Source organism: Pristis pectinata, chromosome 10 (genome assembly GCF_009764475.1).
Source record: "Pristis pectinata isolate sPriPec2 chromosome 10, sPriPec2.1.pri, whole genome shotgun sequence".
NCBI lineage: Eukaryota > Metazoa > Chordata > Chondrichthyes > Rhinopristiformes > Pristidae > Pristis > Pristis pectinata.
The window spans coordinates 68,031,687-68,103,775 of record NC_067414.1 but is presented as its reverse complement, the minus strand read 5'-3'; positions in this window follow the sequence as shown (position 1 = coordinate 68,103,775).

The following is a 72,089-nucleotide window of genomic DNA, read 5'->3' as shown; positions in this document are numbered from 1 at the left end:
AGGACCCTTCAAGGTGATCCAGCACAATGGGTCTACATGTGTTGTGGGGGTGGGTGGCCATGAGGAGACTTTTACAGTGGACCGCCTCAAACCGGCGCATTTGGACATTGAGCAACCTGTGAGGGTACCCGCACCACACCAGCGAGGCAGGCCACCCAAGCAGGACGCACAGACTGGGGGCCCCACGCCCCCTATAGACTTTTCTGGGGGGGGGTGGTGTAGCGGCCCGTACACATGGGACTCGAACCGCCATCGGCGGCCATGGGCGGACGCGCGGTAGCGCGTCGTGAACGAACCATGGGGCGGGCCTTCCAACAGGAACCTTACGTCACGTCTGCCCCATGTGGGCCTGGAGAGGCTCTCAGGTACTTGGGCGCGTGCGCGTTTTGTCTGTGTGAGAAAAGTGTGTCTTGAATTCAACCTCCTCTTCTCCGAGTTTTTTCTTCGGAAACGCGCCGCGTCCAACTACAATATCATATTTCTTTATGAGATAGATGGAGATAATCAGGCCTGTTGTGTCAGTGCTGGCTCACAGAGCAATCCAATTACCCCACTACTTTTCCTTTTCTCTCCACATTCCCATCAACTCCCTCCAGATTTTGCCACTCACCTACACACTACAGACAATTTAGAGTGACCGATTAACCTGCAAATAGGCACATCTTTGGAATGTGGGAGGAAACTGGTGCACCTAGAGGAAACTCACGTGGTTAGGGATTATTCTGGAGTTATGAAATTATGGATAGCATAATTCTGGATTTATTAAAATGAGAACCAATCTTCAGGAAATAAAACCTGTTCACAATTTAACTTTAACTGATACTTTAAGACTATTGAAACCAATCACTGAGTGTGGGACATTCTGATTCTGTCCCATTGAAACTACACAGGAGAAGATCATAGATGAATGTTCATGTTAACTGGTGCTCATTGAAAACTTCAGGATGAGATCAGGGAAGGCAGTAAGCAGGCACTTCCTGCAACAGAACATTGTTAAAGGCATATCCCTGGTACTTAATGCACAGTACAGGACAGGTCTGTTTTGTCACTTAATATTCTGGCGAGTTGTCTATTCAGGGAAACCATCTGTGAACGTTGTAACAAAAGGGATATATTTTGGGTGTCTGGAGTTTATGCTCAGAAGCTTTCATAACAGACGCCAGTAATGAATATTCAAGAGGTTCTGCTAGTTGGAATGTGCTACGATTGTAAATATGTAATTCTGCAAAGTTATGTGACTATATTCAAAATGTTAAAGTAGGTGATTATAGCCATTGAAATTGTAGTTAATCATTTATTTTTATCTTTGTTTTTAAATGGTATAAAACATTGTGTCAGAAGAGTGAGATTCTCTTAGACTCTCTCCAGAAGATCTGCTGTGTGAATAAAGGCTTCTATATCTCCCACTTACAGCTTCCATGTGGCTCAGTTTAGTCAGTCACTGGTGGTAGCGGCGGTCAGGATTGAACCCAGGTAGCTGGAGCTATGAACTGCAGCTCTATCAGATGGACCACTGCTGCACCACAATGATTTGGGTCAATGACCTTTAATCACTTCAGATGCTGCCTGATCTGCTGAGTATCCCCAGCATTCTCTGTTATCATTAGTGCAGGTGAATCGAAATGTTTCAGATTGCAGTGGTGCAACATTAGCATTTCCAGTGTGGCTCGTGCTCAGTGCTCCTAAATTATTTATGGACGGCAACATTAACATTTTCACACAACAGAATGCAAGAAGTATAATGAACTTCAAAGAGCATTCTAAGCAACTTCAGCAGGACAAAGATAGACGATTAGATATAGTTACCAAATGAAGTGGAATGCTGAGAATGCTAGCTGAGACAGTTGAGGAAAAGAATCAGGGGAAAAGGTTTAACTCAAGGTATGTGGGCATTCCCACATTTCACAAGGTTATAATCTGAGTAATTTGCTCAGTTCCGAAGACAGCTGTTTCCCCAGGTTTGACCGATCACTGAGACCAGCTTCCTTTCACCCTCACATTGCATTGCCATCAATCTACCTTCATGCTCCATGCTGTTGAACTTTCTCCATGCTGCTGAAACCCCAATTTGCCTTTTAATGACTCATGAGAAGTAGTTGACAATCAAATGGCTTCTACACACAATCTTTAAATGTTGGTGGGGCTCTATATTTACTAAGTATCTGCAGTGTTGAAAACAGAATGGGTCCTACTTTCACTGGTAAAAGGGAATTCCAGCAGCTCTTTACATAAAGAAGTGGTACTACTCTTTCCGTTTAACACTAATGAGAAACACTGGGGACTGGGTAGCACAGTAGATCAAAATGTACAGGTTAGGAAGTTGAGGGCATGTTGTGTTGGCACCGGAAGCGTAGCGACACTTCAGGCTGCCCCCAGAACACTTGACACAAAGATGCATTTCACTGTGTGTTTCGATGTACATGTGACTAATAAAGATATCTTAAAAACTTTTATCCTGGTATCTAAATTCAGATCCAATCTTGACACATGGAACAACACCTGCACAAAGATGAACTGACATCAGCCCTAGATGTACTCTTTATTGATTCATTTCTTTTCCCACAGATTAATATAGGTAACATCTACTGTACCCCATGGTCACAGAACCCTGGTGATTTAGTGGAATCTGAGAGCTGTTTCCCCAGATCTGATCTGTTAAAAAGATGGTATCATTCACCTCTATCTCACAGTTCATTCTCAGCTCTCATTTCCTGACCCAATCAAACACTGGTTCAATTTTCCTTATATCTCCAACACCATCGGGCAGGCACCATAGTGTAGCGGTTAGTGTAATGCTATTACAGCGCCAGTGACCTGGGTTCAATTCTGACTGCTGTCTGTAAGGAGTTTGTACGTTCTCCCCGTGTCTGCGTGGGTTTCCTCTGGGTGCTCTGGTTTCCTCCCACATTCCAAAGACATATGGGTTAGGAAGTTGTGGGCATGCTATGTTAGTGCCAGAAGCGTAGCGAACATCTATAAGCCATGATGAAGTCCTAATCTACAGTGAAGACCATGCCTCCATCACACCTGACAATCCTTATATTTGAGTCGCTTCAAATTTCTCCCCATCTGGCTCTGTGATCTCGCCCAACCTTGCACCCACGTGTTTCTTCTCTCACTCTCTGCTTCTTACCTTTCTCTTGAAAATATTCACCCCGACTATGCTTTTGCCCTCTTGCTGTTCTTTGTTTCCTAGCTCCCTGCCAACAAACACTATAGAAATTGGTGGTGCAAGAAATAACAAAACCATATTGATTTATACAAGGCATCCTTCTTAGGGGAAGTTTTTGGAAGAGTGGAATGTGCTTGAATTCCACTCTACAGATCAAAAATGCTCACATTGGGTGCAAATATATTTTATCTCCTATAACTAGCTTTCAAGGAGATATAAAGGAATTTTAAATTTTAATGTAAGATGGAGAAATTGCAGAGAGATATGAGATGAATCGTTCAGGTTCTGCAAATCAGTGCAGATGCTTTCTCTCTCTGAACAGATGGATTTTAGAAAAACAAAAATAAACCAAATGTGTAATTTTGTAAGTGCCTGGCTGTCAGTTTGAACAAACCACTATGCCAGCTGAGCAAACAGCATATCAGTGCCAGGGCAATTGTTACAGCTTCTCCAGACTGAATAAAACAGATGTAAAATATGGAACAACCATCTGCTTAAAAATACCATGATGGTTATTAATTTTAATATACAATTAATTCACATTAACCTCTTCCTTGACCTAAGCCAACAACACAAGCCGATTCACTGAATTTTACTTTTATGTTTTTCCTCAAAGTTTAATGCTTGTGATTGGCTTCTGCTGGCCATCATTCTCACTTCCATTCCCCAGCCAATTGGCTGTTGTCTGACTTCCAGCAAATCTGCCATGTAATGGGTTTCCTCGAGGTACAGCTCATACACTACCATTGTTTCAAGCCATTTAAGCCTAAATTTTCTCTGCGGCCTCCATGGCAAGAGCACTTACAAAGTGCATCATTTTACAATGTGGGCTGATGCTGGCTATAGTTACTTGACACTGCTTATACTTGGAAAAACTAAAGCTTTCACTATGTAATAAAGGTATTACAGGAAATGTCCTTTAATTTTAATTCAGTTATGTCTTCATCACTACAGCCAGGATATTGTTGAAATCTATGAACTTTGCTGTATCCAGTTTGCTTGGGCAATATTTGCTATTGTGCAATGTGAATCAAATCAGCTGAAGATCATTTTCTGTGATGGTGGAGCATCATAGTGGGAAGCCAGTTCTGATGGAAGATGGTTGCTTCACCTCGATCTTTGGCACTCAAGTATAGTTGAGGATGGGATATTATTGTCCAATGTCCTCCACCATTCTTGACTGGTTATGAATGGTGCAGCTGCAGAGGTATAATCTGATCCTTCTGTTGAAGGATAATTTAGTTCCTTTGGAAACATACTACTTTGTTTGACAGCCACGGTTATATCTTCACTTGGTTGGCACCATACTGATATGCTTGATTTTGCACCTAGCATTTCTCTTCTACACATCTCCTTGAGCTACTGTTGGTCCCAAATCTGGTGGCTGTGATAAAATGAGGGATTCATTGGAAGTCATAGGCTGTGTTGCAATGCATTTCTTCTGTAGGTGATAACTCACAGCACCACATATCACTGAGTTTTCAGCTGCTAGGTTCAGTCTGAACCTATTTCATTTGGCACAGCGTCAGTCCTGCAGAACATGAGTATGTGAAGTCGCAAACCTGTGGTGTGTTCATTTCTCCCAATGCTCTCATGGCCAGGGGCATCAACAGCAGGTGGATTGGTGAGGATAAATTCAAGAATTTTCACTCAAGTTTTACCTTTCATCACCTACTGCAGATCCAGTCTTAAAACCATGTCCTTCTAGGCTTGGCCAGCCTCGCTGCTGTTGAACCATACTTGATGGTAGATCATGGTGGAGATTTTCTCCAGATGCTCCAGCTTCCTCCCACATAGAGTCATAGAGCTATTCAGCAAGGAAACAGGCCCTTCTGCCCAGATCATCCATGTGACCAAGTTCCCTTACTGAGCTGGTCCCACTTGCCTGCATTTGGCCAATATCACTTGAAACCTTTCCTATCCATGTAACTGTCCAAAATTCATAATTGTATCCACCTCTACCACTTCCTCTGGCAGCTCGTTCCACATACTCCCAAAGATGTGCTGGTAGGTAAACCTGTTTCTGTAAATTGCCCTTTAGTGTAAATAAGTAGCAGAAGAATCAAAACAGGGAAGTTGATGGGCATGTGAAAGAATAAATGAGGGGGTGGGGTGGTGGGACCGATGGGATTGCTCTGCTGAGAGCTGATGTGAACTAGATGGGCTGAATGGCCTCCTTCTGTGTGGTAATAAATATGGTAACATGTTAGTTAGCATAAGATTAGTATTGGAAGAAAGGGGATCAGGCCTGTGATTGGCTGTCTGTAGACAGTATTGGGGGATTTGGGTGTACTGCAATCAAACAATAGGAGATCCAATCACCAGTTGAGTTCTGGTGGAGTGGATACAGTGGTCAAGGGTGTGGAATATTGGTTGTTGGGTGATGAGTGAGTGGGAAGAGGGTTGGGACAGGTGAGGGTTCCTACCACATGAACATACAAGCAAACATATGAATTAGGAACCACAGCAGCCAGTCGTCCTCTTATACCTATCCCACCATTTAATAAGATCATGACTGATCTGACTGTAACATCAATCCACAATCCTGCCTACCTGCACTAACCTATCACCCCATTGCTTATGAGGTTTCTAAAGCTGCTTTAAAAATATTCAAAGATACGGCTTCCACAGCCAGTTGAGGAACAGAGTTCCAAAGGCTCATGACACACTGAGAGAAACAAAAGTTGCCTCTTCTCTCTGACATGGCAATGCCTAATTTCTCATATTTTTCTTATAATTCATTTCCAGCCACTATCTGTAAGGAGTTTGTACGTTCTCCCCGTGACTGTGAGGGTTTCCTCCGGGTGCTCAGGTTTCCTCCTACATTCCAAAGCCGTATGGGTTAGCAAGTTGTGGGCATGCTATGTTGGCACCGGAAGCGTGGCGATGTTTCCCCAGAACACACTATGCAAAAGATTCATTTCATTGTGTGTTTCGAAGTGCATGTGACTAATAAAGAAATCTTAACTGATCTAATTTCTTATGACATAGAAAAGGGTCACTTTAAAACCATGACCTCCTCAGTCTGGACTTCCCACAAGAAGTAATAAAACATTTAGGATGGCACAGTGGTACAGCCAGCAGAGTTGATGCCTCACAGCTCTAGCAACCTGGCTTCGATCCTAACTCCCAGTTCTTTCTGCCTGGAGTTTACACGTTCTCACTGCGACTGCGTGGGTTTCTTTTGTGTGCTCCAGTTTTCTCACATGTCTCAAAGGCATGCAGGTTGATAGGTTAATTGACCTCTGTAAATTGCCTCTAGAGCATAAGTGAGTGGTAAAATTGGGCAGGGAGAGGCAAAGAGTGTTGATGGGAATGCAGGAAGAATAAAATGGGATTAGTATAGCATTAAGATCAATGAGAGCTTGATAGTCAGCACAGACTCAGTGTGTACAACTATTTAGCCAGTTTTACCAAGGGTAGAATTAATTAGGAATGGGGATGGGTTAATCAGCCTAACCGGAAAAGAGAGCTGACCTGACACAGTCTGTGGTGACATTAGTTTCTGAAATCCCTCAGGCTCAGACACTGATCAATACTCCAATGATCTGGTTCCTTCACCAATCCACTTCCCCTTATTCTATTGCACTCTATAGATAGGAGTTAAAAATCTCAGCCATCAGTCCAATCCAATATTGCAGGATTCCACACTGCCAGAGGAGCTGCGTTTCGAACAGCATGATAAACTGAGATTTCATCTGTTCTCTCAAGCGAACGTAAAAGACCCCCCTGGTGTTATTTCAAACAAGTGCAGCCACCCCCACCCCCTCATTTCCTGGCCAACATTTATCCTTCAACCAACACCACTGAAGCAAATAACCCAGGCGTTATCACATTGAGTTTGTGGGAGCTTGCTGTGCACTAATTGTCACTCACATTTCCTAAGTGACAACTCTGACTACTTCTCAGCAGCTGGAAATCACTTTATGATGACCCAAGGTGCAGAAGAGCACACTGAAAATGAAGGATCTTTGTCCAAAGTGGTGTGGTGGTTTCCTGAATTCAATAGGGAATAAATCCTTTCATTCTCTTCCTTAGGCTGCAGTAAATGAGGCGGATGCTGCGTTTTAATTGTAGCTCTTTGTTGAAGCAGTAAATGACAGTCAATTTCCAAAGTCATCCCACAGTTGTCCCTCACCTCCATCAGCTTACCATCGTCTTCCAACCACATCGACCCCTGACCTAAAAGTCCAGAACTGAAATCAAGCACTGTACCATCTTTTCATTCTTCCTCCACAATATATTAATTGAAAATTGATCTGGAGTTCTTTTTCTTTGCCTCCACAATATTAGGATTAAAAAGCAGCAATTCCCTTTTCTGACCTTCCTCTCCAACATTCTACTCCCACGCTGCCACATCAATGGTTCTTTCTCCTTTCTTCCTTTCTTTACTTCCTTCTCTTTCTTCCTTTTATTCCCTTTATTTCTGTAGCCTTCAATAAATGTCAGTGGAAGTCATTTTCACCTTTACTGGTTGATAACCTTCAAAGTTTATGGAATTGCCCTGAGTAACATGGAGTAAACGTGTGAAAGAACTTGCCTGATATTGGTTGGTACATACGGGTATAGAGAATATTCATAATTCTCAACCTTAAGCATCTGTAATGCAGAATTGATACAAACAAATCCAACCGGCTTTCAGAAAGATGGAATTTGTGATGTAGCAGGAGCCATCAGATGTTTGAAATGATTAACACAAAAACAAGCCTTTCCATGTACTAAAATGTATCTGCTGGCTGATGTCATTCATATAACTTCAACGTAATTAGTCCTGATCCGGTAGAAGGCATGTCCCTTTTATAGGGGGATCAAGGGAAAGCAGCAAGGCCCAAACACAAGGGATCACCAGGGTTGGGAAAACAAACAGAAATGTGGTTAATTAGCATGGAGTGATCAGAATGAACATGCCAGAGCGCAAGAAAGAAGACTTGCATTTTATATCTTACTCTTAGGCAGTCCCTTTGGATCAAAGATGACTTGCTTCCAATCTGGCTTTGTGGATTCTGAAGTTAATGTGGGAACGTCCGTGTCTTTCCACAAATGGGGCAGGAGGTGGCTGATGGGCTAGGTGGTTGAGCAATCTTTGAGGTGGTGCATTTCTTCCATCGCTTATTCAGGCCTTTTGTGTACTGCGGATGTATGGATGCTCCTTTTCCATAATGAGGCATTATGGGTCAGAGATTCCCAGGAGTCAGTGGGGGACGTTACATTTCTTCAAGCAGGTTTTGAGTAAATTCTTCCTCTCTCAACCTGGTAATCTATTCTAGCTTGGAATAGAGTGTCGGTTTTGGTATCCGGTGCTGAGCAATGCGGCCTATCTATCATAGCTGACTGAAAGTGACTAGGGCCTCAATGCTGGTGAATTTGACTTGGGAGAAGGCACAGACTTTGGCCTGAGAATCTGAAGGATTTTGTTGAAATAGCAATGGTGGTTCTTTCTGGTGCCTTAAGGTGCCTGGTATAGGTTGTCCAGATCTCAGAAGCATGGACGAAGAAGGGATCACTACTGTTCAGTAGACCATGAGCTTGGCCATAGAAGGCAGAGAGTAGTGTTGGCGGGTTGTTCCTCTGAGTGAAGGTCTGTTACCAGTGGTGTATTGGTATTGGTTTATTATTGTCACTTGTACCGAGGTACAGTGAAAAACTTGTTTTGTATATCATTCGTACAGATCAATTTATTACACAGTGCAATGAGGTAGTACAGGGTAAAAGCAATAAAAGAATACAGAGTAAAGTGTCACAGCTACAGGGAAGTGCAGTGCAGGTAGACAATAAGGTGCAAGGTCATAACGAGGTAGATTGTGAGAGCAGGCATGATAGTGTAGTGGTTAGTGTAATGCTATTACAGCACCAGTGACCCAGGTTCAATTCTAGCCACTGTCTGTAAGGAGTTTGTATGTTCTCCCCGTGACTGCGTGGGTTTCCTCCCAGTGCTCCGGTTTCCTCCCGCATTCCAAAGACGTATGGGTTAGGAAGTTGTGGGCATGCAATGTTGGCGCCAAGAGCGTGGCGACACTTGCGGTCTGCCCCTAGAACAGTTTGCAAAAGATGCATTTCAGTGTGTTTCAACGTACATGTGACTAATAAAGTTATCTTAAAATGGGGATAAGAGTCGACTCATTGACCTCTGTTCTTTGATATATTTTTATATTTTTTTAAAGATTATATTCTTTTAAAGAGATGTGCAAGGCAAGTTTTTTACACAGTGAGTTGTAGATGCCTGGAATGTGCTGCCAGGGGAGGTAGTAGAAACAGGTATGATAGCACTGTTTAAGAGGCATTTAGATAAACAAATGAACAGGCAGGGAATAGAAGGATGTAGAGCACATGCAGGCAGATGGGATTAGTTTAGAATAGCATCATGGTTGGCACAGATGTGGAAGGCTGAAGGGCCTTTTCCTGTACTGTACTGTTCTATGTTCTATGTTTGTGCCTCATCTGAGATCTTGATCTTCAAACACCCTTTTCCTCAATCAACCAAAGACTGTGATGGCATATTGAAGGCAATTATGAATTTCATTATTAATAACTGCCCTTGCCCAGAATTAGCTCCTGAGATAGAGAGAAGTGGTCCACAGCTTCCTGCCATGGACCTTTATTGTTAGAGGGCAATGTGATACAGCAGAGGCAGGCTGGTAAAGGGCCTTTCCTTCTGGATAGTGTGTAAGGTTTGTCCTCTCAATGTGCTTTAGTGACAATGATAGCTTAAAGCTCGGCCTCTGATCATGCATAAGTAAACTGTCATCTGCACACTGCAGCTTGGTTATTGAAGATAGAGTAACCTGAGTTCTGAAGTGTATTGACCAGTCTTCCATTAGTTCACTAACTCCACTCCTGCGGCAAGCTTGTTGGAGGTGTACTGCAACATTGTGGTGAGACAGATTCAGAGAAGTGTTGTGACAGTGACACAGCCTTACTTGATATCAGTCTTCACTGAGGTTGGTCCATTGTAGACTGCTGGTTAAAATCAGGGCTTGTAGCCATGATGGAGGGAAGGTACAATGGGACTGAATTTGTGTGGACAGCCCCATTTGAGGAGAGTGCTCCACAATCCCTCCTGATTAATGGTCAAACCCTTCAGTGAATTTGCAGGTCATGTATCAGGTGCTCCTCCCTGTATTTTTTCCTGGTGTTGCTTTTCCTGTTGTGTGGTGAGGATTTTGTCCACTGTGCCTCTAGATGGACGATATAACACTGTGATTCAGGGAGCAGCTCTTTGGCCTTGGGAGGAGGTGGTTGCAAAGGACCCTGGTGTTAATATTCCCTGTGGCAAAGAGCTGGGAAGTTTGTACAGTCTCCCTGCATTTTATTTAGCTGCATGCATGACCTCATGGCATCTCAAAAGCTTTGTAGCCAATTAAGTACCTTTGAATTATGTTTGTATTTTAATGTACAAAATTAGGAACCAACAAATCTTGTGTGATTTATCTGTGAAATTAACATTGCAGGTTAAAATGTTGATCAGCAATACTGTACAATAAAGTGCACATCAGCTTCAAGTCTAGCCCGTGCTGCACATAAGTCAAGTATGGCGTGAATCACAAGGTTCAAACAATCACTGTTTTGACTATTGCATCTTCACTCAAGCTTGTGAGTTCCTTTGGCTGTAAAGTGATTTTCGGCTGAATAAATGAATTTACCCACGCAGATGCATGTGGTGACAAAGGAAGGCAACAAATGTTTTGTGAGATGCTGCCTTGTTCTGGTCATGCAGTAGTTATTGAGCAACTTTACAAAGACGTTGTCTCAGTGTCATGTAACATGCTTGGATGTATCTCTGTACAACTGAGACATCAGCGTCACATCAGCATCACTTTGGGTAAACTACAGCCAGCAGATCAGCCATAAAAAAATGTTTCAGATGGCACAGTGTAATTTTCATCTGCCTGAATTTGAATGTTAATAGTTTTCAACTCCGATTTGTAAATTAAGTTAGAGGCTGACATCTGAAGCTCTCAGGTAACAATGAAAGTAGAGATCTTAGACCACATCAAAGATACAGACTGAAAGGAGATTTGACACATTTCCCTCCTGTTGTTTAGTAAGTGGTATCTACCCCAATCTACAACCTTCACAAACCAACATTACTGTTGGCAAAGACTGTTGGTTTACAGAGTAGCTAATTAACCTTTCCAATTCGAAGTGGAATATCTGATCACACAAGACATGAAACTTCCAGGAACAATTCAACAAACACTAGCCTGAGCTTGTTACATGTTTCTGTTCTTTATTCTTTGAAGGTGGTCCTGTTTTCAGACTCCCTTTTAACAACTAACAGCCTCTGCCACAGACCCAGTCGTAGCTCATTGCAATTCAATTGGGAATTGTTTCTCCTCTCCCGATGGTCATTGTGCATGTAAGAGTAGGCTTTTTTTCTGAGAACATGGTCCAGCATTTTAGAAAGAATTGAAAAGGCAAGGCCATTTATCTCTTTTTATTTATGAATTTGCATTACCTATAAAGGATAAAATCTCATTGAAATAAAGCAGAATTGCAAGGGATGTTTTCAAGGCAGAGTTTTACCAACAATGTAAAAATATTTTTTGGAACACTTGGAGTAATAAATACCTTTATCTTTTCACTGCAATCAGGGGACTATTTGTTAATTATAACCAGGAATCATATTTATATTGCAGGAAGATTTCTCAGTGTCTCTAAGTGCCTCATTTCATTTACCTTGATACTTAGAGAAAATTGTTGAGCGGTTTTTAATTATTTTTTTAAATTGCACTTTCTCTTTAAGATAGCAAATCTAGTTGCAAGTTTAGAGACTGTAAGTTCAGTAGTTAGTTAAGATTTCAAAGGGCTGTGACGTCAAGTTCCAAATCAGAGACCGAACCACAGGGGTGAAGCAATGAGCACTGCTGCCTCACAACTTCAAGAACCAGATTTTGATCCTGGCCTCAGATGCTGTCCGTGTGGAGTTTGCATGTTCTCCCTGTGATCGTATGGGTTTTATCAGGTGCCCTGGTTTCTTCCCATATCCCAAAGATTGGGAATGGTAGGTTAATCGACTACAGTAATTAATACTGCAACACAATCAAAAGGGAGCTGATGGACATTTGAGTGAGAATAAATGACAGGTCTACAAGAGAACAAAGAGGAGGGAATGGTACTAATGGGATTGCTCTGTTGGGAGGAAGCAGAAATCCTGTGGGCCAAATGGCCTCCTTTTGTGCACAAGTAAGAAGTTTAGGCTCAGATTCTAATGTAATACAGACACAAAAGATTATACAAGACTATTCTGAAGGGCAACTAGTAATTTTTATGCTGTGCCCTGGTCATCACTGATCCCTCAACATCACTAACCATTCCTATCGCATTAACTTCTGTGGGACTTTCCAAGCAGCCGTGGCTTCTTACATCACCCATATGATTACACACCAAAGTACTTCACTGTCTATCAAGTGCTTTGTTGACATCCTGAAACTGTGAATGAAGCTCAATAAATGAAAGTCATTTCTATTGGAGTGGGACTTCATAGTGGCCAGCTGTGTGAAGTACTGCAGATACTTGGAACTGTAACACTTTAGAAGAGATGTTGGGGAGAAAATTGAAAAGTAAGGAACTAAATATGTTTCAGCTCTTGACTTTTTTTTGTAATTTGATTTGTATTCTTCAGCTTAGACATAGTGGGCTGAAGGGCCTGTTTCTTTGCTGTATGACTCTATGACTCTAATATTACCCAGATTCTGTGTGCTGTTGAAATATGAAAATTTGCAGAAAAAAATTAACATTTTGATTAAATCACCCCAGGTGAAATACTGTCATTACTTTTATCTTTTATCTTATTCATAACTAACAGTTACTTGAAAGGCAGAGGTAACTTAATCATCAAGAACTGCAGAAGCAATTGAAAGATACTTTTATATTTCAGGCCTACTTTTCAGGGAGTTATGCTACACTGACCTCCATGCTGGCTTATCCTCAGTTTACATCTCTCTCTCTCTCTCTCTCTATTCCAGTCAGATGTTTGCAACAGATGGAGTAACTGATGACTGTTCTCAAGAATCTGGAGAAAATGTTGCTGCTGGAATCACCTGTCTCTTTTTTGCTTCCTAATCCTGTTGAAAGGGACCTATAATACATATACTTTGGTCTGCACTTCTTGAAAGTAAAAGCAGCTAAATTAATATAAAAAGGTCCATCTGTGAGATCCTCCATGCATGAGCCAGCTGTCCTTGAAGTTATGCATCTTCTGATGAGAGGAAGGAGAAGGATGATGTAAGGAGAGGGGTAGTTTAACCAATCCTGAACTGAGGTCCTTGTCTGTGTGGAGTTTGCGCATTCTCTATCCCCACGTGTGTTTCCTGGGGTGCTCTGGTTTCCTCCTGCATCCAAAAGACAAGCAGCTTGGCAGGTTAATTGGCCACTGTACATTTCACCTAGTGTGTAGGTGAGCGGTGAGACTCAGAGGAGTTATTGAGAATGTGGGGGGAATAAAAACTGGGATTATTTTGGGGTTAGTGTAAATGGCTGGTCGATGGTCGGTGCAGACTCTGTGGACCATAGGACCTGTTTCTGTGTTGCATCACTCTATGACTCTATCACTCTCTATGATTCTAATTTGTGAGGGGCCATCAGTGCCTAACCACCAATGACACACCTTGGATACCCGCCTTTCCTTGTCAACATGGGGCAAACATTTATCTGGGTCTGTTTTTGTGTCCAGTCAGCAATGTATATGCAGTGTTCATTCCAACTGGAAGTCCAACTCGTGTGGTGATACAAGTGGTTCACACATTTTCATCACATGAATACTGGTCCTCTTACTTTATGCAAGGCCAGAGCAGAAGCATTCACCTTGTGTCCCTGAGGATCTCTCTGATTTGCTGTCACCATTCATTGGACAAGATATTATCTCTGAGCTATGAGTTTTGTGGACGGACATGAGAAAAAGGTGGAGGCCTTATTGGTAGTGGCCTGAGAGCAAATCCTGGGATAAGTGGGCTGGCTGGGTGTATGGATTAGTGGGAGATTAGGAAATCAGAGCAGGTATTGGGGAGAGCAGGTGTTGTGATGATAATGGGATCTAGGTAGCAGTCCTTCATTCCCTGGTTCCAAATAAGGACTCACACAGCACTCTCAGATCTGTAAAAACAGATATTATGCTTCTCATTCAAATAGTTAATGAGCTTCATGGTTCATTAAGGCAGCTGCCAGGGATTCTTGAAGAAGACCCATTGAAGCTCTGATGTTTCACAGGCTTTTTTGGAATGCATGACGTTAGTCCTTGAACTGAAGTCTCAGTGTAGCCATTTTGTAGCAATAGAACAGGAATAATGAGGTCCATTTCCTAGTTTAATGAAATTATGGTTTTCCAAACCATTTTAGTGACTAATGGCTTGTTCAACCGTGAATTTATTTGGTTCATCATTGATGGCTTTGTTTATGGCTGCAGTGATCCAAAGATTTGAAATACCCTAATCTGAAATAAAAACTGAATACGCTGGAAATGGTCAGTAGGTCAGACAGCATCCATGGAAACAGAGGCAGCGTGAACATTTCAAGTTGGAAACCCTTTTTTTCGCCTGACCTAAGATAAGATAAGACAAGATAAGATATCTTTATTAGTCACATGTACATCGAAACACACAGTGAAATGCATCTTTTGGGTAGAGTGTTCTGGGGGGTAGCCCGCGAGTGTCGCCACGCTTCCGGCGCCAACATAGCATGCCCACAGCTCCCTAACCCGCACGTCTTTGGAATGTGGGAGGAGACCGGAGCACCCGGAGGAAACCCACACAATCACGGAGAGAAAGTACAAACTCCTTACAGACAGTGGCCAGAATTGAACCCAGGTTGCTGGTGCTGTAATAGCGTTACGCTAACCGCTACACTACCGTGCCTGCTGAGTATTTCCAACAATTTCTGTTTTTATTCGTGGTTTCCAGTATCTGCAGCTTCTCAATTTCACTTACTTTGTAATTCCTCTCCAAAATCTCTCTGCATCTCTTTCTTCCTTTTAGACCTTCCTTAAAATCTATTGCTTTGACCAAGCTTTAGGTCATAGGCCTTGATATCTTCTTTTCTAGCTCAGCAACAAAATTTATGGGCACAGCAGTGATGGTGCAGTGGTTAATTTACTGGACTAACAATCCAGACACCCAAATTCAAGTTCCACCCTGGCCATTGTGGAATTTAAATTCAATTAATAATCTGGAATTTGCAACACCAATTAACCATGAGTAATGATAACTAGGAATTCCAAACATACATTTGCACATTGTGGCCAAAAAGTTCTATAGTAACTTCAGTCCACAGGACTTGTTTCCAAAATGCATCAGGCTTGTTTAGATGTTCCTTTGCAAACTTCTGATGCTGAATTTTGTGGTGAGGACACAGGAAAGTTTGGAAAAGGGTGCAGAATGTCATGAAGAGAACACCTCTCCAACTGTTAAGCACGGGGCTGGATCGATTATGCTTTGGGCTTGTGTTGCAGCCAGTGGCACGGGGAACATTTCACTGCTAGGGGGAAGAATGAATTCAATTAAATACCAGCAAATTCTGGAAGCAAACATCACACCGTCTGTAAAAAAGCTGAAGATGAAAAGAGGATGGCTTCTACAACAGGATAACGATCTTAAACACACCTCAAAATCCACAATGGGCTACCTCAAGAGGCACAAGCTGAAGGTTTTGCCATGGCCCTCACAGTCCCTGAAAATAAACATCATCGAAAATCTTTGGATAGAGCTCAAAAGAGCAGTGCATGCAAGACGGCCCAAGAATCTCACAGAACTAGAAGTCTTTTACAAGGAAGAATGGGTGAAAATCCCCCAAACAAGAATTGAAAGACTCTTAGCTGGCTACAGAAAGTGTTTACAAGCTGTGATACTTGCCAAAGGGGGTGTTACTAAGTACTGACCATGCAGGGTGCCCAAACTTTTGCATCAGGCTCTTTTCCTTTTTTGTTATTTTGAAACTGTAAAAGATGGAATTAATAAAGTAATCTTGCTTAAAATATTAAAGAAATGTGTCATCTTTAACTTTATGCCTTTTGGAAATAAGGTCATCTTTTACTCGCTTAGCTATTCACAGTAACAGAAATTTTGACCAGGGGTGCCCAAACCTTTGCATGCCACTTTAATTCCAGATTCATTCCATGTGGTCCACTCTTGAATGTCGTCTAAAATGGCTCAGCAAGCCACTTAGTTGTAAATGACTGACTGCCACTTTCTCAAGGTGCAAGTACAAATGAGAAATAAATGCTGGTCCTGCCATCAATGCCCAAATTCCAAAATAATGAATTTAAAGCAAATTCCTGTGATGTACTATGAAGTGTTTTACTGCATCAGAGGCACCATGGAAAGAAGAAGGAAAACAAGTTGTTGTTTTATTGATATGGGTTCCCTTAGGGAACAGAAGCAAACAGTGTAAATAAATAATCACCAAGTCCAACTGCAGATGTTCTCTACTTTCAAATAGTTTAAACACATTGGCTGGGTTTTATCACTTGGGACAAGAGGTCAGAATCTTGCTGGTGCCAGTGGAACCATACATCCGCAGGAGTCACTGGGAATCAAATTTGTGTCGGCTGAAAGTGCTAGATGGGTGGCAGTGGATTTGCTATCATTTTTGGACCACAACAGATTTTCTTTCGTGTTGAATTCAAAGGGAACAATTTTCACCCTTCAGCTTTGTAAGGAGAGAATATCTAGGGAAAAGAAAGAGATATGTGGTCGACTCTTAATTGAACTGGCCTTGAAAGCCGTTCAGTTCCACAGGATGATTCCTGATGGAAAATAAACACCAATGATGACCATATCCTGTGTATAAATAAATGAAAAATACATCTTCAACAAAACACAATTGAAACACCCTTTATGTCATCATCGTCATTTGCATCAAAAGTCAGGATGATTCTGAGCTCAAAATTATGGATTGGAACCTTGTGCAAATCTTATTAGCATGAATTTATATGTTAAGAAGATATCCTTTTATCCTACTGTTTTAACCAAAATAGTGATCATTTCAAAATGTACCCAGGCTTCAGTAGTAGAATGACAGGGTTTGGGTAGGGTTGATGGTGTCGTACAAGTATGAAATAAGGCCCCCACTCCTTTCACAATCATGGTGAAAGTTAAAGATGCGCAGATATACACATTTTTATTTAATATGTATTAAACATGCTCCTCCACATGTGGACTAACAAACCAGAGACCTGAGTTCAAATTCCACCCCAGCCATTATGGAATTTAAATTCACTTATTACTCTGGAATTTGCAATAACAATTAACCATAAGTAATGATAACTACAAAACTACTGCATTTTCATAAAAGTCCATCTTGTTCACTAATGTCCTTCAGGGAAGGGAATCTGCTGTACTTACCCACTCTGGCTTACATGTGATTCCAGTCTCATCCCTAAATGTGTCCCTTCTAACAATGGCCGCTGCCATTCCTTGCTGAAGGTCAGGTATGAAACAAGACCTTTGCAAGCAGAGTATCACAGAGCAGGAAACAAGTGTAGGATTATATCACATCAAGCTTAATCCCTGAATGAGAAAGGGAAAGGAGGTGAGGATGAAATAGTTTTGAAAACACCACTAATGGGTGAATCGATGTAACAGACAATACTTGCTGGCATTAAGACTGTCTTGTTTGATACCTCAGAAACAAAATAATGCAACGACACAGCAATACTGACAAATATCAGAAAATATGCAAAGATTCAATTTTGTATTTGATTTATTAACTTTGCACCATCCTCTCAGTGAATTTCATTGAATTCTTTAAGTAGCAATGATATGTTGGTTCAGGTTGATGATGTGTTTGCCAGGAACTGAGTAATAGCAGGTATAATGAGAGTTAAGAAAATACAAGTCCATGATTGGTGGAAATCTTTCATTCCTTCTCTGAGAATATTGGCCAAAAGCTTCCACTAAAAAGTTGTCAGATTTGTGCTTCCAAGCTTCCAGATAACTCTGTGTTCTCAGACTTCGTAATCTTCCAGTTTCCCAGAATGACACTGGGAAATCTGCCCAGAAACAGTGAGGCCATTCATGCAACTGGAGAGGAATGGCTGAGAGGAAGAAGGGTAAGGATATGGTAAACTAAAAACTATTCAAATTTAATTGAGTTAACATAAATATATTTAATTGTTTTTAAGTGCTTTAGATTTTAAAAAAAGCTAACACTGCATTTTGTTTTTAATGGTTTTTGAACACCTGCAGTTCCAAGTTCTTTGACAGCTGGTTCAGCTCAGTGGTAGGACTTGACTGCCTCTCAAAGTGATTTTTAGGGATTTTCAGTTGGAAAGCCTTGCACTACATAAGGCTTCCTTGATCAGGTCTGATTATCATCACATCAATGTCAATCATCATGCCTATCCATACTAATCCCACCTGCCTGAATTAATTGCCTATCTCCCTATGCCCTATTCATACAAGAACTGGTCAAAATGCCTATTTTGTTAAGAAAGTTCAGACTTAATGACCCACTAAATGAAATAGCAACAAAAACAAAAAATTCAAGAAGAATTCAGCAAGTCAAGCAGCATCTGTGGAAAGAGAAACCAGTTAACGTTTCAGGTCAGGGACCTTGCTCAGAAAGTAATAGCAGGTTTGTGGAAGCTTCAAGCCATTTGAAGTTCAAGGTGGTTATCACATCTGAAAGAGACCAGTGAACTCCTGGAAAAGCTGAAATGGTTAATATCTTTAAGAGAAAGATTGGTTACTCAGCTAGTGCAGTCTCCTCCATAGTTTTTTTTGTGTGTATATGCTAAAGAGTGTTAAAATCTGGAACTCACTGCCAGAGGAGTTGTGGAGTCAGATACAATCATTACTTTTAAGAGAATTTGGACAGTTACTTAAAAACGGTAAAGCATAGAAAGATATGGACCTAATGCGGGCAAATGAGATTAGTGTAGATGGGCAAAAGGGTTGACATGGGCATGATTTGCTGAAGGACCTGTTTCTGGGCTATTCAACACTATGACTCTTGAAAATCACCAGAAGTGTCTTAACTATTGGATACTTCACAGGGTAAAAATCTGCTATGAGATACAATCAATTAAAGATATGAGAGTATTTAAAGCACCGACAATCTCTACTCTTTAAATGTAGCACAGCCTACTTCTGGTATCCAATGAAATTAACCATAACAGCAGGGCTCAGATAGAGCACTTTAGAATCAGAATCAGATTTATTATCACTGACTTATATGACGTGAAATTTGTTGTTTTGAAACAGCAGTACAGTGCAAAGACATGAAATTACTATAAATTACACAACTAAATAAATAGTGCAAAAAAAAGGAATAACAAGGCATTGTTCATGAGTTCATGGACCATTAAGAAATCTGATGGCGGAAGGGAAGAAGTTGTTTCTGAATCGTTGATAAAATCGTTTACCACTTACTTTGCCAGTAACAGATATTTTGTTGGATATCCACAGCACATTTTGTTCCATGGTGAATTTACATTAAAAATAGAGCTTGGCTTTGAAATTATTTGGTGCTCCCTGGAGGAAGTTTGAGGTCCAGCAACAAGGGGTTGGACTGATAAATGTAAGATTAAGAAAAATTCTTCAAATGGGAGAAGATTGTCTCGACAAGCTCCCTGACAACGGACAAATTGAAGAGGTTTCCTTTAAAATAATATAAAAGCAGGTATTGATTTTTATGTTTATGGGTTTTGGATGTGCAAACGAATTTAGCATGTGGAACATCATAACCTATGTTGGATGTCACTTGATCAACTATGCATATCCTGTACATGTATACACCATTTGTACAATGACCTGGAACCAATTTTGAAAACTACAAATTAGCCGATAATACTTGGAATATATTCCTCCATGCTATGTACTAAATTGTACCACTGTGTAAAAGAACTTCTAAACTACCTAAGCATATAATCACATTCACAATCTCAAATTGGACTTTATCTAGCTGCCTGTGGCAAGGAATTAGCTAATCAAGTGCATATTGTAATATGGTTAAACTTTGATGTATTTTGCCTTTAAAACTCACTAATACTATTATATTTCAGTCATGAGATCTGTATACCTTCCAGCCCAATAACTTTTATATTACTTTCAATAAAGCTTGCATTCAATTCCTATTATTGATTACGTTACTCAGTGCTGGTAGATACATACAAAAAGGCTCTTATTAAGTTAGGTATAGTTTGCTAGACTTGGGATTGAGGAACGACAGGCTGGTTTAAGACGTTTGCTTTTTCATAGTATTAGCTGTTGAGAAATAACATTTCCGTCTACCCTACTCAGAACATCAAAAGAACTAGCACCTCATTGACAGAAGCCTTTGTGTGGTGTCTCTCTGCCATTTGACATTAACAATTCTGCTCACCTCATTCACTTTTATTGCCTATAGCCTGCAATAAAGTGCTTGTCTGTTGCCTGTCACAATAATGCCCCAGTGTTGCGCTCCACACTGAATGGCAGTAATTGTCACAAACCAATAGTCAGCAAACAAAATTTGAAGATGTTCATTTGCATCTTATTTGCATGATAGCCCTCTGTTGATACTAGTTATAGTGCACTAAATAATAACCATGTTCCACTTAATTACATTTTATTGGGTTTCCTGTTAATGACTCCTAGCAGCTTGAGCATCTCTCTATATCATCCAATGTATCTGACGGATATATTAAAACACTATTAATTTTGCTGGAAGGAAATGGTATTTCCACAAACTTGTGCAGAGAAAAGCAACGCCTTATTGCAATGAGCTGATTAAAAGTGGAAGGAATGCTGATGTCAGGGACAATGGTGCCACAGAGGAAGCAGAAGGATGTATATCTTTTCACTGATTTTAAAGGGGCCCCGTCTTCTGTCTGTCTATTTATTTGCTTAAAAGAGGAAGTGTAATCAACTGAATTATTAGATAATCTCACATCTCAAAGGGGACTTAATATGGGACCATCTTGATCTCCTTCATTTTTTACTCTGGGGGGAAGATGGATAGTGACCAGTAAATTTGACTGTGCAGGAACATAAGGAGCTGCAACAAGTAGTGGACTCAGCCCTCACTGGCGCTATCACTGGGAGGGATGTGCATTATCTAGAACATAGAACAATACAGCACAGGAGCAGACCACCACATCTGTGCTGACCATGATGCCAATCTAACTAATCCCATCTGCCTGCAACATGGTTTGTATCCCTCTATTCCCTGCTTGCTTATGTGTCTGTCTAAATGCCTCTTAACCACTGCTGTTGTATCTGCTTCAATCACCTCCCTTGCAGCAGGTTCCAGAGGCTACAGAGTGTAGTGGACTACTGCCCAATACGTTGCAGGCACATCCCTCCCCACCATTGGTAGTATCTACATGAGGCACTAACTCAAGAAGGCAACACCTATCATCAAAGCTCCCCACCATCTGGGCCATGCCATCCTCTCACAGCTACCATCGGGCAGGGAGTACAAAATCCTGAAGTCCAACACCACCAGATTCAAGACCAATTACTACCCTTCAGCCATTTGATCTTGAATCAACATGCACAACACTAATCATTACCTCAGTATAGCAACATTACACTGTGACCACTTTGACCACTTTGCATTAAAATGGACTTTGTTTTTTATTTGTTCTAATAGTGTTCTTTCTTGTAAAAATTGTGTAAAACTTATATTTAGTTCATGTTTTTCTTGTGAATGTTGCGTATCTGAAGTTATGTGCCTGTGATGCTGCTGCAAGTTTTTCAATGCACCTGTGCATACATGTACTTGTGCATATGATAATTAACTCAACTTTGACTTTGAGATCACTTGGCACTAAAACACACAAGCAGAATCAGAGTGTTCCCAACCCACGCAGCTGGCTCAACACAGATTGAGTGTCAGTCTCCTAGTATTGGTGCTAGGAATCTATTTTGTGTATATAAGTCTTGAGGCAGCAGCAAACTTAGAATTCATGCTGATATAGATATGGCATTGTGGAATAGAATGAATAAATATTTAACTTCATGCAGGGCTAAACTGTGAGAATATCCCACAATTAAAATGGTAGCACCAAAATAAAGCAATTCTTCATAAAGGAAATATAAATAGGTGGAATGGACTTGGAAAATCCTTGTATTCACTTAGCTGCGATGCAAGGTTATGGTTTTCTAGATAACATATTTAGCCTATGTTCTTATTTTAATACATACAAAGGTTAATGTACCTTTAAGAACTGAGTGTGCCATGTGATGTGACTTTTACCTATTGTGGTACCAGCCTCTGCTGTTAATTGGGAGTTCACTCCCTGCAATAAAGGATGCATTATGAGTGGCTCTTCCTCTGTTATTTACATTACTAAACAGCAGCACCAAAGCTCCTGCAGATGGTACACTTAAAAAAATAGTGTATTAAGGTGATCGCAGAATCATCCTTTTTTATGTTGTATGGAAGGTTTATACAAATTTATTGTTGTCCAGTGGTTTATCTGCTAACTGGGTGTGCAAGAGATATATTGTTATATGTATTGGGTCTAGAGATATCTGGTGCTTCTAGCATGCTTAAACCCACACAAGATTAATGGTGATCATTCTGCACCAACCTGTCTGGACACCTAGATCTGGCTATAAATTGATATAAATTGTGTATTTGCAATATTTCCTTTTAGAAGCCATGGAAGTAGTTGTCTGTGAGGCACAGTTAGCAAACAACCTTTTTCAATTTGGTCTTTCATACTGGATTGGGATTTAATAAATTTGAACAGAGCAACCTGCAAAGTTTGAAGTTTATCTGAATATTCATCTCAAACACTTGATTCCATTTTAACACCTCCCCACATCTCCCTACAAGAAGTCCATGTATGACCCATGGAAGGCCATTGTGAGAGTGAAAAGGCAATCCTGTGTGAAGTTAGAGACACAATCAGACACACAACAGCTGTGGTAAGGTTTGCATGTCATTACTTCCTGAAAGGAAAAATCTAACAGCATAAATGGCAGTGAAGCTTCACTCCCCAATGAGCTCAACACCTTTTATGCATGATTTGAAATGAAGAATAACACTACACCTGTGTGAATCCCCACAGCATCTGGTGACTGTGTCTCTGTCTCAGAGGCTGAAGTCAGAACATCCTTCAAGAGGGTGAACCCTCGCAAGGCGTCAGGCCCCAACGGTGTACCTGGCAGGGTACTGAAAGTCTGTGCCGACCAACTGGCTGGAGTATTCGAAGACATCTTCAACTTCTCACTGCTGCAGTTGGAGGTTCCCACCTGCTTCAAAAGGGCATCAATCATACTGGTGCCCAAGAAGAACAGGGTGAGCTGCTTCAACGACTATCGCCCGGTAGCTCTCACATCTACTGTGACAAAGTGTTTTGAGAGGTTGGTCCTGGCTAGAATTAACTCCTGCCTGAGCAAGGACCTGGACCCACTGCAATTTGCCTACCAGCACAACACGTCTACAGTGGCTCTCCACTCGGCCTTGGAGCACCTAGACAAAAGCAAAACATATATCAGGCTGCTGTTTATTGATTACAGCTTGGCATTCAACACCATCATCCCCTCAGTACTAATCAACAAGCTTCAAAACCTGGGCCTCTGCACCTCCCTTTGCAACAGGATCCTCGACCTCCTTATCAGGAGACCACAGTGCAGATCAATAATAACATCTTCTCCTTGCTAACAATCAACACAGGCACACCTCAAGGATGAGTGCTTAGCCCACTGCTCTGCTCTCTCTGCTCTCATGACTGTGAGGCTATGCCCAGCTGAAACGCCATCTATAAATTCGCAGATGACACCACTGTTGTTGGTAAAATCTCAGATGGAGACAACGAGGCGTACAGGTGTGAGATAGATCAGCTGGTTTAGTGGTGTCGCAACAATAACCTCGCATTCAACGTCAGTAAATCCAAGGAATTGATTGTGGACTTCAGGAAGGGGAGGTCAGGAGAACACACACCAGTCTTCATTGAGGGGACGGTGGTGGAAAGGGTGAGCAGCTTCAAGTTCCTGGGCGCCAACATCTCAGAGGATCTATCCTGGGCCCAACACATTGATGCAATCAGCAGTGGCTCTACTTCATTAAGAGTTTGAGGAGATTTGGTATGTCACCAAAGACTCGTACAAATTTCTACAGATGTACAGTGTAGGGCATTCTGACTGGTTGCATCACCACCTGGTATGGGGGCTCCAATGTGCAGGATCAAAAGAGGCTGCAGAGGGTTGTAGACTCAGCCAGCTCCATCGCAAACAATGCGTCAAGTATGTGGCATCCCACATTAAGGACCCTCACCATCTGGGACATACCCTCTTCATGTTACTACCATCTGGCAGGAGGTACAGGAGCCTGAAGACCCACACTCAATGATTCAGGAACAGCTTCTTCCCCTCCGCCATCAGATTTCTGAACGGTCCATGAACCCATGAACACTACCTCGTTATTCCTCTTTTGCACTATTTATTTTTGTAACTTATAGTAATTTTCATGTCTTGCACTGTACTGTTGCCACAAAACAACAAATTTCATGACATATGTCGGTGATAATAAACCGGATTCTGATTCTCCTTCTTCCCAAAATATTGCCGTATGGGAGCTATAATTTCATATAAACTTTGGGAAAAGTAAGCGGAAGGAAACCGAATGCAGTCTCTTTGGAAACTGCTTCCAATCTCATGGCATCATAATGCAAATATTACTCCCATTTTGCGGTTAAATGCTTTTTGATCTGGACTGAATTTTACCTCTGATTTGTATTGTTCGTCCTAACACCTCTGCATCATTTAGGACTGGATTAAAGTCCTGATGCAGAGCTGTTAATGATATGGACTGTAGACTGTCACAGGATTAGAACTCCTGCTGATGCTCCACAAGTCCTACAAGCACCTTTGCTGCTAACAACATTTCCACACGCAAATGCCCTGGCAATGCTTCTTCAATGAACGGACTGGATATTTCCTGCAGTTGAAGCTCAAGCCCAGAAAATGCCAGTCAATGCATTCCATCCTGATGAAAGAAATGGCAAGTAGACCCTGCATGTGACAAAACTGCCTTCTGACCTATCTTGGAGTGAGAATGAGCTGCACAGCAAGCTTCTACAACTAACTGAAGATAGCTGTCAAGAGGATAATGAGTTAAATTGGTAAATTGGTTTATTATTGTCATGTGAACTGAGGTGCAGTCAAAAACTTGCCTTGCAAACCGTCAATACAGATCATTTTATTACAACAGTGCATTGAAGTAGTACAAGATAAAATAACAGAATGCAGAATAAAGTGTTGCAGTTACAGAGGAAGTCCACTGCAGGCAGACAATGAGGTCCAAGGCCATAATAAGGTAGATTGTGAGGTCTTGTCGTACCATCTTATCATACTAGGGGACCGTTCAATCGTCTTATAACAGCAGGATAGAAGCTGTCCTTGAGACTGGAGGTACGTGCTTTCAAGCTTTTGTATCTTCTGCCCGATGGGAGGGGGGAGAAGAGAGAAGAAGGAGTTAACCCAAACCCTACACAGATCCCTGCCTTTAATCATCCTTGAAACTCATAGGTAATCCTAAAACATGTCTGCAAATGCATGATAGACATATGGCCAATTTGCAACTCTCCAGTACGTCACCCCAAAGACACCATGGAAGAGAAAATGACTCTTTGCCTGAATCATAAATATAAACAGGGCATCACATCACTATTCCTGACAACTATTTGTTGTAACCATTTGAGCATGAAATTATAGCTGTTGTCCTCCATTTTCATCAGCCATAAGTAAGAAGGTGCCCTATGCTGCCATTGATTGACAACATTTGCAATCTATCTATTGTATTTTTGCACTAATATATATGATTTATTATTTGTTGGTTTCTAATATTTACTATGGTTAAAATTTTTCAAGTCTCTAGATTTCATCAGTAATTTACACTAAACCTTTCCCAATTATTTCATTGATAAGTACATAGCTTATCATGTCATATGCAGCCACTTTGACCAGGAAGAATTTTAGTCTGTGTCAAGGTAGCTAAACTCGCTTGAAGCCATTTCAAGACTTCATCCCATAAATTGACAAATGGCATAATTGTTCTCAGAAGCCTTGGGCTAAAACTTCACAACGAGCAGCTACTTATAGCTCAATATTATCACCCTACTTCATCCCTGCACTAACCAATCTTTTACTGAAACCATCTTCTGTGCCTTTGTACTTTAAGACCCAACAAATCCAATCATCTATTGGGTGACCTTCCACAATTCAAAAATGTGCTACTCTTGTCCTAAGTCAGACCAAGTATCTTCACCTATTATATTTATGGCCTACATTGGCTCCAGGTCCAGTGTAGTAACATAACCTGTAAGTTACTGGATCAGAATCCACAGGCCTGGACAATTTTTTCAGAGATTTGGGTTCTTAATTCCATTTTGGTAGCAGGGAAAATTTACTCCAAGAAATTAGAATATAAAAGTCAGGAATAGTGAACTATATCTGCAGTGACCATGAAACTATAGGGATTGCCTTAGAAAAAACATCTGATTCACAGATGTCATTCAGGAAAGAAATCTATTATCCTTCCCAAGTTTGGCCTATATATGGCTCCTGACCCATTGTTGTGGTTTACTAAATTGTCTTCTGAAACTGTATGGCAAGCCAGAAAGTTCAAAGGCACAATTAGTGATGAACAAGAAATGCAGCTTTACTAGTGACGTCCATATCCTGTGAATAAGCAAAAAAAAGTGACACTTCCCCCTCAAAATTCTCACCCTTTTCTGTAAATTCCTGCATTTTGTCCCTCCTCATCTCTAAAAGCTCCGCTAGCTGTTCAGTCTTTGAAGGGCTTTTATAATCCTTCAACTCTGGCCTCTTATGAATCTCCATACTTATTTCTCCATACTTCTGGCCCTAAATCCTGAAATTCTCTCTCCAATCACATTATGGTTTGGAGGGATATGGGTCCGGGTACAGGTAGATGGGGCTAGGCAGAAGATCAGGTTGGCATGGACTAGATGGGCCAAAGGGCCTGTTTCTGTTCTGTACTGCTCTATGGCTCTGTGACCCTTATCCCTTTGCATCTCCATTTCTCGCCATTTCTAAGATGCTGGTTAAAACCTACTTCTGACCAAGGTTCTGGTCTCCTGTACTAATGCCTCTATCTTTGGCTCATGGTCAATTTTTGACTGATTAGAATGCTGATAAGGTGGTTCGGGTGTTTTACTGCATTAAAAGCATCAGCGATTGTGAAATTATCTGGAAATCTCAGTCCCGATTGTATTTGGTTGAGAACTGCAGACCAGAGTATGCCCAACACAAACATTCACAAGTACTATGTTGGCTGTAAATTAAAAGAAAGTTCTGCATGTTTACAAATTCCAGAGAGAAAAAGGAGACATTTCCTTAATTTGCTTGGAAAATTTAATAGTGTCTATCTAATAGATTGTTTATTTTTCCACTTTCCTGAAGTTAAAGAAACTACTTGGCAAATGGCAAAGACTGGCCATTAGATTTGTTACAATTACTTAGAAACTGTGCAAGTCTAACCATAAAGAGCTTACTTATGGGAATAGTTTTTGATACCATACACAAAGAAAATAGCTAGTGAAAAAAAGCTAATGCACAGGTGGACACCCCTAGATTCCTTGAGAGAGTTGTTAACATCATGACTCCATCTCTTCTAACAACATTCGAAAGACTTCGAAACTACTGTTGGTGTTACATTTCTTAGCATGACTTGAATCAGTGATAATTCCATTGAAGAGAATTGGAAATTGTGATTCAAACTATTCTTGAATGTGAGCCTAAAACTTGTGCCGATCTTTGCGCAGTGCTGAGGGAAAACTGCGTTGTCAAAAAGATTGTCTTTTGGATCAGATTTAAACCAATTGTTCAAGTGTCCTTTGAGGAAGAAGAGGAGCTATCCCACTATCCTCGTCAGTTTTAATCCCGCAACTAATGCTATCAAAACAGATTAATTCATTATTCATTTCATTGCAGCTGGTTCACATTACATTCCACAACCTGGCTACCACTTAACAACTCTTCGCTGATAATTCATTGGCTGTGAAGAAGTTTGAGAAGCCCTGAAATTATGAGAGGTGCCATACGAATGAATGTTAGCTTCCCTTTCTTTGTAATATTCTGAAAAGACGTTAAATCCTTTATTACTTTTCCAGGAGATGTACATGCATACACAAATCTTGGTCTTGAAACACTCTCACCCTTAATTCATGGAGAAATCATTTCATACAAATTGAATTGATTTTTATTTTGTGTTAAAATAAAGGAAATTATTCATTTTTTGGCATTGGTTTCAATAAAACTGATGCTGGCAGTACTGATGCTTCTTAAATATAGGTTTTACTTAGAGTTGTCTTGGTAACACTTGGTATAAGATTCAGTTAAAGAAGTGTAAGAGAGGATGACACAGGACCAGCAGGGTAATCAAATTATGAAATCAGATGGAGTGAATGTCTGTCTCTGTGATGCATGTGGAACCAAATAATAACTGGAATCAAGCACTTGGAGAGAAAAGACTAAAGCATTGATATATGAGTGTTTACGTACTCTTAAGCTATGATACTAGTTATTAAGTGATCACACTACTTTTCCTAAAATCTGTGACTTTGAAAATGACAGTCATGACTCTAAAAGGTTTCACGAACAATGTGGCTACACTGTAGCAAAGTCAATTAAGTTCAACATTAGCAAGAACATTTCAAATTCAATTCAGTAGTGTTGTGTAAGATCGAGGCTTCAGATAAAGCTTTAAAATCATTGATCCATCCACAGCTGGAAATTAGGAAGTTCACAAAACTATGGTAAGTATTTTCATTTAGAAAATAAAAACCTGACGACAGAGTATATTATTTCTACCTTCTGGAAGATTGGTCTTGACATTCTTAAAGGACATTAGATGTCTCATCTCAGATTGCTGCACTTGGCTCTTGATAATGCATAGTATATGTAATTATATTTGTTACAGTTATATAGACTTTACCCAGTAATTTGGAAATTATGCTGCTTGTAATGTATTATGGGGTGTGAAAGACTCAGTGTAAGTAAATTATGAACTCCTTGACATGAATGAAATAAACCCTTTAATTTACCACAGCTAGGGCAATGTACTTTTCCCATTCTGCATTCATAGCATCTTTCACTGCAAGGCTATTAAACTGGCTGAATTTCCATTTCGCACAGAGTCTTTCATTGAGTGGGCCTCATACAGTTGCTTTTTTATGTTTTTGTGTTATTTCCCATGTGTAAATTGTCAGTGTTATTTTTACTGCAGTGAAATAACACTTCCACGAGCGGTGAGAAGACCAGCTGGAAACAGAATAATAAACCATGAGCCTTGCTGTGAGCCACCTCTGCCTGGAGGCATAAGGAGCATTGCAGTTCCTTTTAGGAAAGAGTCCAATGACCTCACATTGAAGCATAAGGTGGTACCACAATCTATCTGTGTGGCGTAACAGGACATCTACTTGCAACACATGCCAAATACGTAGCTGGGGATGGTTGACAAATTGTTGATTGAAAATGAGCCAGTATAAACCATAAGGAATCAGATTTTATTCAAATCAATGCGATCTGCTGGTTCATGGCATCACTAGATCTGTTCAAATAAATTACTCCTTCCTGTGAGAATAAATTACTCCATATTAAACAGAAGAGCAGCAAGCACTGACAGTTTCCAAATCTATCAATTATTGATTATGATTTTATCATGAAACTATTCAGGGATCATTTGCTTTATTGCCGTTGTACTCAAAGTGAACTCAATTCCCTTGGTGTTATTTACCCTGTACTTTAGTTCTCAAACAAAACATGGGTCAAACTGTCCCATGTGTGTGCTGTACAGTGTCAAGAGACTGGAAGAATGTGAGTACTGGAACCAGAATGAGTTTATGTTAGCCAGATCATGAAGACCTTTCTTTTAGTTTATGAGGTAGGATTTATCTTTGTTAGAATAATACTATATTTACTCACTACTGCTCAGAAGAGGATTGAGGTCTATGTGTCTTGTAGACTGTAGAACCAGGACTTCTGCACACCTAGTGTTCTAATCTGGTTCTGGTCAATGCTTTCATGCTGCTTATATATCAACATCTTTTTTAAAATAAAAATGGATATTGGGTCTGAAAGGCAGTGTATCAGTCCTGGGTCAGGTGCCAGGGTTTGGGTACCACAGCATTTCAACATCTAACTCTGCTATAATATGCAGTCTAGGGGATAGGACCCTACGTACTTCACCCCTCATCTGTGTGATTGTGCTAAGGGTGCCATTCTGATTGTGTCATTATGCATGGGCCTCCTTTCACCCAGCAACTGACTGGCAGATTCCCAGGCATGGACATGGCAGACTCCCAGCTCAGGAGCGAATTCTTTTTGGCCAGGAGTAACCTCCATCTGGCCACAGCCCTCTGTACTGCATGGGCCACACAATGCTCACAGCCAGTCCTACACCTATACTAATCTGTGTTCGATTGAATCTGAAGTACAGGTATGTTTAAGGAAATAGGAAAGATTCTGACATTTTGATCATTTTATTTTTGCTCTATCTATAAATTAGTTTGATTCCCACATTTTACTTTGCCTTGTGACTAAGTAGATTTCATTTTTCAGCTTTGGGCCCAGAGTTGAATTGAGTTCGCAATGACAGGCTGATCTTTTTTTAATAGCTGTAAACATATTGGATGTAGAAAGAGGAAACTCAACTCATTTCTTCACGATTCCCCAGCTCACAATCATACATGATTCACATAATCATACTGCATAAAAGACCCCTGAGGACTCACTCTTCAAGCTCCCCTTTCCTCAATCAACCATTAAAATTGGTGGTAAATTTCATCATCAATGTCTGCCTTCACTGCCAAGTGAATCCCAAGATATGGGAAGTGGTCCACGTTTTCATAGCCTCGCTATGAATCATGTTGTTGAAGGACTGGTGCAGTGGGGCAGGTTGATAGAGAGCCCCTGTCTTGTAGATGTCGAGTGTAAGGCCCATCTTCCCATATGTTTCAGTGAACAAGCTGGCGATTGCTTAGATCTTATCCTCCAAGAGTGTGCAAAGGCAAGTGTAGTCTATGTACTGCATCTCAGTTACTGGACACTGGGTGAACTTGACTCTGGAGTGTATTCACCAGAGGCTATGGAGTTTCCCACTAGTTCTGAAGTTTACCTCCAGCCCTGCAGGAGATTTGTTGAGGCTGAGGTTCAACATTATGGCAAGGAAGACTGAGAAAAGTGTTGGGGCAATGATGCAGCTTTGTATGACACCAGTCTTAAATGATGTTGACATATTGATTGGGATCATGACTTGTGAAGCAAACATACAATGGAGACGAATTCCTGTGGGCAGCTGAATGTGAGTCGAGTACTCCACAGTCCTGGCTGACTGACGGAGTCAAAGGCTTTACTGAAGCGGTGCTGCTCTCTGCATTTTTCTTGGAGTGTGGTGAAAATTATGCCCACTGTGTCTTGATATGGATGGGATTCATGCTTTTATTCAGGAAGCAGCTCTTTGGTCTTTGGGAGTAGACAGTTGAAGGGAGGCTGGTGACATCTTTCCCCATGGCAAAAGCAGGAGACCCCTCTGTAGTTATCACAGTCAAACTGTCTCTTTGCTTGAAGTTGGCCATGATTACAGCATCACTGAAATCCTGAAGTCCCCTGGTATATCCTCCTCTTCCCTGATGTGAACACACACACACACACACACACACACACACACACACACACACACACACACACACACACACACACACACACACACACAATCCCTCATCCTGAATCTCCCCACTTTGAGTCTCCATTGTCCCAACCCCCTTCACTCTGTGACCTCCTCTCACCTTCACTCAGACCCCTCCATCCAGCCCTTACATCCCTCCTCCATTTCTTTGTACATCTGCTCATTCTCCTGGCCACTCCCCCATTCCCAGCCATTCTCCCATTCAGGTACCTGGCCCCATCTCTGACTACATTGCTGACACAGTTCCCACATGCACACCTGCCCTATCTCATTGCCACGGTACAGTCTCCAAGATGCAGTTTCAGCTACCAGACTCCTAAAACCAAACTCTAAAACAGACACTCTATTCTGAGTCTGACATGGGAAGAGATTTCCAGGAGAACATAGAAAAAGATTTAAGGATGTGTTGAATCCTTCTTGAAATGTACAACATTCCCATCAACTCATAGAGTCATAGAGTCTTACAGCACAGAAACAGGACCTTTGCCCCACCATGTCCATGCCAACCATCAAGTACCTATACAAACTAATCTCATTTACCAGCACTTGGTCCATAGCCTTCAATGCCTTGGTGAATCAATTGCTCATCTAGATACTTCTTAAATGTTGTGAGAATCAATGCCTCCACTACCCACTTCACAGTGTGTTCTGGATTCTAGCAACCTTCTGGGTAAAAAGGTTCTCCTTTCGATCCCCTCTTACACATAAACCTAAACCTGTGCCTTCTGTTTTCAGACTCTTGTAATATGGGGGAAAGTTTCCTGCTATCTACCCTATCTCTGCCTTTCATAATTTTATATACCTCTCTCAGATTCCTCTTCAGTCTCCTCAGCATCAAGGAAAATAAACCCAGCCTATCCAGTCTCTCCTCACAACTGAAATGCTGAATCCCAGGCAACATCCTGGTGAAGCTTTTCTTCACCCTTTCCTGTGCAATCAAATCTTTCGCATCGTGTGATGCTAGAGACCATACACAGTATTTCAACTGTGACCTAACCAATGTTTTATAAAGTTGTACCATGACCTCCCTGCTCTTATATTCTATGCCCTACTTAATGAAGGCATGTATCATGTATGCTTTCTTCACCACTTTTCTACCTGTGCTGCCACCTTCAGGGTTTCTTGGACTTGTACACCACTATCTATCTGTTCCTCAAATGAAAGGCCTTACCTTTCAATGTGCATGCTCTACCCCTAATAAATACTTTCAAAGTTTCTAACTTCATACTCATCAGGATTAAATTCCAGCTGCCATTGCTCTCCCCAACCTATCAACTGATAATACCATCCCATTGCCTGAAAATATCCTCTTACTATCCACAACACCACCTATTTTTGTGTCATCCGCAAACTTACAAATCATACTTTCTACATTCAGATCCAAATTATTAATCTATATAATAAACAGTAAGAGTCATAGCACAGATCCTTGTAGGATACCATAGGTCACTGGCTTGCAACCACAAAAGTAACCCTTCACCATTACCCTCTGTCTCCTATCACCACGCCAAGTTTGGATCCAATTTGCTAACTTGCTTTGGATTCCATGGGCTCTCACTTGTTGGTTCAGTCTCCAATGTAGGATCTTGTCAACTGAAGTTCAAGAAGACTACTTCAAATGTACTGCCTTCATCAAGACACTTTGTTACCTCTTCAAAAAGTGATCTTAAATTGATCAGGCAGGATATCCTATTAACAAAGCCACACTGAATATCTTTGATTAATTCCTGCCTTTCCAATAGCATAGATTAATCTGTTCCTTCAGAATTATTTTCAATAACTTCACTAAAGTTGGACTCACAAGTCCATAATGACCTTACTTAACCCTACTGACCTTCCTGAAGACATCTGTTGTCCTCCAGTTATCTAGCATTTCACATGTGATCAGTGAAGATTAATATATCCCTATTAAGGCCCCGGTATTCTCTTCCCTTCCTCCCATATCCACCTAAGGTACATCTTATCATGACCTGGGGATTTATCTGCTTTTAAGCCTGCTAAGACATCTTCCTTTTTAATGAAAACATTTTTTGGAATTTCACTGTCTCCCTTCCTTCTTTTTATTGAATACAGATGAAAATCGAAAACGGCTACAGTTGCTGGAAATGTGAAATAAAAACAGGAAATGCTGGAAATATCCAACAGGTCAGGCTGCATCTGTGAGAAGAGAAAAAGAACTAACATTTCAGAATGAGAAGTATTCACTTAAGACCTCACCATATCCTTTGCCTCCACATACAGATTGTCACTTTATTTCATAACGAGCTCCACTCTATCCTTGCCTTTAGTATAAAATGCTTTGAGATTTTCCTTAATCTTATCTGCCAATGATTTTCATGTTCCCTCTTGCCCTCCTAATTTCCTCTTCAGTACCCACCAACACTTCCTAAACTCCCGAAGAGACTCATCTGTTTTCAGTTCTCCATACCTGACATATGATTTCTTTTTTTTACCCAGTCCTCCTGGGTAGTTCCTGGCCCATGCCAACTGAGAATGGAGAAGGACTATTCAGGATGGCATTGAGAACCTCGAGTCCAGTTGCCCAGTGCAAATTTCTGAATTCATCTCCCAAACTATCCACCTGCTTATCCCATCAGGTACCTACTGCCCAATCTTCATCAGGCTTCATCGGTGGCTTCATCAACCACTTCAGAACCAACAGAACTGGAGTAGAAGCACTTCATCCTCAGTCTTAAAGGACTGCCAAAGACCAAGGGAATGTGTTCACGTTCAATTCCAGAGACACAAGCACAAAACGTCGAGGTTGTCATTCCATTACAATGCTAAGTGAATGTTGCATTGTGGATGGTGCAGTCTTTCAGAGGAGACATTAACCCAAGGTCTTGTCTGTTTCAGGTGAATGGAAAAGACCCCATGATGGTATTTCAAGGAAGACCAGGGGAAGTATTGTCATTGTCCTAGCCAAAGTTTATCCTTCAATCAACATTTCTGGAAGAAATTGGGCTCACAATCATCCATGTGCACGAGTTTGATTTGCATTTTATGATTTGCATTTTATAAATGCAAATCCTGTTGAAACAACTGCTGAAGAAGATTGTGGATTCCAACGTCTGCAATTTTTCTTTTAATCCTCTATGATTCAGGTGCACTAATAATGAAACTGTGCCTTGACATGTGCAACATTGCCCAATGTTGTACCTCACCTGGATGCCGCTTCCATGATTAACGTCCACATAAATGGCTCACTGACGGGCCATGTGTGCAAAACAGAAGGTTCCCAAAAGGCACAAATTTTGCTAGAATATCCCCCTTGTGGATTTCACTGGTCATCATCAATTCAATAAAGCATTAAACTGTTTGGCTGAAAAGGATCTTTGACATAACTTTAAGAGTGGGGTTTTAATCATTCTCCTGAAAATACCCATTCCTCAACTAATGATAGAAGATAGGCTTATCTATTTGAAGTTGACCATGGGATTTCTCTGTGTTCAGATAATCTACTGAGTTTACGTACAGATAAAGAAATTATTTATTTATTACCCTTTTACAACTCAGCATATTGAAAAATCCTTTATACCTTATGAAATACTTCATGAAATGATTATTAGTGATGCATTTGCTAGAAATCGCATTGCAATTTTTTAGTGGCATTAAAACAGTGCTGCTATTTGTACAAGTTATATAAAAAGAACTAACTTCAATTGCAAGGTTCGTGGAATAGCACTGTTGGGTTTCCCTGTGTAATATCACACCGAAACCGAAAGCACCAGTTTCGGCATAATAATCTCCAGTGGTGTGTTGCAAGTTCTTGCAGTTGCCAACATTTGGGCTAGTGGGTGTGATCTCTGAAGTTAGCTCTTAAAGGGGCATGTCATAATATAAGCATCACTCTTCCAGCTGCATGGGAGGGTCACAATGAGTTTTGAATGGATGTTGCAATGATGGGAGGAGAGGTGGGAGAATTCCTCAGACCATGGAGAGACCCAGCAGTCTGTTAATGAAACAGTAGCTGCACAAGGCAATTTTCTTGTGAAGGAAACTATGGAATCCTCAGGCACTCATGGTGGGAGGTTGCAGTGATGTCTCTGTCAGGACATGAGTGGTGTCTCTCAGAGCCTACCCTGCAAAGCAGCCAAATGCCCTGTGCCCAATTCATCTGTTCTTATGAGCTGAAAGTGGATGAAATCTCTTCTCCTTGAATATGTAACTTGGGTGAGCTACCTGTTACAAAGATGAGCACCAAACTGTGAAAGACACAAAAGACTACGGATGCTGGAACCGAGAGCAAAAATCAAAATGCTGGAGGAACTCAGTGGGTCAGGCAGCATCTGTGGAGGGAAATGGAAAATTGATGTTTTGGGTTGAGACCTTTCATCTGAACTGTGAGATGTGACAGAGATCAGCAGCAGCAGCTCTGAGGTTATGAACTTGATTTTCACAGGGAAAGCAGAGAAAAAGACCCTTCACCCTCTGGTTGTGATCTATCCCAGACGGGAATGTCCAATCTCCACTCCATTAAAACCCTTCATCGCCTTAACAGCCAATATTAGGTGCACTTCAACTGCCTTTTCTCAGGCCCAGTCCATTCCTCCTTTCCTGACTTGGGAGTCTACTCATCAAATCACAGGAGGACACAGTTTTCTGTGAGGACAAAGTACACGGCTAGAGTGTTGATCCTTTAAATAACATAGCTTCAGTGGAACTGAGACTATTAAAACTTTGCAATATGAGTAATTGACTGTAGTTTTTCATGCCAACAAAAGTAACAAATCTCTTTGCAGACAAATTTTGCACTTTACTGTTGATGTCGTTTGGGTGAACATAGAACATAGAACAGTACAGCACAGGAACAGGCCCTTCGGCCCACAATGTTGTACCGAACTAATTAAGCTAATGACAACTAATCCCTACTGCCTGTACATGGTCCATATCCCTCCATTTGCTGCACATTCATGTGCCTATCTAAGAGCCTCTTAAGTGCCTCTATCATATCTGCTTCCACCATTCCCCTGGTAGCACATTCCGGGCACTCACCACTGGGTGGGTTTTATGTCAGAAATGTACCCAAAGACATGGAACATAGAACACTACAGCACAGTACAGGCCCTTCAGCCCACAATGTTGTGCCGACATTTTATCCTGCTCTAAGATCTATCCAACAGCGATTGGGGTTCAATTCCCATCGCTGTCTGTAAGGAGTTTGTACGTTCTCCCGTGTCTACGTGGGTTTCCTCCGGGTGCTCCAGTTTCCTCCCACATTGCAAAGACGTACAGGTAGGTTAATTTGGGTTTAAAATGGGTGGGGCGGACTCGTTGGGCCGGAAAGTCCTGTTACCACGCTGTAAATAATTTTTTTTTAAATTTAACCCTTCCCTTCCAAATGTTAACCCTTCCCTCTCATTTTTCTGTCATTCATGTGGCTAAGAGTCTCTTAAATGTCCCAATTGTATCTGCCCGAACAACCTCTGCCGGCAGTGCATTTCACGCACCCGCCACTCTCTGTGTAAAAAAACTTACCTCTGACATCCCCCTTATACCTTCTTCCAAACACCTTAAAATTATGCCCCTCGTGTTAGCCATTTTCATCCTGGGAAAAAGCCTCTGACTGTCCAATCGATCTATGCCTCTTATTATCTTGTACACCTCTATCAAGTCACCTCTCATCCTCCTTCTCTCCAAAGAGAAAAGCACTAACTCACTCAACCTATCCTCATAAGACATGCTCTCCAATCCAGGCAGCATCCTGGTAAATCTCCTCTGCACCCTCTCTAAAGCTTCCACATCCTTCCTATAATGAGGCGATCAGAACTGAACAAACTACTCCAAGTAAACCTAACACAGGCACAGAGAAATGTGTGGAAAATTGCACTAATTTGGGTTAAGCCAACTCTCAAATATGCAGCATTTCTTCACTTGAAGTTGTGCAAGAGAATTTTGAAGTCAGGATTCTTAACTTTCGACTGGGAGAGCAGAAGGGACCTTGGTGTAACATTTCAGCAGAAGGATGGAACCTCTGTCAGTGCAGTGCATGCTCTGTACAGCAGTGTCAATGTGGAAGAGGTGTCAGGAATGATGCTATGAATTCAGCCTTTGAATTCAATGGTGAGAGTGCTACTAACTGAGCCAAGGTTGGCACCTTGCAACTAGTATGATAGCAGTTCATGAGTAATTCATTGTTTGTGAAGCATTTTGGGATGTAATGTGAGTGTAAGAATCTGATATCAGTGCAATTCTTTCTTTGGCTTACTCTTTGAAATATAATCTCAGCCAAATTTCTGAAATCAAACCATACTTCAAATAATTAAAGTAGAAAATGGCTCACTGTGAATTGAAGAAAGAAAATGCGGGAGAAGTATTTAGTATACAAAGTATTCCACACTCATAACAGAATATCCCATCTTTGAAAAATGCTATCTTCCGCTGTATAAAAAAATAAGTCCCTCAATTAGACTGCGAATCATAAGTAGGGTCTTAGTCCATACTAATTTCACCCTGATGGCATCAGTGACGAGGAAAGTTTTCTTGTGCTCTGCAGTAGACATGAACTGCCTTACCACCCTGGGAGCTACACTCTAGTTACCTGACCCCAGGAGATCAGTCTGCCAGATCTGTGTCACCATTATGTACTGTGGGAAAGGTGATCCTGGAGAAACTCACAAGGTGGATTATAATCATCCCTTCCGCTGCCTACAAGGAAGCTGGTCCTGCACATACAACATAATCGATTGCTAGCATGCAGGAAACTATTTCCAAAGTCTGTTGAATAAAAATCCTCCATATGTTATATGGGAAGAGATCTGCCTCTGATACTCTGAGCAAAGTGACTCCATACATTGTATTTCTTCTTGTAAGTGATTAAGGGGTCAGGAGCATAGATAAGGTGAATGGTCACAGTCATTTTCCAGGGAAGGGGAGTGTAAAACTAGAGGACATAGATTTAAGGTGAGAGAGGCAAGATTTAAAAGGGACCTGAGGGGCAACATCTTCACACAGTGGATGGTGGGGTATATGGAACGAGCTGCCAGAGGAAGCTGTAGAGGTGGGTAGAATCATAATGTTTAAAAGACATTTGGACAAGTACATGGATAGAAAAGGCTTAGAGGAAAATGGGCCAAATGCAGGCAAATGAGATGAGCTCAGATAGACAACTTAGTTGGCATGGACAAGTTGGGACAAAGGGCCTGTTTCTGTGCTGTATAACTCTCTGACTCTCTGATTACTTTAGATTTGTAAATTGTGCATTTAACGTTCTGTGTAGTACTGTAGTCTTACTTGTTGGTAAATCGCTATGTTCAGATGAATATCCAGAATAAACCTACAGTACTATAGTGTTTACTCTTAAGAATCTGAAACTAAGGGGAGTCGATGCCGTAACTGAAGTGACACCAGTGACATATAGATTAGATGGGGAAAGGCAGCAGTTTCAATTTTAATTAGAAACAATTGCAAATTTACAGCTCATGTGTAAATGGAGCTTTGGATTTTGTGAAGTCTCCCATATGCCCTTTGAAAATGAGAAAGCAATTAAAGTTGGCCATTACTGTTTTCTTTTATAACCAAACAGATTGGCTTTATTGTGTGCTACTTCATGACTGCTTTGATGTGCAGGTAATTAGGAAGTGAATGACTTCCTGTGGCCTTGGTTGGACCATGTGTAATGAAAGTTGGGCAACTGTGGTTAATCAGCAAATGATTGATAGACAGTTGTATTAACGAGCACACACAGAGGCTTCTTTCATATGTAAACTAAATGAAGGATCCAAGGAATATCATTTTAAGAATGAATTTAATGTTAATCATTATCTGGTAATGGATGTGGCAATGGCAGTCAGAGTATCAACATCCGAGCCATAACCAGAGCAGAAAACAACAGTTCGTTTTGGAAATGACAGCCTTGCTCTGTTCCTAATCGCTCTGATGTTTTATCCATCAGACTATGTTGTGTCTGTAAGTTGATTGTGAGCAGAGATCTTATTCATAAAAGAGCAAACTGTCATAAATAATTACTGGTGTTAAAAAAAACATCCATAAAGAAGACAATGGGATGATGATACATGCTATGAAGCTAATAGAAAAAAGTTTGTTTTATGTCAACTCCAAATAAACCAAATCACTTTCTCGAGTAGATACTCTTTGTATAAATGGATTTAGTCTGGCTCTCCTGTTTGCACATGTAGCAATAATGACTAACTTTCCATTGGCATGTAATGAGCCACCCACATACTCGCTTCCTATTCTGCCTGAACTGGTTCTCTCTGTCAAGTGTGTGCAGGTAAAACAATTTCAGAGCAATCTTATCAGAATATATGCCAAATTCACAGCAGATCTCAGAGGAATTAATTACCCTGCAGAGAGCTCTAAAGAGGAGCCTTTTCAAGAAGCTTTCAGAAGAATCAACCCCAAGAAACAACCTGATTTGCAAACTCAAGTTTTATGCTGCATGAAATAATATTGTCGTTACAGATTGAACTTTAAACATAAGATCAGAAAAAAATATTTTTTAATTATGTGGAATTAAAGTGAGAGCTAGTGAAGTTACACCATCAGGGGTAAGTGACAACTCGCTATCGTTATTGCCTTTCTATCATAACCCTCTGATAATTGTCTTCTAACAATTCCCTCTTCACCATAAACTTAAAGTCATCCAGACTCAACTGCCCATGTGTTATCTCTCACAAAGCCCATTCACCCATTGTCATTGTGTTTCTCAGACTAAGCCAGTGACATCAATGTCTCAAACAAAGAATACCCACCTTAACTTTCAACTCACTCACTGTATTCTCCTTACGACCCTTGGAGAGAGCTGCATTGCTCTAATTCTGTCAACTCAAGCATTCCCCAAACTTCAATGGCATCTTCAGCAGCTTGGCCCCTCACCTGGAATTCTGCCCTAACTTTGTTTTCTTTACCTTTCCACTTCTCCTTTAGGATTTTTCTTTAAAACCTACAACTGCCAAGCGTTGGTCACCTTTTCCTCATGCGTCCTTTGATGCAGCATCAATTTAGGGCAGCACAATGGAACAGCTAGTAGAACCACTGCTTCACAGCTCCAGTGACCCGGATTCAATCTTGACCTCTGGTGCTGCCTGTGTGAAGCACCTTAGGAAAGTTTGATTGTGATAAAGATGCAATGTAATTACAAGTCATTATGCTTATTGACTGAACTTTGACCTGGAACTTCAGAGAAAGAAGCTGTTGTCAGGCTACTGCTAGATGTACCAGGAGGATTAGTTTGCTGTTACTCTTTGGAAAACTTAGAATAAAAAGTGTCTTGAAGGGACCTGAATAGAAATGAATACTGCATCACAATTGAGCAGAGAATGCAGATTTCTTTCGAGGAATAATGTGCCCTTTAACTTCCCAGTACCAAGCAGAGTGTTGAGTGTGGTTGCCCCATTTAATCAGGAATCATGTCATTGGATCATTTATTTATAGTGCAGAGAAATCAGAAGCTGTGTTTTTACAGCATAATGTAGTCAGTCATTCAGTGATTTTGCCTTTGATTTTGCTATTCTAAATTCTTTTTCATAAAGGCAGCTATTGTGCAAGAATGCTTCAGTATGTGCTGTGCTTAAATTTTAAAGAGTACTTTCACTGATTTGCCAAGGTCCGTATGTTTGAGCCTCACTTAGATGTTAAATATGAGAAAATTGTTCAGATGTCATTTTTGGCATGCCATTCCTAACATAACACACTCTCTCTCTGTTTTTATACATGTAGTTCTCCCTCTCTGGTCTCCTTCCTATCTCTCCTCAAGCCCTCTAGAAGATCTCCTTGCCCTTGAGACCTTTGTTCTACTCTCCCAGTTGTACTTATCTGTCCCCCATGCTAGCTGAACCTGTAAATGTGTCTATTTCTTCAGCATCCTCCCAATAAAACCTGCCATCATCCTCCCCCACTTACATTCCATCACCTTCAAAATTTCACCCTTGGCCTTCTCTCCTTGCAGCCTACTTCATTTACTCTCCAAATATGATGAATATATTATCGCACCCAAAATCCTTGATCATGTTTCTCACACCCTCATGTTTAAAAGTCTTCAATAAAAACAGAAAATGCTAGAAACACTTAGCAAGTCAGGAAGCATTAGTGAAAAGAGGAACAGAGTTAGTGTTTCAGTTGAAGAACCTTTGTCGGAACTGATGAAGGGTCTTCAAACTGAAAGGTTATCTCTGTTTCTCTTTCTGCAGATGCTGCCTGGCCTGCTGAGTGTTTCTTGCGTTTTCTGCTTTTAATTCAAATCTCCAGCAAGTGTTTGTTTTCACACTTTAAATTTCTCTAATTTATTTCTGGCCCACCAGAGCACTAAGATGATCCCAATCAAAATCACAATTGATATCCTGTCTAACTGAGACCAAGGCACACCAACATACATGGCCTCCAACTTTGGTATGACTGACCACCTCATATCCTTGAACAACTCTGCACTAGTCTTGCCTGCTTGCTTGGTTCTACTCTTACCTAGCCAAACATCTCCAGACAATTCACAGCAATGGCTTCTTTTACTGACAATGCACCATTGCTTTTGAACCCTGCTCCACTCCAGTTTCTACCCTACACAGTGTCCTTCAGTGAGATTTTAAAGACAAAGTGCTTTTTCACCCAGAAGTGGCTGATATCTGGAACACACTGTCTGGGTGGGTGGTGGACACAGGTACTTTCACAACATGTAAGTAACTTAAGTATCTAGATGAGCACTTGAGGCAAAGAAGGCTGAGAAATGGGATTGGTATAGATAGGTACTAGAAGATTGGCATGGATATGATGGGCCAAAGGGCCTCTTTCTGTGATGTATGACTGTATTATTTGGATATTATTGGACATATAACCTGTTCTATTTAGATCCATTTCTCTCAACCTTGTTTTCCAAACCATTTTGTCTTGTCCAACATCCAATTCTGGAGGAGGTACAATTTCCGACGATGGAGTGCTGGGATGGCTAAAAAATGTAAAAAAAATCCTCAGCCCTCATGGCCACTCATAGTCAATACCATTTACCACCCTGACATACCTTTTAAACCAAACGTTTAGTCAATTTACCTGCATCAATGGGTGTTTAGATGTTTAACGAAATAAATATAAAATTAAGACTTTACAGGGAGATTTTGTGAAAGAAAAGAAATTTTCCTGATATTGGATCTGTGGGGAATACCATTCCTACAAACATTTCTCCCACTTCCAACCATTAAATTTGTTCATAACTAGAACACACATTTGAGAAATGTGTCCTGACTTCCATTAACAAGGAGTTTAAAATGTCAGTAATTCTACCGTTGAGAAGTTCTGCTGTTTATTTTCCTTGCACCTGGAGCACCAGCCTATTCATTTGTAGGATGTTGGCAGCAACACTTGAAGAACACCTGCCAGAATCTCCCTTGGCAAGCTCTCTTTTTTTTAAACAGCAAAGTGGGACATTAAGAAATGTTTAAGAAGAGCTGACCACTTTAATTCAGTTTTTCTTCTCTCATATTTGTCTGCAAAACATCGGAGCTAATACTCTGTACCCCTGATAACATCCTGACCTAATAGTGAGGTAAGAACAGGTTTTATATGTTCAGGTTTGCAGCACAGAGGCTTGTCCATCAGGGAAGGTTACCCTGATCACACAACGATTCCAACCCATCAATGAATAGAAATTCATGGCCACTGCACGTCTGATTTCAAGTGGAAATCCCAGCTAATGAGCCACTGTTCTTGAAGTCCAACTAATTGACATTACCCTTTGTAGATAACATAGGCATTTACCAAAGGGGGAGTTGGGAAAAGGAAATCATAGCAACTCTGGGCATGCACTGGTATTGGGAGTGTCCTGGAAGGGGGTGATGATGCATTGGAGGTAAATTATACTCTCAGATTATCTGTTCATTTACTTACAGGAAATGGGTTGTAGGTTGAGAAGGAAAACAACACACAGAGCATAAATTACACAGAAGTTATAAAGACAGTGAATAAAAAGTGTACAAAATGAGATATTAGTGCAAAAATAACACAATCAGAGACAAGTCCATGGTAGTGTAAGAGGTGGTCCATAGTGTTCTGTTGCTGAGATAGGATTAGTGTGTGCAGGTCAGTTCAAGAACATGATGGTTGTAGGAAAGAAGCTGTTCCTGAACCTGGTGGTGTGGGACTTCAGGCTTCTGTACCTCCTGCCCAATAGTAGGAGCAAGAAGAGGGCATAACCCGGATAGTGGGGATCCTTGATGATAGATGGCACCTTCTTGAGGCAACACCTCATGTTGAATGGATATATGTGTGTGTGAGGAGGCTGATCCTTCCAACATCTCTCCTTTGCAAAGAACAGCTGCCAGAATTCCTGCATAGTGCATGATATTAGATGTTATTAGAGCTAATTGTTCATATTTTCACAAAACCAGTGAATGATTCACATAATGGTGATTCTGGGTTCATGTTTCATGTTCCTAATCCTGTTACTTTATTAACTAAACTCAAAGTAATTTTTATCAGGATCATATTAATCCCTGAGAAGTCAAACACTAAATATGGTCATGGGTGTTCTAGATGCAGTTGAAGATATTGCTGACAGACCTGTCATTTTTTTTTCTCTGGTAAGTTTAGTTCTGGCCCCATGAGTTAGCCATTGAGCTGTTGCATAAGTTTTGCTAATGGTTTACTCTATGCTTCACCAAGCAACAAAGATAAACCCTACTGTAGACACAGTGCTGGTATTTCCATCTGAATGGTGCTGCCTACGCACTAGACCTGGAATGTGTCCTGGATCAATTCCCATTCTAACCTTTTATATTGGAGCTTTCCTGTTCAGTCCAATTTTTCTGGAGGTACATTATAAATGTGGGTGTATATCCTTTACCAGTCAAACCTGAAATCCTTTACCAGTCAAACCTGAAATCCTTTACCAGTCAAACCTGAAGAGTTATAGTCTATCTTTACAAAACTGATTTACCTGCATTTCTAGCCATGTTATGAGATTCACAGTTTTCCTGCTCTTTGAAACATTCTTTTCATTGTTTATCACCAACAATTTTCACAAACACCTTTGTTTTATAGTGATTATTTTTAATAACTCTCCTCTATCCTTTAAAAGAATATAATCTAGGCTGTAAACAAATGTAAGTACATAGCTTTCAGTTCTAGCCGTGGTTCTTTACCTATAGGTGAAACTGGCACTCGTCCAGACATTATGCTATCCCCACCATATTAGAAGGTCTCCACAGTAGGTGCACTAGAAATATTGAAACACTGTGTTAGTATATGTAACTAAGAATCCTCCTCCAATTGTAGAACCACCATGATCATATTGGATGGCCGGGCAGACTTGAGGGATCTGGTCCTGCTCCTACTTTCTTGTGTTATTGTGTTCTCTTTCATGATTTAGGGTTGTCCTAGCACCTGATTCAATAAGTGATTAAACACACTCACCAACCATCAGGACTAACAGGCAGAAAAAAGGACACATCAACTGTGCTATTTAAAGGGCCCAGCCACAGTTTATAGATTAGTTGCCGGGTTATCCTTTTAGGCTGCTGATTAATATCTGGGTATTTTTTCTTTTACTTCACTTTGCTGGCTACAGCTAACTAGCAACTTCTGTTCAGGACTTCTTGCTGGTTCTGGTGTGCTTCTGTTTGCCTTCAAAACAGTTTTATTGCTGCCTTTGGAGGTGGATGATGAGGGACTGTGGCCAAAGAGGGAACAAAAGCAGCTGGATTGGAGGGAGGGGCAGTATACTGTGCAGGAGATGATGCCCATAGCAAGGCTTCAGAGAGAGGATGAGAAGGAGTTAGACACTGTAGGCATCACAGACATTCGCAGGGTCAAAATCTGCATGTGCATTGTCTTATACACTGTTCAGCAGACAGTGATTCTGCTCCCTCATTGTCCAGCTTGATTATGACCGTGGGGAGGGCATAATGAAGGTATGCAGTCAATTCTCTGGCAGCAGGCGTTATTTTTTCCTCCTGAGCCAGCCATCTGTGCTTCCTTAATTTGTCATCATGTCACACGGCTGGAATCTAGCGACACAGCTTCTGCCCTTCAGATGTGGCTCCTTACTTTTGCCATAGCTCCCTGGAAGTGGCAACTCAGATAGCATGGTAAAGAAGGCATGCAGCATGCTTGCCTTCATCAGTCGAGGCATTAAGTATAAAAGCCAGGAAGTCGAGTTGCAGGTGTATAAAGCTTTAGTTAGGCCACATTTGGAGTATTGTGTGCAGTTCAAGAAGGCAGCATCCATCACTAAGGACCCTCACCATCCGGGACATGCCCTCTTCTCATTACTACCATTGGGGAGGAGGTACAGGAGCCTGAAGACCCACACTCAATGATCCAGGAACAGCTTCTTCCCCTCCGCCATTAGATTTCTGAACAGTCCATGAACCCATGAACACCACCTCATTATTCCTTCTTTTTGCACTATTTATTTATTTTTGTAATTTATGATAATTTTACGTCTTTTCACTGTACTGCTGCCACAAAACAACAAACTTCACGTAATTTAAGTTAATGATAATAAATCTGATTCTGATTTTGATGCTGATTCTGATTCTATTGGAAGGAGATGCAGGTTTTGGAGAGGGTGCAGAAGAGGTTTGCCAGGATGTTGCCGGGACTGGAGAGTATTAGCTGCAAAGGGAGGTTCGACAAACTTGTATTATTTTCTCTGGAGTGTCAGATCAACCTGATACAAGTATATAAAATTATGAGAGGCATAGATAAACTAGATCGTCAGAATCTTTTTCCCAGGGTGCAAATGTCAAAAACTAGAGGGCATAGGATGAAGGTAAGAGGGGGCAAGTTTAAAGCAGATTTGCGAGGCAAGCTTTTTGCACAAAAAGTTGCAGGTCAAAGTCAAAGTCAAGTTTATTCTCACATGCACGTGCACGTATGCATGGGTCCAATGAAAAACTTACTTGCAGCAGCATCACAGGCACATAGCATCAGATACACAACATTCACAAGAAAAACATAAAATAAATTATGCACAATTTTTACAAGAAAGAACACAATCAGAACAAAAAATAGTAATGTGCATTGTAGTGCAAAGTGCTCAAGGTAGTCATAGTGTTGCTATACAGAGTAATTAGGGTTGTGCAGGTTGGTTCAAGATCTGAATAGTTGAAGGGAAGTAGCTGTTCTTGAACTCAGTGGTGTGGGACTTCAGGCTTCTGTACCTCCTGCTCGATGGTAGCGGCAAGAAAATGGCATGGCTTGGATGGTGGGGATCTTTGATAATAGATGTTGCCTTCTACCAATGGTGGGGAGAGATGTGCCTGTGATATATTGGGCTGAGTTCACTACTCTCTGCAGCTTCTGAAATGTGCTACCGGGGGAGATGGTAGAAACAGATACAATAGCAATGTTTAAGAGGCATTTAGACAGACACATGAACAGGCAAGGAATAGAGGGATACAAACCATGTGCAGACAGATGGGATTGGTTAAATTGGCATCATGGCCAACAGAAATGTGGCGAGCTGAAGGGCCTGATCCTGCATTGTACGGTTCTATATTCTAGATAATCTCTACACACATGACTGTGCGGCTAAGCACAGCTCCAATGCCATATACAAATTTACCAATGACACCATTGTGGTGAAGAGTCAGCTTACCAGAGTGAGATAGGACTGCAATGAGTGGTGCCGTAATAAAAACCTCTCACTCAACATCAGCAAAACTAAAGAGCTGATTGTTGACTTCAGGAAAGGGAAGGAGGGTGAACGTGCACCAGTCTACATTGGGGAATCAGCAGTGGAGAGACTCAGTAGCTTTAAATTCCTGGGCTTTAACATGTCGACCTGTCCTGGGCCCAGCACATAGATGCAATCACAAGGAAGGAGCGCCAGCACCTTTACTTTCTTAGGAGGATAAGGAGGTTCGACTTGTCACCGAATACTCTAACAAAGTTCTACAGATGTACTGTTGAAAGTATGCTGACTGGTTGCATCATGGTGCAGCAATTCAAATGTGCAGAAACGTAAGAAGCTGCAGGGTGCGGTGGACTCTGCCCGATACATCATGGGCACATCCCTCCCCAACATCGGTAGTATCTACAGGAGGCGCTGTCTCAAGAAGACAACATCGATCATCAAAGATCCCCATCATCTGGGCCATGCCATTTTCTCACAGCTACCATTGGGCAGGAGGTACAGAAACCCAAAGTCCCACATCACCAGCTTCAAGAACAGTTACTTCCCTTCAACCATTCAGTTCTTAAACCAACTGGCATTAGCCTAATCGCTAGAGTTTAGCAAAATTATGACGACTTTGATCACTTGGCACTAAAATAGACTTTGTACTTTTGTTTGCTCTAATTGTGTTCATTCTTGTGTTTAATTTAAGTTTTTCTTATGAATGCTGCTTATACTTTGCTAAGTGCCTGTGAGGCTACTGCAAGTTTTTCACTGTGCATACATGTAGTTGTTCATACGACGAAAAACTCGACTTTGACTTTAATGCACATCCCTTCCAGTGATAGTGCCAGTGAAGGTCAGAGAGAGTGACGCTGAACTTTCATGAGGTGTAGCCTCTCATCCCTGAATCAATAAAGTGATGTGTATATTATCAGCATCTGTACTAGAAGAGGGACATATGGATTAACTTTTAAATTGAAGGGAGGAAGAAAGGAGCTTATTTTGCACATTTTGTATTTTCAGGTGGAAGTAAGGTGAAAAAAGATATTGTTCTGAAGAGTCTTTCTGTAATGTGTCTGGACACTGTTTTATCTTTTGTATGAATACAGCATGCATTTACCAGAATGGTATTAGTTATTGGAGTACTGATTCTATAAAAATATGACTTTGGTTTATAAGGTTGAGAGGTTGTTATGCCGACTTGTTTAAAATGATGGAAGTATTTGACTGGGTTGTTACCGAGAAGCTACCAGCATGGACTCAATGGGTCAAATGAATTTCTTTTCTACAACAATTTTGTAGAATTCAATGGAGCTATTTTCTTAAGTGGGAGAATCAAAACTGAAGAGTTCTTTTCTGCAGGGGACCAGATTGGCAGGAGAGCTTCTGGTTGCTGTTTTAGGTTTGCATGTTGTGCACACCTTGCTCCTGAAGGGAAAATGGGAGATATACTTCATTGCTGGGTGTCATTATCTATATATATATGTTGTTTTGTAAGATGTGAAGTTAGGATTATAAAAGAGTGGGTGCAGGGAGTACAGATTTAATGAGGTGTTTATATTGTGCCTTTCACAACTTCAAGACATCACAATATGCAATCTGCATCTGGTGAAAAAGCTACTGAAGTGTGGACACTGTTGTAATGTTGGTAAACAGGGCAAGCAATTTGCACAGAGCAAGTTCCCACATACAGCAGTAGCAGCATTGATCTTGTAGTCTGTTTTATTGCTGGATAAACATTGGCCCAGGAAACAGGAAGAACTCCCCAGCTCTTTTTTCAAATGCTGTGGGATCTTTTACACCCAGCTGAGAGAGCAAAGAGTATTTGATCTGAAAGACAACACCTCAACTCCCTCAGTTTTGCTTTGAAGTTGCAGCCCAACTGATGTGCTCACATCTCTGTGTGGGACTTGAAACCATAACTCAGAGACTGAGGCAGGATGACACCAAAGGAGGCAAAGGAAGCTGAGTGATCTATAGGCTGGTGAACTGGAGGACTAGAGACTTGAGGTGCAGGTAGGCACAGAGATGAATGCGAGGAATCTGATTTGAGCAGTTCTGGTGTGGCCATGTCCTGGGGCAGGGGTCTCTCAGCAATCTCTTCTCACTGGCAACAGAGGCAGTATATCAGAGGTAGAGACACTACACTGCTATTTTCAGGCTGATCAGGCAAAAGATGCCAAAATCACCTCTGGCATTTTTGTCAATCCTTTCGAATTCTTTGGCCTCTCATTGAGTTTCATCTTTAGAACTGAACCCATGTTGCGGTAAGATTGGTGAAGTAAGGTACTGCACGGATCAAATCTGCAGGAGGCGATGGATACCCCTTCATCAGACCGTTCATTCACCCAACAGCAGTGTGTGAGTGTGTGAAGACACAAGAGACTGCAGATGCTGGAACCTGGAGCAAGAATTAAACTGCTGGAAGAACTCAGAGGGTCAGGCAGCATCTGTGAAGGCAAAATCCTGTATCAGGACTGAGAGTGCAGAGGAAGACAGCTAGTATATAGAAGTGAGAGGGAGGCTGCTAGGTGATAGGCAGAAACACAAGAAACAAAAATAAGTTGGGCAGCTGGAGCCCGGTGGGGGAGGGGAGGGGAAAGGACTGCGACAGAGCTGATAGGTGGAATGAGATAAGGGAAGGATGATGGGCAGATAGAATCAGGCGGGGGAGGGGATAGCAAAGGCGAACCAAAGAAGAAGAAACCCAGGTAGATAGGTAAGGGGGTGATGGGCAGATGGAACCAGATGGTGCAGGGTGGTAATGGTGGGGCGCAGGGGGAAGTGAAGGGAGGGAAAAGGTGAAGAAAAGGAAAGAGAACCTGGGTCAACTGGTCGGAGTGGGAAAGGAACACGGGCAGTGAGTTATCTGAAATCAGAAAACTCAATGTTCATACCATTCAGTTGTAGGTTACCCACGTAGATTATGAAATATTGTTCTTCAGGTTTGCATTTGGCCCCACCGTGGCTGTAGAAAAGACCAAGGACAGACAGGTCAGTGTGGGAATGAGAAGGGGAGTTGCAATGATGTGCAACTAGAAGCTCAAGATGGCCATTGCGGACAGCATGAAGGTGCTCTGCAAAACAGTCACCTGGTCTACACCTGTTCACACCAATGTGCAGGAGGCCATATTGTGAGCACCAGGTGCAATAGGAGTTGCATGTGAATCTCTGCCTCACCTGGAAGGTCCCTGGGTGGTGGTGAGGGAGGAAATGTAGGGACAGGTGTTGCACCTCCTGCAGCTGCAGGGGAAAGTGCCAGGAGAGGGGGAGAGGTGGGTAGGAAGAGATGATTGGATTGGGGAGTCATGGAGAGAGTTTTCCCTGCAGAAAGCAGAAAGAGGGAGAGAGGGGAAGATGTGGCTGGTGATAGGATCCCATCAGAGCTGGTGGAAATGCCGAAGGGTGATATACTGGATGCGGACGCTGGTTGGTTGAAAGGTGAGGACCAAGGGAACTCTACCTCTGTTCTGCCTTGGTGGTTGGGTTGAGAGCAGAAGAGCGGGACATGGAGAAATAATGTGTGTGAATACGGCAGGTATAGCTCTTCTTTGACACCCCAGCCTATTTCATTCAACAGGCTCCATCTGATTGGTGCATTTTAGAACTTAGTGAGAGTGCTGAGTGAGTACTGACAGTGAGAAGCAAACCGAGGCAATAGCCATATCACATAATACTCAGGACATACCGATTTACATCACATATAGAATTCCAAGTTTCATACTTGTCTTGCATCAAAGTAAATACATAATAATAATAGTAAACAAAATAATAATAATAACCATAATAATAAGAATTACCTTTTTATCTATTGAACCATTTCTGATGAGGGTCTCTGACCTGCAATGTTAACTCTTCTTTCTCTTTCTCTGACCTGCTGCTGAGTGTTTTCAGCATTTCCTGTTTCTATATTGGTATTGGTTTATTATTGTCACTTGTACCAAGGTACAGTGAAAAACTTGTCTTACAAACCGATCTTACAGGTCAATTCATTACACAGTGCAGTTACATCACGTTAGTACAAAGTGCATTGATGTAGTACAGGTAAAAAAATAACAGTACAGAGTGAAGTGTCACAGCTACAGAGAAAGTGCAGTGCAATAAGGTGCAAGGTCACAACAAGGTAGATCGTGAGGTCATGAGGTCATAGGTCATAGGCCATCTCATTGTATAAGGGAACTGTTCAATAGTCTTATTACTGTGGGGTAGAAGCTGGTACGTGCCCCCAGGCTCCTGTATCTTCTACCCGATGGAAGAGTAGAGAAGAGAGAATGTCCTGGGTGGGTGGGGTCTTTGATTATGCTGGCTGCTACACCAAGACAACGAGAGGCAAAGACAGAATCCAAGGAGGGGAGACTGGTGTCTGTAATGCGCTGGGCTGTGTCCACAACTCTCTGCAGCTTCTTGCAGTCTTGGGCAGAGCAGTTGCCATACCAAGCTGTGATACATCCTGGTAGGACGCTTTCTATGGTGCATCGGTAAAAGTTGGTGAGAGTCAAAGGGGACAAACCAAATTTCTTTAGTCTCCTGAGGAAGTAGAGGTGCTGGTGGGCTTTCTTGGCCATGGCATCCACGTGGTCTGTCCAGGACAGGTTGTTGGTGATGTTCGCTCCCAGGAACTTGAAGCTGTTAACCCTCTCGAACTCAGCACCATTGATGTAGACAGGTGTAAGTACACTGCCCCCTTTCCTGAAGTCAATGACCAGCTCTTTCTGATGTCCTTCCATTGCTAAAAAGCTGATTTCCCTTCAAATACCTTACTTGGAATGGATACCCCAGCACAGACTTCGGCAAAGGAGCGCACTCCAAGTCGATTGGCACAGCTCTGAGCAGCACAGGGTTTCACTGATCACCAGTCCCACTGAAATGCTTTGACAGGTTGCTAAACCATATAACCTGGCTGAACTGGCTGTCAACGTTGTCAAAAGGCTTGTTGGTCCAACATGCATAAACATTCTAAAACATTCAAGGAATATGGAAAGATAGACATACCTTAAAAATAAAAACAAAAATACACATACAAAGCACTAGAAAATACAAGAGAAAAAAATGAAACATATTTATTTAACAATGACATTTTAAAAATGTAAATTACCTGCTTCCTATTTGGAATGTGCTGCCAGAGGAGGTGGTTGAATAAGATACAGTTATTAGGTTTAAGAGGCATTTAAATAGACACAAATAGACAAGATATAGAAGAATAAGGTCCTAATGTGGGCGAATGGGATTATTGCACATGAGCAAAAAGGACATGGAGGGCCAAAGGGCCTGTTTCTGTTCTGTACAACACAACGACTCTATGAGCAAGAAATAACCTCTGGAAGAGCTCAGCGGATCAGGCAGCATCTGAGGAGGCAAAGGGATGGTCAACGTTTCGGGTCGGGACCCTGCATCAGGACTAAGAGTACAGAAGGAAAATAGCTAATATATCAAAGTGAGAGGGAGGGTGAGACAGAGGTTGGCTACAATACCTCTCTCTTTTGCAGCTTTTCCTCACCATTGAAATATATGGAGTCATCAGATTTAAAGTCAAAGACAGAAGTCAAAGTCAAGTTTATTGTCATGTGCACAAGTACATGTATGCACAGGAGCAATGAAAAACTTACTTGCAGCAGCATCACAGGCACATAGCATCAGATAAGCAACAGTTACAAGGAAAACATAAATTAAACATAAATTGTACACATTTTTTTACAAGAAAGAACACAATTAGAACAAAAAAATCCATTTTTGTGCAAAGTGATCAAAGTGGTCATAGTGTTGCTGTACTGAGGTACAGATTAGAGTTGTGCTGGTTGGTTCAAGAACCAAATGGTTGAAGGGAAGTAACTGTTCTTGAACCTGGTGGTGTGGGACTTCAGGTCTCTGTAACTCCTGCCCAATGGTAGCTGCAAGAAGATGGCATGGCACGGATGGTGGGGACCTAACCTGGTGCAGTCTGAGTGAGCAGATGCTGGAAAACTGTGGAAGACCATGATGGAACAAAATTAGGAACTCTCCGGTAATCAACAGTCTGGGTATCCATGTTGATGCAGAGTTGCACAAACTCCCAAATGTTCCCAGATCTAAAAGCTGGGATTTCCACATGGAACTGGACATTCTGCTCCATTAGGCACCTCTGTCCATTTCATTCAAGAGTTTACCATGCCTTAAATTATTTGCTACAGCAGTAGCATTTTGTCTTTGACTGAAAGCAATTATTCAATCCAGATTGTACATCAGTAAAACACCCTTGGCTCTGTGGTTACATTCTTGCTTTGGGTCAAAACCAAAAGTGGTTTGAGGTGGTGGGTTGGCAGATAATTTATTGTTACCTCCCCAAAAGGAAACTGATTGAATCAGGTCAGTTACAGCTGTTTAATTTCTTTCAAATTCATATTAGGGGAGATGTAAAATGATTGGCTGATCTGATCCTGTCAGTTTCTTACTGGATTAGTAAGGTCAAAGACACCCTGAATGTTTTCAATCAAAAGCTCTTCACAAATCTCCAGTAGCGAGATCAGTGTCTTTGATCCAATGTGTCCAATATCAGGGAGAAGTGAGAACACACAGGAACTGCTTGATGCCATTACTCCACTTGCAATGAAGTAAGAACTGGCAATGGAGAATTCCCCTTAACTTTTCATTAACGTTCTCACCTCGTACATCTTATTAGCTCTAAACTACATGACAAAAAGGAGAAATATTTAAAAATTAACTCATACCATATATAGCCTATGCTAATTCAATTCGTATATTCAAATCAGGTACAAAAATAAATAAAAATATTTACAGAAATAAGCCCACAATTTTAATACAATTATCACAATTTGCATTTCTTTTTTTCCCCTTTCATTTGCCTAAGGAGTTTTCAAAATGGAAAAGAGTTAAGAAATACCAAATAGAAAAATACATCATTTTAAATACTCGATAAAGAACATAACAAGTTAAAGGAATAAATTGGATGATCACAAAGAGAAACTAAGAGAAGTTATTAAAGGAGTTTTATCTACAGGGAAAGTTGCACATTCTTAAAGAAGTTTGCAGGAACAGAGTGACCTCGTGGTATCAAGGCACAAATCTTTGCAGATGATAGGACAAGCTGATGTTGACAGGACAGGTCAGTTTTGAAAAGTATGTGTAATCTCTCTCTTAGAGTAGTATTAGAAAGAACTTTTCTAGACCTTCATAAAACAGTGGTTAGACCTCAGGGAGAATATTGTGACAGACTTATTGGCACAGGTCTTTAGAGAGGAGATAGGGACTTATCAGATGGGGCCAAAATTAAGGACATCAGTTATGTGTAGTGTTGTTCTCCATTGTTTAGGACAGGTTAAGTGGGGATGTGATTGATGATGACATCATGAAGGGTCTTAATAGAGTAAAAGGGGGAATATTTCCAGTTGTTGGAAGAGTCAGTAATCAAAGGATCTAGTTTTGAAGTGATTGACATAGATCTAAAGGTGACGAGGAAACTTCTTTAAACACAATGAGCAACAGTGATCTGGAATGCACTGTATGAAAGGGTGCCTTCCAGGGTAACTTTCAAAAGTTGTTATTACATAAATATTTGAAGAATTATTAGGTGCAGGGCTTTGCAGAAAAAGGAAGAGAATGGGACTAATTGTGCAGCTGGCACATTGTACAAATTAGATTCCTTCTGTGGTTTGTGGTCTGACTGGTACAAATGTCACTTTCCCTCACTCACTGACATTATTTATGAATGATGCAAAAAAATAAATTGTATTCAACTTGCATGCTAAAAATAGAGTGGTGAGAAAAATTGTTGACGTTTTACTATGAGTTTGCACTAATGACTGAACAAAAACATAATTACATAATAGATTAATGTGAATTATATTGTTACTTTTATCAGGGAAAGCTGAATTTGATCGTTCTTGCAGCTTTTTGTTCAAACTATATCTTTCATTTTCCACATCATTAATTGTTGTAAATATGAAACAGGAAATCAGCATAATTCAATTATCTATAACAGTACAACTTCCATTTATTTTGGACATTCAACACAGGGAAAAAGTTTCATAAAGTTTCACAATATGTAACAAAAAAAATCTTCAGCCACATGAAGGGATATTGGGATAAGTGACCAGATTTTAAGGAGGAAAAAGTGAAGAAGCAGAGAGGATTAGAGAGGGGATTCTAAATTTTAAGATTTCAGGAGCTGAAGGTTCAACTGCAAATGGTGGAGTGATTCAAAATGGGGTCCAAGAGGCTAGAATTGAAGAATGCAGATTATCAGAATGGAAAAGATTACAGTGATGGATAACGGTAAAGCCAGGACTTGAAAGAAAGGATGAAACTTTAAAAATTAGGACATTGTTGATATAAGCTATTTCATCAGAAGTGGTGGGTGAACAGGACTTGATGTGACTTGGGATATAAGAATTCGAATGACCTCTGCTTTTCAGAGTCTAGAACAAGCTAACTGATGGAGCATTAGTGTAGTCAGATATAATAGTAACAATAGTGTAGATGACAGCTCCAGTAGGAAATGAGCAGTAGGTTGGGCATCTGTAAGAGTAAGGTTATGCAGCATTTGGCCAACGTGGAGGAGTTAGCCTGAAGGGTCTGTTTGTATGATAGCATCCTACGTAAAACAGATGAGAATTGCTCTAGATATGAACATTTTGGGAATATAATTGTGAATGGTGCAGCACTTTCTTGGAAGGAAAAACAAAATTCTTAAGGGGATAGGCTGATTCCATAATGTTGGTTATTGCTTGAGAACATATTTGTAAAGATGTTAGAGAGTGGAGTAAAGAACGGTTATATTTCTAAACAAGGTTCTGCTAGCCAAGGGAAAGACTTGTTTTAACGGAAGTTTGCAATGATTCAAATGTCACATTTTATTGATTTTGTGCTTAGTGACTTGAAATGATAGTATATTATCTTCCATTGTGATTAATAGATTGATTAAATTTATTTCACATTTATCAGTTGGCTATCTATATTTCTGAGCTGAGATGAATTAAGTAACCTGTCATGTTTACATCTTGCATTTTAATCTGCTGGTGAATTTTCTAATCCAGGTAAAAGGGTCCCTTTGAAACTACTTATGCAAGGTGGATAACTTCAGTTCCTTTCTCCATAATGTTGATTTTGTCCAGGTTCAAAGAAAATACTGCTGGAGAATGTATGAATATTGTGAGAACAAGGAATTTTTTTTGGTTGAATTATAAATATAAAATTACTAATCACCACTAACTTCACTAACACCCATCCCTGTCCCCAAAATTGTGTCTCATGAAAGATACAAAATAGGCTGCTAAATTAATTTCATACAGTCAAAAATAATCTCAGTGGATACCAATTTTGTTAAGGCTGTATTCTGCACAAATCAAACAAATATGAAATTCTGGTTTAAATATGGCATTAGGTTCATGTTTATAAAGAAATAAAATAGTTCCCTCCTTATAAATGACATAATGTGTCTAATTAAATAATAGAGTAAATTCCTCTTGCAGTTCCTTGGGGTCAGGATGACATGCTTTCACTTTGACTTTGTGAGAGTTTGCCAAAATGGGAATCGCAGACTCTTCCACAGTGGGCAGAATGTCCTGAGGGGCAGACAGGTGGGTAGTTTGTGAGATGATGTGCTCCTTCTACTGTTTATGCTAACCTTCTGTGTGCTTTTAATGTAAGGCATGTCCTTGAGCTTCTCCTCTCGACGAGTGGGATTGTTCCTTTCTACTTGTCCAGAGATTCCTAGGAGTCAGGGGAGGATTTCTTCAAAGAGGCTTTGAGCACACCTTTGAATCTTTTCCTCTGTCTGCCTGTTAATCTCATCCTACATCAGAACTTGGAAGAGAGTAGTTCTGTTTCTGAAGTCTGGTGTTAGACATGTCAATGAAGTGGCCGGCCCACTGGAGACATCTGAGTGTAACTAAGGCCTCAACACTGGGCATGTTGGCCTGGGAGAGTATGCCAACATTACTTCTCTTATCTTTTGGAGATTTTGTGGAGACAGCATTGGTGGTATCTTCCCAAAATCTTGAAGTGCCTGTTGTAGCTAGTCCAGGTTTCAGAAGCTATAGGAGGTCAGGGAGCACTATTGACTGGTAGACCATGCATTTTGTGCCAAGTCTGAGGTCTTAATCATCAAATATCCTTTTCCTTAATTGACTAAACACCATATAAGCACGTGGAAGGCGATGGTGAATTTCATCACTGATGTCTGCCTTTGCTGAGTATTAACTCCTGAGATATGGAAAGTGGTCCACGTTTTCTAGAGTATCGCTGTGAACCTTTATTGTCAGAGGATGGTGTGTTGTGGCAGAGCAGGTTGGAAGAGGAACTTGCTCTTGTAGATGATGAAAGTAAGGCTCTTTCTCTCTTCTGCTTCTGTGAATGAGTCAGCCGTGCCTTGGAGCTCAGTCATCAAGCATGCAAAGACGCAAATATCATCTGCATACAGTAACTCAGATACTGAGAATCAGATGACCTTGATTTTGGAGTCCAATTATTGTATGTTGAACTGTTTCCCATTTGCTCTAAAGATTAGCTCCACTCCCAAAGGAAGTTTGTTGGAAGTGAGGTGTAACATTGCAATGAGAAAAATTGAGGAATGCTACAGCAATGATCCAGCCTTGTTTGAACCAGTCTTCACTGAGATTGGCTCTGTTCTACATGATATGGAGATGTATTCTTGTGGGCACCTGTGTTTGAAGAGGCTTTTCCACAGTTACTCCTGCCTGATGGAGACGAAGGCTTCAGTGAGATTGAGAAAGGTCTTGTATAATGGTTGGTACTGCTTCCTGATCTTTTCAATTACAACTTAGACCTTGACATGAGTGCCTTTGACTTCATCCTATGGCAGGCTATTGGAAAGATCACACTCACGCTGCCCAGCCTCCTGCCACTCCCAAATGACAAGATGTTGAAAATGTCATATCCCAGCCAAAAAATAACTAGGCCTCAGGAGAAGACAGAATCCTCACTTAAGTTATAATACTCAGCAATGAAGAGCTCCAGGACCTTAACATCCAGGCTTGAGAAGTGAATGATATGCAAAGGAATCTCAGAGGTGCCTTAATTGTGAGTAACTTCAAGAAAGGAGACGTCTAATTTGAGTAACTACAGAGGGGTCTTCCTGCTGTTTGCCACATAGAAAGTCATTGCCAGGGTCCTTCTGCGCCATCTCAGCCGAGTGGCCAAAGAGCTGCTCCCTCAATCATAGCATGAGTTCCTTTTCAATTAGAGGCACAGTGGTCATGATCTTCAATGTGAGACAACTCCAAGAATGGTGCAAGGAGCAGCATCAAGCAACAAACATACCTGTTTTGGACTCTGAAAAACCCTTTGACTCTGTCAGTTAAGAGTGACTGTGAAGAATACTTCTGAAATTTGGCCTCAGAACTTCGTTACCAACTGCTCTCTGCAACATGATGGGATACAAGCCATGAATCTAACTAATGGTTCCACTTCAGATCCAGTTTCAGTCAGGCTGTTGTCAAACAGTGCTATGCCATCACCTCAACACTGAGTCCTAAAGTCATACAACACAGAAACAGAACCGTCAGTCCACCATTTTCATGCTGACCATCAAGTGCCCATCTATACAGATCCTATCTACTAGCACATCGCCTGTAACCTTCTATGTCTTGGCAATCCAAATAATTAATGTATAAAACAATCAGTAAGTGTTCCCACCCTAACCCCAATGATACACCACTCATCGCAGGCTTCCAATCACAAGAACAACCCTCTGCTATAAGCTTCTGCCTCCTGTTACGAAACCAATTTTTGATCCAATTTGCCAACTTGTCTTGAATCCCATGGGCTCTAAACTTTTGGGCCTTCTGCCTTGTTTTACTTGCTTTATCCCTGCTGCTCTTCTTGGATAAAGGTACCACATATGTAATCCTCCATTCATCTGACACCTCTCCTCATCTGTGAAGATTTAGTAATCTGCGTCAGGCCACAACTATCTCCTCCCTTGCCTCTCATAGCAGCCTGGGATGCATGTCATTCGGCCCTGGGAATTAATTCAAATTTAAGTCCACTAAGACATCAAATACCTCCTCACTTTTAATGATAACACTCTAATATTCCACCGTTCGCCTCCCAGAATTCTGTGATGCTATCAATTCTCAATCTCTTTCATCACAATATTTCACCTCAGTTCCAATGAATTACTTGTCTGAATAGAGAAGAGCAGAATTTATTTTTTTTAATATAGACAGCATTAATTTTTATGGCTGAAGCTAAATGTGTCATATGTTTTGACATTGAAAGTCCCTGATTCATTCTTGGAACACACAACCTTAGATCAGTACTGGCAATGGGTACAATCAATCTCAGTAGCCCACTGCTCAGATGGAGAAGAAATCAACCTGGATCTTTATCCCTGATTGGAATTGAGTGACAGCTGATGGAAGAACGCATTCATGGAGATTGGGAAAGGACAGATTAGGACTTGTTTCTGGTGCAGTCTTTACTCTGCAACCCACATATTGTCTGGGCTCTCTCATAAAGAAAGGCTACTTGTGCAATGAATCTCCATACAGGTGTGAGTCATTGCCTTCAGGAAAGAAGACAAAGAAACAAAACTGGAGAAGGTAAAATTGCAAGATATAATCTCTTGAATTTCTTAATATCTCTTTCATTACAAGTTGTCTTGAACCAGTTGTGTCTGGAATGGATTTGATAGGGCAAGACACTGGAGACTTAATGGTGGCCATTAAAAGATACTGATTTTCTACACAAGCCATCCAATTACTTTCTGTTATGTCTGGTTGGGTTTCAGTTTCACAGATACCAGCAGCACATCTTTCTTCACATGCAAACTTAAGACACCAGTGCCTTAAATTTGGTTGTGAAGCATTGGTTTTTACAGTGCTAGGCATCTGAAAATTTACCCAAAGTGGAAAGTGATTGCAATATTTGCGGATTGCATTGATCCATTTCAGAAATTCAACAGAGCACTTACAATCACAAAATGTGCTTTGCATTTTGTTGTGTTTTCAACAGTAGATGTGCATCCAATGACATCATTCATTGTGCAAAGCTATTTTGCAGCAAAATGGTCCAAGGAATGACTGTCTTTCATCAGTCATAATATAAGCAGGCCTCCTTAGCACTGCTTGTTCTCCAACAATGTCATTTAAAGGGCCATTCACACTAACAGGTCAAACTTCTCCAGCCTGTTCCAAAGCTGTCCGGAGGCTATTTGCTGATTTGTAGTTCTAGTCACCATAACCACTTCTGTTGAGCTGCACTGCCATTTTAACACTTGGAATCTATGTACAATGGCTACCTCTGTGGGATCACTCTGGCAGCATAGAGTCATAACGTCATAAAGAGCTGCCGCATGAAAACAGGCCTTTTGGCCCATCAAGTCTGTGATATCCATCAAGCACCCACTTATACTTTGATCACTTTGTATTAAAATTGACTTTTTTTTGTTCTAATTGTGCTTTCTTATAAAAAATTGGGTATAATTTATGTTTTTCTTGTGAATGCTGCTGATCTGATGCTATGTGCCTGCGATGCTGCAGCAAGTAAGTTTTTCATTTCACCTGTGCATACATGTAGTTGTGCATATGACAATAAACTTGACTTTGACTTTACACTAATTCTACCCTAATCCATTATATTCTCCCCAAATTTCCCATCGACATCTATGTCCACCCCCCACCCATGCCACTTCCCCCCAAGTTCTACCACTTACCTACCCGCTAGAGACAATTTGCAGTGGCCAACTAACCTACCAACTTACAAGTTTTTATGTTGCGGAAGGAAACCAGGAGCACCTTGCATGAAACCCATATAGTCACAGGGAGAACATGCAAACTCCACGCAGACACTACTAGAGGTCAGGCTTGAACCCAGGTCGTAGAAGGTGTGAGGTAGCTGCACCACTGTGCCATGACTTTTAAATGAGAAGTCCAGGCCAGGCACCACGGGCAAGGTCAGGCACCCTGAGAGAGGATACAGAGAAGTGCTCACGTCCTAACGTCTTATTTCTATGACATCTCCAAGGATCAATGTCTCTGTAGGTACATTGATATGCGATACTTTGTGGACAGAACTCCAGTCACACATATATACCTGGACTATTCTTCCCACAGAGGACAAGGCCACTGTTACACTGTTACACATGTTAGCCCTGGCTCTGAGTCATGCACCCACCACCCTATTTTCCTCTGCCCAGACGGTCCCAGCAACTAAAATGTTGCCTCAATAATGTCCTACACAATGATACAGTGCAGTCTTATTCTGCTGCTTCTTCATCACCCTCCTTATTCTCCTGCTCAACCTCAGAAAAAAGTAAAGAGCTGATTGTTGACTTCAGCATGGAGAGGAAGGGCAAACATGCTCCAGTCGACACTGATATTGATATTGGTATTGGTTTATTATTGTCACTTGTACTGAGGTACAGTGAAAAACTTGTCTTGCATACCACTCGTACAGGTCAATTCATTACACAGTGCAGTTACATTGAGTTAGTACAGAGTGCATTGAGGTGGTACAGGTAAAAACAATAACAGTACAGAGTGAAGTGTCACAGCTACAGAGAAAGTGCAGTGCAATAAGGTGCAAGGTCACAACAAGGTAGATCGTGAGGTCAGAGTTCATCTCATCATATAAGGGAACCATTCAATAGTCTTATCACAGTGGGGTAGAAGCTGTCCTTAAGTCTGGTGGTACGTGCCCTCAGGCTCCTGTATCTTCTACCTGATGGAAGAGGAGAGAAGAGAGAATGACCCAGGTGGGTGGGGTCTTTGATTATGCTGGCTGCTTCACCAAGGCAGCGAGAGGTAAAGACAGAGTCCAAGGAAGGGAGGCTGGTGTCCGTGACGCGCTGGGCTGTGTCCACAACTCTGTGTCCACAACATTGGGTGATCGGCGGGAGAAAGAGTCAGCAGCTTTAAATTCCTGGGTGTTAACATATCGGATGACCTGTCCTGGACTCAGCACATAGATGCAATCACAACGAAGGCACGTCAGCATCTTTACTTTCTTAGAAGGTTAAAGTTTGGCTTGTCACCTGGCGTTCTGACAAATTTCTACAGATGTACTATTGAAAGTATCCTGACTGGTTGCATCATGGTCTGGTACGGCAATTTGAATGTGCACTCATCACCAAACAGGAGCCGAAGCCAGTTGTTAAATCCCTATTGACATCCAACTGACCCAGGAGCTTTTAATTTGTGTTACAACAACATTAAACATTGTAACTTCCTGCTACAACTTCATCCTCAATCAGTAACCCTGAATGTTACTAACCCGATGTAGTTACAACCTCTTTGTATTTGCTTCTGAAATTTAGTTTGCTTGTTCTCTATTGCTACATAAAATATTTAGTGTTATTAACCAGGGATACATTTCTGGGCAGGCTTTGTTTTAAGCTCCACTGGTATAGTTGCTGTTCTGGTGATGAGCAGTGATGTGGAATGACTGGAAACCTTGCAGAAGTTCGCTGGCCATCAGTCTGAATTCAGATTATTTTGAATGTAAGTCATGTATCCTGAACATTGTACGAAGTACTGACAAAAGTTGTACTTCTTCCTTGCAAAACAAGAGAGATTTTGTGGTGGATTTTGGAGTCATAGTGTCATTAAGCCATAGAGATGTATAACACAGAAACAGATTCTTTGGCCCAATTTGTCCATGACCAAGATGTCTACCTGACCTAGTCCCATTTGCCTGCATTTGACCCATATTGCTCTCGGCCCTTTCTATCCACGTACCTATCCAAGTGTCTTATAAACATTGTAATTGTACCCCCCTCTACAGCTTCCTCTGGCAGCTCGTTCCATACACCTACCACCCTCTTTGTGAAACACTTGCCCCTTCAGGTCCCTTTTAAATCTCTTCCTTCTCACCTTAAATCTATGACCTCCGGTTTTAGACTCCCCTACCTTGTGACCATGCACCTTATCTATGCCCCTCATGATTTTATATACCTCTACAGGGTCACCCCTCAACCTGTTACACCCCAGGGCCAGCCTATCCATCTTCTCCTCCAGTCCCGGTAACATCCACGTGAATCTTTCCTGCACCCTTTCCTCGGTTTAATGACATCCTTCCTACGGCTGGGCAGCCAGAAATGCACACAGTACTCCAAGTGTTGTCTCACCTACGACTTGTACAGTCATAGAACCATACAGCATGGAGGCAGCTCTTCAGCCCACTGAGACTGTGTAGGCCATCAAGCAGCCATTTACACTAATCCTACATTAATCCCATTTTATTCTCCCTACTTTCCTCTCAGCTCTCTCCAAATTTTACGACTCACCAACACACTAAAGCCAATTCATGGCAATAGTGGCTAATTAACCTATCAACCCACGCACTTTAGGGATGTGGGAGGAAACCTGAAGCAAAATCTGAAGTAAACCCACATGGTCATAGGAAGAATGTGCAAACTCCACACAGACAGCACCTGAGGTCTCTTGAGCTATGCAGCAGCAGTTCTCCTGGCTGCAGCACTGTGCTACCCATCTTGAATGCATGATTGTGTAAAATGGATGATAGCGACCTCACCCAATTTTATTTCAAGTGAGCTGATTGACTCTTGCCTGCCAGGAAGCTAAAATACTGTATGTGCCATTGAACACCAGGTTAATTCAGAATGGCTTTTTGCCTTCAAAAAAATCATTAAATCTGTAACATTGAGCTTTTCATCTGTTTGACCTGGCAGAATGCTGTTGAATAAAGTGAAGGGAATCCATGCCTATTCAAGGCCAGAACTGTTTTTGATCGCACTGGTTTGAAGAGCTGCAGATTCTTTAGCTGTGCTGAAAAATAGCCAGCAAATGCTGCAGTATCATCAAAGGGAAGAGTCTGTCTGAAAGATATGTCAGGGTTCTGCAAACTTTTCAAGGCTGTATCCTGGGAAACAGATGGATTTCAGAAGCTTAGAAGCAGTATTGTTGTCAAGAATTTCTCTCTTGCAAGCCAAGAATTCCTGTGAACAAACAATGGCCAGTTTAGAGAATCAGAAATGGAGCCTGTTGCAACTTGGACAATAAAGGCAGTATTGGCGAGTTTCAGCATTGTGATCTTCAAGCCTTGCAGTCAGAAATTCCTGAAAACAATGGTGCTCTAATCTATATTAAATGCCTTTGAAGGTACACAGTGTTACACAGTGCTATGCAGAATGGGATTATGCCCTATTTACAGTGAGGAGCAGTTTAAAGGTGGTCATGCTTGAAAGTGAACATGCTGCTCCCCAAATGGAAATGTCTGTGCTTAGGTTATCATCAGTGCCCACACAAGCTGTTGTGCACTATGTGGGCATTGATTGCCACTGCATTTTTTTTAAGCAATCACAGTTTGTTGCTCTTCTAATAATCAGACACATATAAAGTTGGAAAATAAACTGGTATTAAATAAATTGTAGAACTACTCAAAGTCACTTTAAAGTGATTGAACAAGAATCTTTTTCTAGTTCTAAACCATAGCAGCAAACACCCTTTATTCAAAGGGAAACACTGATATTGGCATCAGAGGAAGGGAGGATCTAGAAGTTCAAGGATTTCAGACTAATAATTGGCCCCCATTCTACATCCAAATCCTGCTACCTTGTATTTATTTGCTTCAAACAAACTGCTGGAGGGACTCAGCGGGTCAGGCAGCATCTGTGGAGGGAAATGGACAGTCGACGTTTCAGGTCGAGACCCTTCATCTGGACTGGACCCACTGAGTTGCTCCAGCAGTTCCATTTTTCCTCCAAGTTCCAGCGTCTACTGTCTCTTGCACCTCATTTTATTTGCACCGTCTGTTCACCAGTCACCTCCATTTTGGCAGACCTACAGTGGCTTCTAGTTAAAGAACATCTGTGGTTTACATTTCTTATCCTTGTTTTCAAATCCTCTGTAGGCTCACTCCTCCCACTCCTCCCTGTCTCTGTAATTTCCTGCAGGCTTACAATCTTCCAAAGATATCTGCACTCTTCCACTTCTAACTTCTTAAGCATGCCTGATTTTAATTCTTTCACCATTGTCAGCCATGCATTCAGTTTCTCTGGCCCTGAGTTCTGGAATTCCCTCCTGAAGTTCTCTGCCTGTCTACCTTTGTTTCCTAAAATACACTCCTTGTATGCACACAAGAATTTCACACCTGACAACCTCCATGCATGGGCATGTTATGCACATGGCGAATTCAAAGCAAATTTCTGGAAGGGCCCCACATGCCCAATCAGCATCTGATCATGTTCAGCAGCTGATTTTTGACATTTGAATGTTGTGCTGCACAATAGAGTTTCTAGGCCTTTATATATCGTAAATTTATTGGCATGAAACGTCCCAAATCCTTCAAAGGAGAGTTACAAAACAAGGCCTACTATTAAGCTAAATAATTAGGTATTAGGGCAGCAAGAAGTAAAACTAAAGGAGTGTATCTTAGGAAACTAAAGTTTCCCAATGCCTGTTTACTTAACTCTGATCCCTAATCACTAGTCCTGACTGATTCAGGGTTCCGATCCAAAAGGTCAACAATTCCTTTCCTCTCGCAGATGCTGCTCAACCCACTGAGTTCTTCCAGCAGATTGTTTGTTGCCCTTGCCCTTAATCCCTTATTGGAGCAACATGCCCCACACACTTGTTATCGTGGTGATCCTTCCTATCAATACACTCCACCATCCCCAACAATCCTCTCTCTAACTCCCTGATCCTCTGCACACCAAACCCTCTCTGTGAACCATAGCCCAAGCTACTTTCATCACCAAGGCAGAATGAGAAGAAAAAAAGCCTCCATTGACACAAAGTGAAGTGTGCAAAGCTTATTGTATAATTGACACCAATAGAAGACAGAATTTATTTGCGGTATCCTTAAACAAAACCGATGATTGCACACCTGCTTTGCCATCGAGACCCTGCATCAGGTATTGGGGATGAAACAAAGGCTAAAAGGTTTTGCCTTCACCAGTTTTGTTTTAGGATCCAGCAATTGAATTCTATCTTGTATTATTGACAAAGAGTTGTGAGAGATGAGCTTTGCACACTTTGCTACTTTAGCATTCCTTTGGCCAACCCTAAGATAACCCAATTGGCACATGCTTTTGAGAGAAGGAGTTCTAGATCTCCACTCCCCATTGTGGAAAAAACGGAGGTCTCAAAAGAACATAAGAGAATAGAAGCAGGATTAGGTCACCAGACCCCTCGAGCCTGCCCTGCCATTCAATATGATCCAGGCTGATCGGTGGTGACCTCAGTTGCTCTTCTGTGCTAGATACCAACATCGACAATCTTTCAAATATTTATCTATCTCCACCTTAAATATATCTAATGATCTGGCCTCCACCATGCTCGAGGGCAGAGAATTCCAGAGATTCACTATCCACTGAGAGAAGAATTCTCTATGTACCTCAGTTTTAAATGATCGGCCCTGTATTTTGTAGCTATGTTCCCTTGTTCAGGACTCTCCCACCAGTTAAAGTATTTCAACATCCATCATGTCAAGCTCCCTTAAGATCATATATGTTTGAATAAGATCACCCCTCATTCTTCTAAACTCCAAGGCATACTGACCCAAACTGTTTAGCCTCTCTTGATACGACAACCCTCTCATCCTAAGAATTAGCCTGGTGAATCTCCTTTGGACCGCCAGCAATGCTACTGCCTTTTTTTTAGTTAAGGGGACCAAAACTGTGCAAAATATTCCATGTGTGGCCTCACCAACTCTACAACTCTACCAAAACCTTCCTAGTCTTAAATCCAACCCCCTTGCAATAAAGTCCAGGACGGGGTGATTCTGTACACATAGTAGGTGGTTTGGCACTACCCACCTGTCCCTCTCTCCTGAGGCAGCAGATGTTGGTGAAAGGAAAGGATAGTGGTATGTGCAGCTGATGTAGTTTTATGAAGCGGGAGGTAAGGAGGCTCATAGGGAGCGTAAACACAAGGGAAGTCCATTTGCACCAAATGGCCCGATCCTGTGCAAAAAACAAACTGCTGGAGGAACTCAGCTGCTCAGGCAGCATCTGTGGAGGCAAAGGGATGGTCAATGTTTCAGTTCAAGACCCTGTATCAGGTGTTGGGGATGAAACAAAGCTAAATAACTTCATAGAATTTGCAGAAATGTTTTTGTTTAAATGATAGTTTTCTTTTGCTGCTGTCACTTGCTCTCTTTAATTCTCTCCATCTCCCTTTCTCTATCTTTCTCTTCGTTGTTTTTTATCTCTCCATGGTCCTCTCACTCTTTCTGTCATCATCATCTCTGTATCTGTGATTGCCTCCAGCCATCTTTCCTCCCTCTTCCTTTCTAATGTCAGAGATCTTTTTCTATCCCTTCCCTCTGTCTGCCCTTTGCTTGGTAAGTCATACACACTCTTTTCTCCCTCTTCTTTTCTATAGAATATAGAACAGTACAGCACAAGAAAAGGCCCTTTGGCCCACGATGTTGTGCCGAACCAATTAAGCTAATGATGTCTAATTAAATTAATCCCTTCTGCCTGCACTTGGTCCATATCCCTCTATTTTCTGCACATTCGTGTGCCTATCCAAGAGCCTCTTAAATGCCTCTATCGCATCTGCCTCCAAAACCACCCCGGCAGCACATTCCAGGCATCCACCACCCTCTTGTGTAAGAAACTTGTCCCACTCTTCTCCTTTGAACTTTCCCCCTTCACCTTAAATGCATTTCAACCCGAGAAGAAAAAAGTACTGGTGGTCAACTCTATCTACGCCTCATAATTTTATAAACTCCTATCAGGTCACCCCTCAGCCTCTGCTGCTCTAGTGAAAACAACCCTAGTTTGTCCAGCCTTTCCTTATAGCACATGCCCTCTAATCCAGGCAGCATCCTGGTAAACCTCTTCTGCACCGTCCCCAAAGCCTCCACATCCTTCCTATAATGGGACGACCAGAATTGATTGCAATACTCCAGATGCAGCCTAACCAGAATTCTATAGCTAGAGATTTTCTCCCTAGCCTAAGCCATGTAGACTCTTTTGCTTCCTTCTATTCTCATTCTCCAGTGGTGGTATTGTATTTGTTTCTGCCAGAAACAAAATTGGCACCGAGTGAAGTAGATATACAATGTACGAAAAAGAAGTCATTCCAAGGACGGTTTTGAATCATTCCCACACAAACTCTTCAAGGGCAGCTGCTTTGGCAAAACAACTCAGTTACTTGGATGTTAAAATGTTAAAGTAGATGTTAGCAGAAATAGGAATGTGCCTTCGCTCCTTCTTGCATAGATCCTGACCTCTCACTTCCTCCCAGTGATAAACATTTTCTTGAAGACCACCCATATCGGCTAATGTTAAAGCCATGGCTGTGGTTGATATTGGTACTGAAGAGTACATCTGTGATGCAGTACAGCTTTTCCCTGGACCTTCATACACCGGTAAAGGGGTGGCACATACTGGCAAAGCTGGTAGAGCTGCTGCCTCATAGCTCTAGTGACCTGGATTCAATCTGGTGCAGTCTATGTGGAGTTTGTATGCTCTCCCAGTGAATGAATGGGTTTCCTATGGATGTTCTGGTTTCTTCCCACATCCCAAAGATGTGTGGGTCAATAGGTTATTTGACCATTGTAAATTGCCCCTAGAGTTTAGGTGAGCTGTAGAATCTGGAGGAGTTGATGGGAATGTGGGGAGAATGAAACGGGATTAGTGCAGTATTGGTGTAAATGGGCACTTGATTGTTGGTGCCGACAGTGGGCCGAATGGCCTGCTTCTGTGCTGTATGCCTCCGACTCAAAGAGTCTGAAGCATAGGGGAGGAAAAGCAAAAAGAATTAACTGTGTGGGTACACATCAGGTTTACAAGGTGAGCTGGAGAACTGAGGTAGGCCTATTTTCAGAGATGGAGATGGAGAACCTGCACATGCCTAACCTAGAAAACAATATCACACATATTCTCTTGTGATTAATTTCTATTTCCAGATTAATAGCCACAACTCTGGCCCTGTCTCAGCTCATCTGCTGATGAAACCTTCTTCCATGCCTTTATCGATAAACCTAAGAATGCACCCTTGGCTGGCTTCCAATATCTACCCTCTGTAAACTGAGGCCATCCAAAGCTGCTCTCCATGTTGTCACTCATCCCAGGTTCTGTTTATCCACCCTTGCACTTGCTTCCTGCAGTGCCTCAGTTTTTATGATTCTCATCCTTGTTTTTAAATTCCTTCATGGTCCTGCTCCTCCCCATCATGGTAACCTCCTCCAGTCATACATTCCCCTAAGGTATCTGCAGTCCTCCACTTTAGATCCCTCAACTATCCCTAGCTTTAATCACTCTGCAATCTCTTCAACGTTAAAGCTCCATGGATTGAAATTCTCTCTCTCAGCAACTCTTTCTTTTTGTAAAGTTTCTTAAATCCATCCCTTTGGCCAGATTTCTTGATCGTCCGCCTTTATATTTCCTTAGGTGTCTCAGTATCGAATTCTGTTTTTTATACTCCTTCAAAATACCTTGGATACTTTGCTGCATTAAAGTCACTAATCAAATGCATGGTGAGGTTGGTGTAACGATGAACACAAATTAACTAATGGGATTCCTTTTCATTGAATGACAGAAGGAGGGCATTCAGGCCGTTGTGTCCCTGCTGCCCGAAGAGTGACTATCCAGGCTGATCCCACTTCCCAGCTCTCGGTCTGTGGCTTATGACTCCTCAACTTCATTGTCCAGGGTTCTACAAAGGCAAATTCACACACAACAGTATTGTGCCAAAGTTAAGCAGGATTGTTCACAGATCCAATAGAAGTAAGCCTTGCACATGCAATGCTGCACCTAACAGACTTTATTACTAAGTTACGACAAGTGGTACTTATCTCAGAAGCGCGCCTGAGCCTGTTTAACTGCAGCGCCCCGTTCCAATCGGTCCACAGCGTCAGTCGCGACCTAACCTGTCATGAGCTCAAATCTTAGAGACCTCACCACTGTGTGCTCACTCTTTTATACCCTGGTCACTTCTCTTTGCCCCCTACCTGGATCGATCCTTTGTCCAGGTCAACCCATCACGTGACCGTTGCCTCGGGCACTGCAGGCTCATGTCTGCAGAGACAATGCCTTGGTTACCTAGCGCCCAGGTCACCCTTGCCCCGTGAGCACACACACACTTGATCCCAGCAATTGTTCCTTGCGATCTCTGGCCGACATCTCAGGATTCTTACTACAAACAGTCATTCACAATTTACAAGTGAACGGCCACCAAATTAGGAGGCAAGAGAGGAAGGGAAGACTTTCATTTCTGTACTATTTTTCACTTTCTCTTTTTCCAACGCATTTTCACAGCCAAAAATTTTTTTGAAAGTGTTGCAATTGTTATACTGTAAGAAACATTGCAGTCAATTTGCACTCCCAAGATCTCCTTTGGAGTTTGGAATGATGAGTGGTAATTTTATTGAAGCTTACGAGATCCTCAGGGCCACAGCAAGGGAGATGTTGTGGTGGTTACAATTTTATTTACAGATGTTTACTTTACAAAGCATTGGTTAGGCTGCACTCAGAGTATTGTGTGCAGTTCTGGTCGCCACACCTGATGTGATTACACTGAAGAGACCGCAGAGGAGTTTCACCAGGACGTTGCCTGGATTGGACTTCGGTAATAGGTAGAGATTGGACAGGCTGGGCCTATTTTCCCTGCAACAAGGGAGGCTGAGGGGTTCACCTGATAGAACTATATAACATTAACCTATATAGAAAACCTATAACCTATATATTAACCTATATAGAAAAGGTAGATAGCCAAAATCTTTTTTCTCATGGTAGGGGTATGAAAACAAGAAGGAATAGATTTAAAATGAGAGGAAGAAGTTTTAAAAGGGGCCTGAGGGGTATGTTTCGTACCCGGAGAGTGGCTGGTTTCTAGAATGCACTGCCAGAGGATGTGCTGGAATAAAATACAATAATTCAGAATAAGAGGTACTTAGAAAGGCACTTCAAGAGACAAGGCATGGAAGTACACAGTTCTAATGCGGGCAAATGAGATTAATGTAGATGATCAAAAAGGTCCGCATGGATGCGGTGGATCAAAGGGCCCATTTCTGTGCTCTACAACTGTATGACTCCATGTTTCCATTAGTGGGAGAATCTCAAACAAGGGGACACTGTTACAAGATTACGGGGTGGCCATTTAAAACTGAGCTAGGTAGGAACATTTTCTTGCAGAGGGTGATAAATCTCTGGAATTCGCTATCCCAGAGGGTTGTGGAGGCTAGATCATTGAGGAACTAGATACATTTTGAAAGATCAGGGAATTGAGGGCAGAGGGAACTGGCACAGAAGAGGAGCTGTGCCTTTGAGCAGATCATCCATGATCATGTTGAATGGCAGGGCAGGCTTTGAGGAGCCAAGTGGCTTACTTCTGCTCCTATAATCTTACATTTTTATTCTCCCTCACAGGGATTTGCCTCTTTTTGAAGTCCACACACAAGAATTCTTCACATTAGGGGCAAGCCTATGTTCACACATCCATAATTTTATGTTGTACATCCTTGGTGGGTGACTGTGGGATTGAGGTCCCCGTGACCTGCTCACTCAGCCTGGGTTTTTGTTCTCTTGTTTCTGGGTGGGGACTGAAATCCAAAGCTTCGGACACAGAGGGAAGTCTGATACCAGCCAGCTCATTGAGGAGTCTGAATGATGTCTGCAGATATGTGGCCAACATTGAAAGAAAACCTCTTTATCATGAGGCAATATCAGGATAGGGGTAATATCCCATTCTCACAGCTTTCTACTGGGATTCCCTGGAACAGTAATGGAGCTATTCCACATATGAATAGTGTTGTTGAGGACTTACAAGACTTTGTTTTTGCAGTTTTGGA